The sequence below is a fragment of the Haliotis rubra genome, unplaced genomic scaffold, assembly GCF_003918875.1.
Source record: "Haliotis rubra isolate DU_JTF1 unplaced genomic scaffold, ASM391887v1 Scf367, whole genome shotgun sequence".
In the NCBI taxonomy this organism is placed as follows: Eukaryota; Metazoa; Mollusca; class Gastropoda; order Lepetellida; family Haliotidae; genus Haliotis; species Haliotis rubra.
Window position 1 is genome coordinate 650,421 of NW_025767043.1, and position 72,089 is coordinate 722,509.

The following is a 72,089-nucleotide window of genomic DNA, read 5'->3' on the forward strand; positions in this document are numbered from 1 at the left end:
TCTTACGCTGCGTGTACTACAGACAAGTGGTCGGCAGCCAGTGCGCTTAAATCTATATCAGTTGCAAAGTTTCATTTCACTGATAATGCATGATAATACAGTTTTGTTTGCAGCATCTTCGATGCAATGCAATTGCATCAAAGCTCGACATTTCGAGATATAACATTTCGTTTCAGCATATAATCTAAAGTGTCATACGACTGGCTACGATTCTAACTAAAAGTATATTTCAGAAACTAGAATTCGCACAGGTCACAAATAAATGAGTCCTACGACCACACTTTGGTATTTACAAACTGTTAAAAAAGGCAATCTAAAATTTTCATAACTTTTATTTTGACAATGATAATATTTTAGAAAATATGAAAACCAGTTCATTAGACCACTTTCGTCTTGGTCAAAGATATGATAAATCTTTCCGATCCCTCTTGTCTTGTTGGTGTTAGTATGTGATGATACGTTACAATTCGGTGATGTTATGGCGTCAAGCACGGTGTTGCAACTCCGATATGAATGACCTCACAATCCAGTTGATGCTGAAAACGTTCGCCTGTTAACGATGAATTACTCCTTGTTTCTATTCTATCCAAATTCAATAGATAGATAGATAGTTAGATAGTCTTTATTTCCTCCATAATTGAAGATTACAAGGGTACAGTTTAAATGGTTATGACAGGTTTAATGTACAGGTGATAGACAAGAGATTACACAAATAGATGTTTGCATTTATAAATAAAATCAGCAGCCAGGAACATTATTTTGCACCAGATATCAAAATCAATGTCAGCAGCACATTCTGGAAGACCACCAAGTAGAAATGTAATCATAATGCCATCATCGTTTGTCTACAAGTTGACAAAGCAATATACATCGAGTATGTCAATGACACTTTCATACAGTTCATTTCTTTCTTTCATATTCATACGGCAAGATATGAACACATGCTTAATGATATCATGAGCAACTGTACCACAACAGCATTCTTTTGATTGAAGTCTTCTTGATGCATTACTCCTCGTTTCTATTCTATCCGAGTTCAATTCATATATAATTAAATATTAATTCCGGTTGAGGAATTGTCTTGTATGTAATATGCTAAGCTGGTTTTGCATGGTTTACATATTACTCTTGATATCCAATACGATATCACTGCATTCTACGGAAGCGCAGAAAGACTAAATAAACACCTCTATTAATCGTTTTGATGTGAATCCGCTCAGCATGATTGTGTGACACGCCAGTATATTTTCATGTTTAAATACGAAGGTTATCGATGTAAATACATAATTTATAAGATATTGTTGTCACTTTCGAATCTAGGTATACCATGGAACATATCACCTCACCTTTGTAACATAATTCATTCAAGATTTCAGGTCCGGGATCCCATACACAGGACTGCTGACCACCACAATCCATATATGATCCACTTAGCGCTGTTCACCAGAATATGATTTGGGCAAACAGGGCACACGTGTTCTTCAACACCAAGACCACCGAAGTCAAGGACCCTTATTCATGTTGTGCTCACTGGAGTAGATGCATAGATGCTTTTGTATGTTAACTATGCTTGTCTGTGACACTTCTATGCTGTTTGTACTGGCCATTGACCTTATCATATCACTTCATTATCAAACATGAACAACGAGTAAAGGAGGAACACATTCGACATTTTTCCCCAGTTGAACACTTGTCCATACGTGCAGGTGCACATCGATGTTCGTCTGCATGGCAGAAAGTCATCAATGGCCGCGTGGTGTTACATGGGTGCTTGCAATACGTTGTCAGTGTTTTGATTGAGGCAACCAAGCACTGATTCAATTATTTGAAGACTACGGATGAGAACTAAGACGTACAACGGATTGAAATGCGAAACTGGTACATGACGACTATCTGCAGGCGTTCATAACATGAGCACTGATCCGGACACATTTCACTCTTTGAAGCACCCAGGGTTCCAGTTTCGGCTCTTCACGATTGACATGCACTGCGTCGCATTTAGGCTGTCCCCAATTTACAGCTCCAGCCGTTATTGTTCAGGAAATATTTAAAAGTACAAATGTTGTATAAATATTTACGTCAATTGAAATAATATTTTTTGTTAAAAACATAGCCTTGGTAAGTCGCATGGGGTGAAGGACTACAAGAGCGGAAGTTACCGAGTCCGATGTTACTTCTTTATCTCACTTCATAAGTTTAATGGTGTATTTTCCTTCTGAGACAACCACGAACTCGAGTTTGTATGACATCGTCGATGCCCCCGATTGAAGTTCAACGATCGAAGTCGCTGAATAGCCGGGCATATCCATTAAGAAAAGTCGTGGCAACTTTTACACGTGTAGATCTGTGATACTTTCTGTGTATTGACGTCAGCTTTTATGTTCGAATTGACAAATTGATGTGCTTGTAGTTGTACTCACTTGAGAACAATGTTTGAATCCTTAACACCTTAGCTTGGCTGTTACTCCTAAATAAATCTTTAAACCATCCTATGGGTTATCTATGCCAATAGGCCTAATGCATTTGGTCTATCGATTTGTTTAATTTGCGTTTTCACGTGCGTGGATTCAGATCACTTCTAACAAATACCAGCAGGTCCCTCTGTAGTCGATGCACTCCCTAGCGTAGGTGGCATAATTAGTTAAGCTTGGCGTGGCGTGGTGCTAACTTGTGCCTCACCATATTCCTCACTTTAGAACATTTGTCTGCCAGTAGTATACCCAATCCTTTACAGTCCAAAGAGATAATTCGTCAATTGGCTTTTGTAGATTTGTTTCTACTTGTGTGTTAACGATGAACATGTCACCTATTGAGTCCAAATGTTTCTCCATTGTGAACGTCTTTCACCTGATATTAGAACTGATGGTTTGCTTTCTGGTATTCTGATAAAACACCACTGATGCCTAACTTCAACACGCCGAGAGAAGAACTGTGCTTTATTGAATGAACAACGCCTCAGCAGAGCTTCAAATATCGAGCAAGTGACCTTTTCGAAACGAAGTAATTGAATATACAATCTGACGCTGTCTTCTTTTTGGTTGTCAAACATGATTACGCACTTTATAATCTGATGTTTTTCGAACAAATACCAATGTTATGAAACCATGCTTTCCCATTTCTCAGTTTCAGGTAATAACTGTTACATTTTATTGAATGTAACGACAATTGGATATATTGAAGTGATTATATCACCCTGTATAGCAGCTACTAATCTAATTCAAGGATCGGAAGAAATGAAATTCGAAAAAATCTTTCAGTCAGCAGTATTACATTTCCTACTAGTTATTTGGTTACCTTGTCCGTCGGCTGACGGAGTAACCTCTTGTTTTGTTCCTTGTTCTTTCGACTTTGGTCCATAAGGTATTTGGTTCGAATCCCAGAAGACCTTTTACAGAAATCTTACAGACACTAATGTCATATGCAGTTCCTTCAAACGTATCCAGATAGCTGAAACAAGAAGGTTGTATAAATTACAGGTTTTCTCAAGAGATTTCCATTTGAGACAGTGATCATAAAAACCGTGAATGACAAGATAAAACAGCCACAGAGATGACAAAAATATATTCTAAAGTTGTGGTATTTCCACTATTGCTCTACGTTAAAGGAGCCTCATTCCGTCCGAGCAGCGCAGTCTCAACACTCGTTACCATCATCAAACATAAATGCAGTTCGAGTATGGAAGGCATAAATGAGCCCATGAGAGATGATGGCACGTGTTCCAGTAGGTATCTGCATAGAGAACGATTGAAATCGATATGTATAGGGTTGTATTGGGAAGGAGCATTACTTAATGTTTCGGTGGAATTCCATTGCATTTGTTTCTCAGAACCTCTTCTGCAATTCTTTAAACGACATTAAACGTCAAATGTCCTTCCACGCGTATATGTCTCTGATATCACTGAGACAGTAAAACCCACTAATAATATCTTCGTTGGAGCCTCATTTCCTTTTTAAAAAATGGGAATCAAAGTTAATTAAGTTTAAATGAAAGTAATCAGAATCTGAAGAGTGACCCCTCGTAACATCCGTTGTGTTTTACGCCGCTTTTAGCAATATTTAGTAATATCACGGCGGGGGGACACCAGAAATGGGCTTCACACATTGTGCTCTTGTGGGGAATCGAACCCGGGCCATCAGCGTGACGAGCGAAGGCATTGACCACTATGCGGTTACCCTCCGCCCCCGTTAACACTTGAACAATGGTATAGCATATATTACTAAGTGTTAAATATTACTATAGTTAATCTGTTATGACTTCTCTTCACATGCATTCATACTGGAATGCCAAAATAATATATATACTACTCAAAACGTCAGGGACCAAGATTCTTTTATCTTGGGTTGCCCCTAACTTGTTCTGAGTAACTGATGACATTAGTACAACAGAGAGAACAACCTGATTCTTTCATATTGTGCCATGACATATTAACCGGAGTAAGCAAAATATCAGATGGTCTTTAACTTAATAGTTAGGACATCTTTGCAGAAACACGTGACATTAAAATATAATTAGACCCATGGTCACTCAGCTTTATTATGAAAGCGAACGAAACAGATTTTATTAATTATTGATAACCGATTCGTTTTACAGACGTACGTCACAAATCTGAACAAGATTGTGTCACTGAGTACCAAATTATTTATCAGTTTCACATGGACATAACCGCGATTACCAACTAAGAATTGCATGACATGGATACCGTCAAGTATATCTTTGTGGGAAGGAATGTTATGTCTTCCTGGACGAAGCAAATCAAAAGCTTTGATACGAAACATATTTGGTGTGCATGGAGTAATATGTTTATGTTATAATTTCACAGCAAACCCATAAGTAAAATGAGTTCTGATCGTCTCTTCAGATTACGCAGTTCTCTCACAATAGGAAAATAATCATAGTATGAGATTTAGTGACAAAATGAAAGAAAGCACCGACTTTTTGTTTCAGTTCTTATTAGCACATCATAACATCATAACACACAAGAGGTGTTTATTATTTACACAGCTGTTAGAGGACAGTAAGATTGTTTATGGATAACAACTTCTTTCATTATATATGATGCGACGTTACGGTATGGATTCTTATACCGTTGTCAAGCAAGAGTGAAGTGCTACAGCACAGAACAGACTTATATACATGGACAGGGATTAATAACAACATGTAGGTATGAATCAAGGGGATAAACAACAATAACAAGGCACGGTGGTAATAATGTAGTGACAATAGGAGGAAGCCAATGAAGTCCTAGAGGCAGAAACAAAATATACATGGCTGATGAGATTAATGATAGCTGGAGTGCTCTAATCTGTTGTTTTTATCAGTTCATTGTATGCAGAAGGGATGAGATATCCCTGGTCTCTGTTAATTGAGGGCTTGTGTCTCCGGAATCGAACTGCTTCTGCAAGTTTTCTTTTGGTGAAGTCCTGGTGGTTTTTCGATAATATCTCTACATTGTCCCAAATTATGTTGTGATTGGGACAGTTGATGATGTGGTCTGATAGTGCTGATTTTCTGATTTAGTGGTAGATGATAAGTGTTCTTTGATTCTGATATTTATGGGCCGGGAGGTGGTGTTAGACGGGTGTATTGTATTTCTCACAAATTGTGAAGAATAAAACAATGGATGATACCAATACATGTGTTCCCTTCATGTCGATATCAGTTAAATAAAGCTGTATAACAAACAAGGCCTTAACGAACACAACCTATCCTACCCTTTATGTAAATAGTGCATGCAAATGAATAATAATGTTATCAATACTGCAAGATAAACGTGAATAGGAAGTACATGTAAATGAGTGAGTGAGTGAGTTAATATTTAACGTCACATCGGCAATATCTCAGCCATATCGTGACAAAAACAATTTATACAATATAAATGAAAACATTTTCAAGAGTAAAATCTGTCGACGATGGACAGTCAAAATCCTAGTGAGTATTACAGATATGAATATAAAACTAGAACGTAAATCTAAAACATTTTAATTGAAGAAGACACTACAATATAACACACTGGCTATAGATCGCCAACATGTAAATGAAAAGATCAACGGTTGTTATCTGTGATAATAACACAAATAACCAGTTACAGTCATGTGTTTATAATGCAATGCAAGTTGTGATTAATACACGTTGTTTGTTTACGACATGTCCTCAGGGTCGACGTCATTGTTGCTTCGTTTTGTAAGTCAATGCTACAATACTGGCTTCTGATCGTGTACCCACACAACAAATCATACAGATCATGGACTCTTCAGTTCAGCAAACAGTACTCCGAACATTGTTAACCCAATGCATTGGTATATCCAAAGTCAATACTCAGTTTGTTCACAACTCCCTTGTTTCCACGGTTTGTGGACTGTAGTGAACTCCATTGATCTATTCGATTCATTAAATACTCCCAATGGTACACACATGCACGCATATGTATGCATGTGTACACTGCTGTATACTTAAGCGATGGATGATAGATCGATAGTTCACTTGTAATTCGAGAAGGGTCGGATTATTTGTCTTTGTGCTTCTGAAGAGGTGTACACTGTCACACCAAGGCACTGAAAAATGAAGTCCATATAATTAACTTAGTTAGTTTGTCTACCTCCCTTATACAAATGAAAGGAAAAAGAAACTAAATGTATCTTGATAACATAACGGTTACCTGGTAGAAACTATGGAGTGCTACATAGCAGTCTATATTTGCATTTACGAGGTCTCATGAGACGACGCAATTAGGCTCAGCAGACGAGATTTGCCAGGACAGGCGCCCACTGGCGGTGATGAGCGACACTGAAGGATATTTGAATCAGTGAAGGAGTAGTCTCGAAACCTGTTGATTTGACATTTGTGAAATCAGCCTCTCGTTCTGTCTGTGATCTTTGCTTTACTAACTTGGAAGCCTGAAGGTATGTTGAGAGTAACTGGCATGTTCGTTGCACATTCTGAAGAATGCGGAGCTAACTAAAGTGTCACTTTTAGTAGAAAATATGCACATACCCGATGACAGGAATATTTTTTATTTCAATAATGGATTGTTTCTGTTGCAAACAGATGATATAAGTTTATTATACAATGTTGGAAGTATAGTTGTTGTTTTTGGTAGTCAAGAAACGTCATAAGTGTCCTTTGAATGCCTAATGGAGTTACCTCCGATTAACAATCTGAACCGCCATACAACTAACAATCTGAAACCGTATATTTCATGAAAATATCTATTTACAAAAGAAATCACTGTGAAATCAAGAAAATGTCACGCATTCAACAATTGCATTATCGATTTAACCAGGATTACAAATCAAGACCTATTTCTGCTCTGTAATTCAATGGCTGCACAAACTTCAGTAATAAATATTGCTTTGTTTTGTGTGGGCTGATGCTTTGATTTGTCTTCTCAAAAACAAACTGACAATATATATAGATAACCAACCACATTTTACTTGACGATGTATTAAAAATATTTTGACAAAATCAGATTAAACAGTCTATAGATTCTCGAGTCACATATGTGTGATGCATTTACACATACATGACTGTAACACCTCTCAGTCGGAGTGTTGATATTTTGGACAAATTCCTTACTCTAAACATATTTCAAAATGCCTGTACACGCGGCAAATGCAAAAACATCGATCCTGAAACCCAAATAAACATGAACGTTAAAACCATATATCGTGTACGTACTTCATATAAAATACACCTGCTCAGGAAACAATACGGACAGGAACGCGTTGCACACAACAGTTGTTTTTTTTCCCTTTGATTCCTGCCATTAAAAAGACCCCCAAAAACATAAATAAGAAAAGAATGTGGATGTTGGATGTGTCTACAAGTCAACACGAAGTAACATCTGACAATCATTTACCGGCCCAAGGTTTAACCCCAGTTTTGAACATTATTTCAGGTATATCACGATTTAGGAGTACAGCTGAAGTGATGCTGGTCTGTCTCGATTGGTATTACTCAACTGCACACATTTGGCCTAACTGTTGTAAAACAAACTATTGAAGGAGAATATTGGTTTCTGGTACATCTGAGGAGATATATGTCAGGGTATAATAGCATTGCCATATGGGACATTGAATATGCTCTGTTTTGATTGATTTATGTTGGTGAGATACATCAGGAAATTTCGACACGAGTCAGCCAGCAGAGATCTGAATTCGAATCAAATGTTTCTAGTTGTGTCCTACATTTTCTATTTCTGAAAATCACTTCATCCTCTGCATGGATAGTAGGATACTAGAACAAATATAGCACGATTCTAGTAGTAGACCTTACAGAATGTCAAGAGAAAATCAATGGAACAGACTGTCATATGCAGCAATGTCATATGGATGCAATGGCAAAACAAATGACGTTGGCATTCTTTTGTTAACCGAATACCTGTCATCGTTTGTAGCATCCAAAATGCATCGACGCTTTGTCACAAGAAGGAACGAAGGCCACATGACACCATTCAGTAAAGTTGTTGCAGCTCCTGCCTGGACCACTGGAGCTGCACAAAGTGAGAGCCTGACTATACTCTGGGTGATTGGAAGAAACTTCGAAAAACTTGGCCAAACCAGAATCATACTGTTAAATCTGACAAAGGCCGTAAGGTCCCGAATCTGAAGTTAGCAAATTAGCTACTTTGCGCCTTTTATTTCAGTATCATTCTGAGACATGCTATTTAGGATTTCACGAATACCAGCACAATTATAACCAGATTGTTTAATTACAGGAACGTGTTGCAGAACATAGACTTGGTAAATCCCGATGTAAATTGCACTCTTGTGTTTCAAACCTCATTGCTTTGCTTCAGACCTGCAGCATATATAATCACAGGGTACTTTCCCATTCTCGACCTTCGACAACCGTTACTATTCAAATATGGACCCAAATATCGTCAACAGACTCCTATTCCCAATTGGGATTACACTTTGAAACCATTATTGACGCTGTCGAAGCGTGTGCCAAAACATGTGCAAAAGAGAACAGGATCTTGTAATATCTCTTTCAGAGTGGATCAAAGTCAGCGCGGGATGCTGTCGCTGGTAGAATGTACTGAAAAAAGAGGAAACAGAATTAGAATAAACCCACTCTGCCATAGCCAGCAGTTATCAAAGTTTGTAGCTGTTCCCTCTCACAACGCCCAAAATAACCTTAATGTGAAAAGATCAACACACAAAGTGTTTGATCAAACATCTTTACATATCAATAATGTCACACGTAAGACCAGTGTGTTAAGGAAGAAATCCTCTCAAACCATTCATGCTTCACATTTAGATGTGTGAATAAAGACTCAGAGTAAGTTGAAATGTGTGACAAAAACAAAACTCTCCCCAAAGCTGAAGGGAAAACTTCATTGGAAAAGCTTTCCTTTCATGTCGGTCAATATACCAACTGCTACAGCCTTTGGTGTTTACTTTTCACAACTGTCTATGGTACAGTCGAGCATGCTCTGTTTACCAAACTCTCAAAAGTGTCTTGTTCAGATGTTGTTCTATCAAGGTAAAAACATTAAAGTGACAGTAAAACTTTCAAAAGGTGTTATGTGAGACATGTGGATGACATTTCACAATTTGATTGACAAATGTACCACGTATCTTGACTATTTGATAGTGTTGTATACAAACATGCTCTGTCATATCAAACGGCGTCAATCACTGGATGGTTTTGTCTAGACGCGATTGCTTACAGAAAGCGTCGTACTTCTGTAAAACTGCGGAAAGGATCCTCAGACAAACACACACTCTTTATATTATTGTACAATCAGCTCTGTTTTTAACACAGATATCTTACGGTTGTGGAAAGGGTTTTGTCGTTTCTGTCCAATCAGACAAATGGACCAACCGTGAACCGCAGACTAGAAAGAAGTATTTGTGCTGTCAAGTGGGCGAAGAATTTCCGACTCAAAATTAACAAGGATCTGATACTCAGTGCAGATAACTCAACAGTCAATACTAACAATGTGACCTTGCATGGATAAACGCCTACATCCAATCAAGGCTATCAACGATAAAGCAGAAAACGATAAATATGGACAAATGTCAAGAGAGAAAGTTAATCATATAAATTGTAAAAAAAATATACACGTTCGTGTGATTTTCAGAAGCTTCACGAAACTGCACCAAAATAGCCACATTAGATAAAAACGAAGCCACGATTAGGTTTCCGTGTGGATTTTGAAAAATAAGAAAATGAATCACCACTCCAAAAATTCAATTTTTCCAACGTATCACCACACGAAACAATTAGGGTATTTGACGCGTCTGACATCAAGAGGCCTCCCCCGCGGGATGAGGAAGACACTGATGGATGCTGGATGTAGTTTACTAGTGACAACACATTAAAGATGGGCGGTATTTTTTGTACAGTAGTGGTACAGTAGTTGTTGATTGCCAATCTCTATGGATGCAAGTGTACGAAATGTTCATGATATTGTCGCAATTGTACATTGACCTCGGAGCTTTCGAATGAATATGGAGAAATGTTTTATAGCTTCTATTTAGCTAATCTGCTAATCTGCGTTCGCTCATCATGCCAAAGACCCGGATTCGACTCCCCACATGGGTACTGTGAAGCCCATTTCTATTGTTTTGAGTCGTGATATTTCTGGAATATTGCTAAAAGCTTAAAGTAAACCCGCTCACCCAACCAATTTTCATATCCCTAATCCAAAAATTGTTGTTTTTGTTTTTTTGTTTCGATTACTTTAAAACTTTCAAGTACACACACATAAAGTAAAAAATGCAATTTAGATATACAAAAACGCAGTAAGCGTTATATATTTCTATCTAAATAGCAATGAAGAATATTTCATGCAACAGAATATATTACGTACATCAATGTGACAGGGTAAGTTAGATAATTTGATACATGCTTTAACGTTTGGCTTTTTCTCATCTACCATAACTACATAGAAACATTGTGTTAAATCTTGAATAGTGTCTATATCTTCCTTAACACCTGCAGGTTAAATTGTCAATTATACAACATGTTTTTGTGTTGTAAATTCACAGTAGGAATTTTTGTATTGTACTCGTTCAGTTTGACGATATACCTCAATATCTCAGCCATATCGTGACTAAAACTAGTTCTTAATTCATAATACATACATATAATACATAAAACCCCGTCAACGAAGGGCAGTAAAACCAGTAGATTGTCCGCTATTAAGGTCACCCTTGCCAAGAACAAACATTCTTGTATATCTTACACGAGTACCGTACAATACCAATTTGTATTTACAACATAATATCATATGTCATAAATTTTATGAGTCATCAATCTTAAGTTGAAACAAATATTTGCGATGTCTGGCAGGAGGTCAAATTATTAAGTTGGATTCTTCTTCAGCTACTTTCTTCAACAAATGTGTCTTTTCCAAGTCAACAAGTGGCAAGGAAGCCCTGATTGCATCATGATACATGTCATTTCATATGTACAAGTTTCTTTACAAATGCCCACTCGTCCCGTTTTTATGTGCAATGATGACGCTTGATTTCATTTTTTTGTTGGAACACACATTCTGAATGATAAAAAGTCACTTTTTAAAAAGCATTGTTTGACTTTTTGGCATTCTAAAATATGCATTTCGAGAGTAGGTTCTACGTGGAATGTCCGGAAAAGTACTACCCGACAGGCATTGAAGTGCCCGTTTCGTAGAATCATTGATTTTAGTATCATCTAGCCCAGCTTAAACGATCACAAAATCGAATCGATTGTTTTAATGAAATTGCACATAGCCAGTTTTTCTACCAAGATACATGTTCTTTCGGTAGACGCAGTGTGTCTAATGGATGTTCCTAAGAAGATGAACGGGAGCACAAAATTGTTATTGCTGGAAGTCCTACAAATAATTTAAACCTACATCTCTAGTTTATGTAAGTAGAAAGCAGACTGGAGTCTCATCACCAACCACTGCGTTTTTAACAAGCGTGTTTGTAACAAGGTAAATAATGAATAATTTATCATGTATTCCGATTTTCTGTTATAATTTTAAATAAATTAGGAGATATGAGTATGGTGGAGTTGAATTCCTCCTGAGGCACACTGATAAAATAAACGGGAAGTTTTGCCTATTCAAAATTACACAAGGACATGGCAATATCCTTATATTAAAACATTGGCGAAATAGCCGATGACTAAAAGAGGAACAAGATTAATACAAATAATCAGTTCTCACTCAATAGATCTGGCAACAACTTGTACTTACTTACTGTGGATGCCGGATTCAATCGAAACGTGTATTTAACTGGTAAGGCCATCAAAACTATGTTTTGCAAGAAGCAAGGAAATGCTAAATTCGATCTACAGTTCGAATAGCTGAATGGTATTTTATAGTTCGTCTGTGAAACAGTCCTGACTATAAAACCAAATATTCAATTAAATGCAGTTGATAGTAAACTCAGCAACGTGCTTATTGTTTGGACGTTACAAAGTCCAGTATCAACATTTCATTTACAGTTCCAAATAACAGTTTCATGACTGCTGACTCACTTGACTTTGCCAAATCTTGACGGGCACATGTAGTCCAGATTTACGCCTTTGATATTACTACTTTTGTGGTTTATAAGATTAAGTTATAGTTCATTCCAAACTGGTTCAGGCTCATAACGCCGACCTTGCGACCAAACTTCAAAAATATAAAAAATAATGGAAAAAAAATATCGGCGTCCTGAGACTAGTTTCATTTTGCCAATTAATAAAGGATTACGAGGACAATGAAGGATCAATAAGTTGTTAGAAGAGGATAATCCGGATTGTGCGGATGAGAGCACGACTAAAGAGAAGACGACAACACTTTATATTTTATCAGTTTATTTCCATACTTGAAGCACTCATCAACAAACTCAGTCTACAGATTTTTACGTTTTTTACAATGATTCACATAAGTATATACGTGACATTTTTAATAAATACATCGCATATCCGATGTGCATTCATGATACATATAGCACACATTTTTACCAAATGCAGCAGGTGGAATGCTGAATCGGCAAACTGTCTCACGGACAGTGTTCCTTGTCTGAGCTGGTGACGGATGTCATCCAGTTGGTTGTTGGTTCTTGGCCCATCTGAGTTGTGGTGGTTCCATTGCGTTCCACTGCGATATATGTTCACCTAGTTCACCTTATCAAAACATCTAGAGTAGATTATCCGTAACCCTAGTTACTCCTAATCAGAAACTAACCATCAATGGAAACCGCAGGTCGGCGTCCTGAGACTAGTGGAAAATCGAAAGGTCGGCGTCCTGAGACGAAACCTCCAAACTGATCAAGGATAAAATGTTTCAGTAAAAAGGACCTACATTTTCGCAATTATATTCAAGGACAGTTGAGGTGGTGGTTTTGGATGAGCAGAACTGATATTTTAAAACTGTAGTCGATTTCATTTTACAAGGATATTGAGAGAGTAAGTTTGGGAAGCGTAAGTTTCACGAGGAAGGCGAGTGGATGGTGTGTGGGTGTTTGGGGGTATCGAGAAAGAAAGTAACCGGATGTTTTTGGAAGTTGTGGAGAAGCGTGATGCAGATACCCTTTTGAGTGTGCTGAGAAAGTGGGTGCGACCGGGATCGATTATTCATTCTGATTGTTGGAAGGCGTATGCTAGGCTGAATGAGATTGGATACGAGCATGTGACAGTGAATCATAGTAAGGAATTTGTGAATGCAGAGAATGGTGCGTGCATTAACAAAATTGAGAGTACGTGGAGAGCGGTGAAAGCGTCCCTGCCCAGAGTATGGAACTACGAAAGGATTGTATGATAGTTATTTTGTTGAGTACATTGTGAGGAAGAAATATTTACGTTGTTCTGATGATCCTTTCGTTACATTTCTTACTTTTTATCCGCCGTGTATTTGACCCCAAAACCCATCAATATTTTAAAATAGTTGAAACTGGAAATAAAGAAAATGACATCCCCCAAAATGAAAGCTCACATGATGTACCCGATGTATTTAATTCAAGTGCGGATTTGTTCTTGTGAGGTAAGTCAATTCAATTGAGGCGCAGATTTGTTCTTGTAATATTATAAGGTAAGTGAAGCGTTTCGATATTTGTTATCACGCTGTGCTACATCATGTTAACTTACCTGTTTTGTTTATTGTATCGATTAGTATCCAAGGGTAATTGAATGGACCAAAACAGCGATGTTGTTATTCGCTGGAGCAAACAAAAAATGGCGTCAGCGTTAGTGCTCGCTTCGATGTAAATATGGCTTCTGCGCATGTCTGTAGCTAAACTTCCGGGGACCCGTAAAGTGCAGTCTACCCTTACAAGGATATTGATCTAATTTTTGTTATGCTAGGAATACATCCAACAATGGAATTTCGTGACTGAATCGCAGTCTGGTTCCATGCTAACTGTCCATGTGCACTCTGAAACTGTGTGGGAGGGTGCTGAAAGTGCTTGATGGAGTTCTTGTCAGCCAAGATGCGTTCCATGGTGTTCCACTCTTTCTTGGGGGAAGTTGAAATAATCGTGTCCACTTTTCAATGTAATGTTGTCTCTTTTTCGTTGAATGTCAACTGCTTTTGCAAAATATTTGTACTCGTTCAAAGTTAGGTAAATTTGAGACTATCATCATTGTTGACATGACAGTTAGAGCTCTGCTGGTTTGATGACATGACACAGCTCTGCTGGTTTGATGACATGGCAGTTGGAGATCTGCTGGTTTGATGACATGACAGTTGGAGATCTGCTGGTTTGATGACATGACAGTTGGAGATCTGCTGGTTTGATGACATGACAGTTGGAGATCTGATGGTTTGATGACATGACAGTTGGAGTTCTGCTGGTTTGATGACACTGCAGTTAGAGCTCTGCTGGTTTGATGACATGACAGTTGGAGCTGTGCTGGTTGGATGATATGACATGACTAGATCGAACTAGGCCTGTGAAACGTGTGTGACGTCCCATCAAGATGCCGTACAAATCAGTTTACGTTATCTCCGCAACAGATATGTTATAGCATCGTCCACTAGCAGATATTCACGTGGAATCTCAGGTCCGACCATCAGTAATTGCCTGCACACCACGGGTATCCCACTTAGACGACCATACACAATACATACCCTCACACAATCGTGCCCACACTTTACGACAGGTCCGCAGACATGCAAGATTCAACCAGAGGCAGCGGAGCGGAATGGCCTTCAGTAACGATATTTTGTGCGCTAACCACATCCTATTAAAACATTCACGTTGCTGGTACTCGTCAACTGTCGTAATTACATAACCCTCTGCTCTTGGCCATACTATTGGGAAAATTCAAGCAAACGTGACAGGGGCCAACTGTATGACGAGTAACAGTTCACATACTGTATTGTTGCTGGAAATAGGTTCTTTTCCCTTAGTCAAATGAGGTCGATAGGATTTAGCTCAGATAGCAAAACACGAGTATGGAGCAGCACAGGTCCATCATTTGCTGCCAAACTGTCAGTCCTGCATTAGATCGGTTTTTGTGTTGCCTGATCTTTCCCATATGTTGCTGCTTGGTTCCTGATTGCATGTGATGGACATTTTCTGAAGCAAAATGATCTCGCACTTGTTCCTTGAGGCTGCACATTGAACAGATGGGGCACCAAGTGTCCGTACAAAATAACTGGTGTTATTTATAAAGGTGGTATTTTCAAGAGTCATTGACCCGTGGTAACAAATGATGTTCGAATCAATCGCAATCCTGTTCACTCGATTTCTTTAATCATCTTCCTGAGTCCTTGTGGCCAAAGACACGAATCAAACCTACAGTGATAGTTCCTGCTTGGAGGACGATGACACGCTAACCTCTGCCTGACGGCGAAGCGAGCCCATCCTATCCATTTAGTGACAGCCTCACATGATGCGTTGTGTGACACTTCGAGGTTTAATCGAGGAATCGATGTGCCATCTGGAACTACTGATTGAACTCCTTGTGATCTATTGTCCTCAGGTTGAGGTAGTACTGCTCCCATTTCACCGCCTTGTCATCATTCCCTTTTGTTTTTGGGAAGATCATTTCATCTAACAACTTTAAGTTAAATACAGGTGAAATTTATCAAGCCCTTGAACTAATTTATATTACTTCAACTAGAACATGTTCTGTTCTGACAGACTAAACTATGGAAATACAACTCCCTTGTCAAAGCTACTCAAGTTCTATATTCTACCTGAATTGTTGATCTGGCGCCATGTTCGTTTCAATGTGATTTCTACTTTGTAAATAAGAATGTTACTCAATTCAAGACCTATTGCTTCAGAACATGCGATTAGTGTCCCTCCTCATTACAAAACGTATGGACTCTCAGATAGCCCGGTGGTTAAAGTGTTAGTCAAAGACAGCGTTTCGATTCCCCACATTCGTACAATTTCTCGTACTGTCCCTCTCGGTGATATTGCTGGAATTGTGCTATAAGCGGCGAAAATGCAAGTTGTGTGTCAATGAAACTGTTAGCAAATGATGTGATTTCCATAGTTTATTGTGTTTGTATTACTTAATTCAATGCTTGTTTCCATGAAGCACTATTTGACATCATATAGAATGCACACAAACCACAATATAATGTCATCTACATTTCATTTTGCAAATACTTCAAACAATAATATGACGACGCGCTTTGATGTGAGTATTTTTCCAGTATTAACTAGTTTTCTATGGTAACGTGTTCTTTCTACTACCGTTGAGCCGTTGGTATTCCAGGTTTGAATATACGTCCCAGCAAAATTATGGTTGATGCGGATGTTGTATAGATCGGGTCTTCTGATTTTATCAGCATGTCACAGGTCCTTGGATCAATGACCATCACATCAGGCAATGGATCTGTCTGGGTTAGATTCCATGTTAAAGAGGCTGCTGCCATTTAGCTTGACTAATGCTGGCAACCAAAAAACAAACTAACAACCCAATAAACCATCCAATCACCTTCTTTCATTACATCATTGCAGTAGTTCCCAGGAACCGTTCAAGAATGCTCTCTAATCTTTGCAACAGTAATGACGTATTTTGACATAACTCTGTTGTAATCATTTCGCGAAACAGTAAACCAGCACAAAATAACTATTCTTGTCACGCTTCTTTAAAAGAATCTTTTTAAAAGATTACGAAATGGGTCTGCTTTGAGACGTTTATTCTTGTTTGTGTATATATTATTTGTAGCTGTTAACAACCATGGCTTAAATAGAAGGCTGGTTCTATTCGGGCGCGTGAAAACATTAAAATTGAAATTGAAATTAGAACAGTTATGACCGCATCACGTTAGGCGTCACTTAATGGTGATGTGAAAAGCAAAGTGGCTTTGCTTAGCTGTGACAACTTTGAAAGAACATTCATGCACCACTGAATGAAGTAACGTGAGATTTGTTTTAAATACTCAAGCTGCACAACCAAGAAGAAATATATTACTGACGATGAGATGCCTAAAATACATTGATTAAAGGTCACATGCAACCAAAAAAACACAAACATAATTAAAACACAATTATCACTTATTCATGACATATACTATACATTGCTGGTTATGAAAAAACCCAAAACAAACAACATTATGAGCGTACAGTTGCAAATCAAAAGTGCCATATTTTGTGCTTGGGTTTATTTCCTCGAAGCGAAGCAGCCGGGATACCGAACCCAGTCAGAGCGGGTGGGCGTGCACTCAAGTGTAACGGAGACTTTCATTGGCTGGTTCATTTGCCGATACACTCTTTGTGTGTGTATAGAGATGTTGGGTTTTGGAAATACATGCTCATTTTTGTGTATAACATTTTGCAGTCAACAGACACCATAACATGTGATGTGTACAAGTATCACACCTGCCTGTCTTTGTAATTACATAATGTGACAGAGACAGAACTCAGGTGCACGAGCCATAAATCAATGCGTGTTTTGTTTATGGTGTATAGCCTGATGGGTGTTAAGTTGCATGCGGTCAGTGATCGAAGTTGTGTATTGCATATTGTCATTAACAGACAGGAAGGCAGACACATAGGTGTCAATAAAACAGACACTGAGTTTTGTCTGTGACAGAGACATATCTATATCACAGTTAGAAATTCTGACAATGCTAAATAATGACGTTGATGTTAAGTATCGAACTGAGAAAGTGACTCGGTAAGAAGACTGACTGACTGAGTTTAGTTTTACCCCGCTTTTAGCAATATTCCAGCAACATCACGGCGGGGAACACTAGAAGTGGGCTTCACACATTGTACCATTGTGGGGATTCGAACCCGGGTCTTCGGCGTGACGAGCCAACGCTTTAACCACTAGGCTACCCCACCGCCCCTAGTGTGTGAAGAGATGGTAGATCTAGGAGTATTGGAGCTAAACATGCCTCCTCAGCTGCAGGAGATGTAAACATGTGATAAAATGTACTATTTGGGAAACATGAGTCAATAGAATAAGTAGTTTTTACTAAAAGGATAAGGTTGGCTAGCACAATAGGCGTTTAGTGCAAATACCGTTCAATTATCGATGTGCACCTCTTAACCTCTCCTTGAATTACTTCAACATAAAGTGGACATCATTTATGTCGACAGAAATCCTCTCAAGTGTATGAACTGGAAAATTACATTCAATAATAACATAAAAGATACACGGACTTTTGACAGGCGAACTTTAATCAATTTATTATTTGAAGGTTGATATATATTGGTATACAACGTGTGATGTGTGACTTGACACAGTTGGTCGTTAGTTAGCCCTGTCTGGACAACCATGTCATCGACATGACCAGATCAGTTTTGATATGCATTGAATTCAATGAACTCACTAGCTTCAGAGAAATGACCCTCAGAGCTGCATCTGATAATGAGGTTTCTGATGTCGGAGACCAAAGTGCCCGGCGTTGTTCCACCATAGTGTCGTCCGTGGATGATCTGACAGACCTAACAGTTCTATTTCTCGCTAGATATATTTTTCAGCCAGGTTTTTCACTTCCTTTGGTTTTTATTCCTGATGTATGAAAGTGTAGATTTTGGATCTACACCAAGGACTGCCGTACACATTCAATGAAACATATCCATTGAAGTTTGACGAGTGCGATTTTACGGAGTGTTTGTTTGAAACACAGACTTTACTGAGATGCATTTTTGTCATCGCAAAGTCATTCAATAAATCCTGCCCCCTCCCCGATATATATACACACACACACACACACACCTACCCATCAAAGTTTAGACTCACTTAAAGCATTCACTTTATGTTATGTATATATATGTGGTTACATCGAAGATGGATTTCGCCACTAACTTAGGGAACCAACTGCAAGCGTTATGCAGATGACTTCCATAAGGATCATGCATCAGATTGCTGAAAAGCATGTGCAAATATCGTGCATGTGAACAGTTGTGTTCTGGTGTCTAGTTTTGTTACGAATTCACCAGTTTTCACTGCGTTTCATCATTTATTGAATTCTTGAAAATAATCTTTTCAACGTTACGAATTTGTTTTACAATGCATCAGTTCATGTGTACTCTACTAGTAGAGATTGCGATCGGATTCGCTACTGGTAGAATCTCCGATCCTACTAGTAGAGATTGCAATCGGAGTTTCTACTGGTACAATCTCCGATCCTACTGGTAGAGATTGCAATTGGAGTCTCTACCGGTACAATCAGAGATTCTACCAGTATAATTTCCACTTCAAATGGTAGAAACTCCGAGTGATCTGTGGGCAAAACAACAAAACACTTTCCTTGCTGAACAATAATATGCATTTTATTAAGATATTGCACTAGACTGTTTCCAGTGAAACTGTTTATTTCAGTAAAGGACCACTGGTCCATTATACAGGTACATAGAAAATGATGTATAAGAGTTGACATAAAATAAGATAAAATACCACATAGCATCAATTCAGTTGAAATTGTGAACGTTTCTTAAAAGCTAGAAATACATATTTAGCTAGATTATTAAGAAGAGAAGCATTATAGGATGACAACAATTGTACAAATTATATGGAGAGATGGAGAATAATAATAATACTTAGGAGCAGGGCCTGACAAAGATTATTATGAAAAATTACATTTCTAAGCAGAAGTGATATTGGGTACAATACAAAAGGGCATAATCTTTGCTCTGTTCTAGGCCGATCTTCCGTCCTTCTTCAGTTAGGGTGACAACTGACAGCCCTGTCGATCGCCATACAATACACTCAAAGAAATCAATAATGCCTTCATTTAGTGAGACACAAACTTTACATTAAAATACATGTTTTCTATCAATTGAAAAATCTCTACCCTTAATAATGAAGTGCTAAATATTTAGAAACTAGCAACATTTAGGTCCGTCATAAATGTGACATTATTTGTTATCTATAATCACTGATGTGTGCACTTTTTAATGGAAGATATCGAATACAAACATAAAACAATATGTAACAATAGTGAGTTTTGTCAGATCCATGTCACCTTATTAACATGTCTCTGATCTCAACTCTCTGACCAGTAACTAGCTGGTGTAATTGTAGTTGTTCAGTCAAAGTACTGACAATATTTTTTGTGTTGGACACTATTATGTCATTTATTGACGGACATAGCATAGCACTCGCAATAAAATGTGAGATTTTCTAAAATAAACATTTAATTTAAAAAATTAATTTTAGAGATACATTTATTGACAATAACAATCATAAATGAAAACAAAGTAACAATGTTTTCTTTTCATTTTGTTTGTAACAAACATCAAGTTGGACAAACAGTGTGCACTTTTCAATGGAAGATGTCATTCTACAATATATGAAAATACATTTTGATTTTCTAAATATTCATTTTTAGATTGCAATCTCTACTAGTAGGATCAGCTTTGAGCTTCTGTTGGTAGAGATTGCGATTGTATAGGTTATTCTATATAATCAGAGTCTCTACTTGTAGAGACTCCGATTGCAAACTCTTCTAGCAGGATCGAAGATTCTACCAGTAGAGACTCCGATCGCAATCTCTAACCATTATATATACCCTGTACCTTCATAAAGTTTGACCTTTCCTGTATACCCATGGTTGGTGGTTATGAGGTGATTCATATAATGGTTCATCAATGAAGTTGTGAATCTCTACACTAGTACATGTTGATGCGCCTTACCACTACTGGTTACACAACGCAGTGAAAACACACACAAATGTTAGACAATGGTATTTCACGTTCAGTAACTATGGCCTTGAGGCAAATCATGTTTAAATGATAATATCATTACTCTGGGACGCTCTCGGAAGCAAATGTTACACAGAGTTTATGGAAACGTTCTCCCAAAAGAGTGCCATTATCTCCAGTGAGTTGTTCATCACGATCTTTCAACAGTTGTAATGATGGCAATGTCGCTCAGCTGAACTTTTTGTGAAGGTCGAAATTGTTTTCCCGAAATTGTAGACAGAAAATATATCACGTTCCTGAAGTAGAGCATGGCTGGCGATGCTAAATTACCCCTTTGTAATAGTTGCACAAGAGAAAGAGTCGAATGATGGTGTGTCTCTCATCTCTACCGTCTAAACGAATACTGCCTTTAATTCCCACGAGAATAACGGTGTTAATACACAGTGCAGTTTCAATGTTGTTTCCCATCAGTAACTGATGATGAAGGAACAATGACTGTATGTATTAAGACTACATCTGAAAAAAGTCCGAAAGTTGACGCTAACACACAATACAGATTTTCAAACATCGGAAACCAAATGGAAACTGGACAACACGGTAACACGATGAACATAGAGTGAGTGAGTAAACATTTTAGTGAGTGAGTTAAAGTCACATCGGCAATATTTCAGCCATATCTTGACTAAAAGTAGTTCTAAATTATGATACATACATATAATATATAAAACCTCTACGAAGGACAGTAATACCACTAGATTATCACAGATTGAGTTAAAAAGTTAAGATTTTAAGTCACATTGGCAATATTTAGGCCATATTGTGACTATATCATGTTACATGTTAATAACAATTATAGGTAAGGTATAAAAACCTGCCAGCGAAGGACAATAAAACAACTAGAATATCACAGATATAAACATATAAATATAAAGATATCACAGATAAACATTTTAACTATAGAGGTGAATACAATATGATGAACAAAGAGAATATTCTGTGTTTCATCTTCTTTTTATTGTTTGGTACAACGTTTCAGGGCTTGTTCTTGCCCAATCACCAGGCCCTGAAACTTTGTACCAAACAATAAAAAGAAGGTGAGGTGAGGTGAAATTGGGTTTAACGTCGTGCTTGAGAATATTTCGCTCATATGACGACGTGCATGTGTGTGTATGTGTATGTGCTGCTGCTTGTACTAGCCCAGATTGAAGCTGGTTTTATAGTGCTAGCCCACTGAGATACCATGCTGCAGTGAAGCATAAATACCCCACTCAGTCACAGTATACTGACTCCGAGCCGACCAGTCCTTGTTGTACCCATTAATGCCGAGCGCCAGGCAGGGACCAACAAGTAATATATTTTAACGTCTTTTGGTATGACGCGGTCGGGGATCGAACCCGCGACCTTCCGATCACCGGGCGGACGCTCGAACCACTACACCACGGAGGCGGTCCAAAAAGAAGATGAAGCCAGAAAATTATCTAAGTTCATCAAATAGCATCATCTAAAATGCCAATCAAACATCTAACACGGTAACACGTTTTACACTTTCCAGCCAAAGGGTTATTCTGGTGCATTCTACTGATACATCTGCAGGCCGGGGAAGCAAATCCGATTTCAAACTCTGTACAGTATAAGCAGATTCAGTTCTCTGATACCCATGATGTAATAAATCTCAAAATTCAATCGACTTTCAATCAAGTGTGAAAATTATCAATACTTGCAGCTCAATTTCCAAACTTCTCTAATAAATGCCGTGCTTTTCACACTCGCCGGCTGTACCTATTGCTGCACATAATCTTCAGTTTTTATAAATGTGAAAGACGACATCTTCCTTTATTACATTTAGTTGAGGACTAGTTGTTTATTTTTGGACATGTATGAATAACACTGAATGAAGGGTAAGGTGAAAATCTAAATTAATGAATCCCACATACATTATATGTTGGATACCAGGAAGCATACCACATTCTTGTATACGCCAATGTAATTGTGGATGGATGCAATTGAAAACATTTGTTTCAACTTATATATGTTAGTGGCATGAAAATTTTGTGTGCAGAAAAGGAACACATATCGCTAACCAATTTATCGCGTCTTTCCGAATTGTTTCTAACTCAAGAAACTTTCTCTGCAAGCATGGTTTCAATGATACAAAATCTAACTTTTGATTTAAAATACACCCTTACACCCTTTATCACATGCAAAGTCTAAAATCATTAAATGGAGAGCTCGACAAAAAATAGAGAAACCTCTGCAATATTTTTGGGAAATTACATTACGAACCGTGCCATATAAGTGATCATATTCAATAATGTAGACTTAACTCCAGTTTGAAATCTGGAACCATGGCTTCACAACCAGTTCCTTAACAACCGAGGCACTTTTACTGGAGTGTGTACTCCATGCACCGGATCAGGTTCTATTGAACCCAAGAGGCACCACCTTGAAATGTTTACCTAGTCAATGAAGATATTGAGTGTTTGTCAACAGCAAAAGGTTACTTTGCGAGGCGCTGCTAGTTTTCCATCTTAGGCAAATTAAGGAAATCGATTCACTCAGACGATATAGAAATCGCCAATCATTAAGTCAGATGGAGACATTCAGTGTTGTGGATCTTTTGAATCTGCATTCACAACATTCAGATGGCAATGTCTCCCCAAATATAGACCTGTCTTAGACACTCTGACATCGCACTTAATTCCTGAATATTAACTTCATAATCCTGTATACCGCACAACATTACAACTTGCAAGACCAGTGCAACATAAATGGGAACTATGAAGACTGTGTCTTCTCTATAATAACACTGAACTGTAGGATGTTCGACTTCATTTTGTAGACGAAAGTTATTATTTTGTTCAGAGACTCACAAAAACGTATAACTACTTTGCACTTGGAATGCAGAATCCTGTTGCCGCGTTTTAATCTAAGGAAAAGAAGTGATTTATTCAAATGTAAGAAATAATTGCACAAGTCTACTCTGCCTAAATGGACATGCGATGGGGAGGGAATGAGTTCCTTACAGAGCTGGCGCTAACTTGTCTACTTCCAAAGTCTTTTTATTCCAGTGCAGTTAGAACGTGATTCTTTCATACTTTTTCTTCCGCTAACATTTCATACATACAACCAATTTTATGCAGACATGCGAATAAGTATTGGAACGCAATGTCTAGTTTTATCCAGAACAACCTTTCAGTCCATTCGTGTTAATACACAATTCAATTCAATTCAATTCAATTCATTACTCAAAACACCACCAACGGTGGTACATGAGAATACAATATTACTATAGTCATATGAATATATTCATGACAAGATGGCAGATAAAGGCGAAAAAGAACCAAAGGTTAATGTATCTTTGTTTGGTACAACGTTTCAGGGCTTGTTCTGGCCCCATCATCATGCCCTGAAACTGTGTACCAAACAATAAAAGGAAGGTGAGGTGAAATTGGGTTTAACAACGTGCTTGAGAATATTTCGCTCATATGACGACGTGCATGTGTGTGTATGTGTATGTGCGGCTGCTTGTACTAGCCCAGACTTAAGCTGGTTTTATAGTGCTAGCCCACTGAGATACCATGCTGCAGTGAAGCATGAATACCCCACTCAGACACATTATACTGACTCCGAGGCGACCAGCCCTTGTTGCACCCATTAATGCCGAGCGCCAGGCAGGGATCAACAAGTACCATATTTTAACGTCTTTTGGTATGACGCGGTCGGGGATCGAACCCGCGACCTTCCGCTCTCCGGGCGGACGCTTTAACCATTACACCACGGAGGTGGTCCGTGGAAGGAAGTAAACAATGTTTGTATGCTTTCACGACAAAGCCGGTAGAGTAAGAGGGAGAACTATTTGTTGACCAAAGCAGGAAGAATAAATGTGTGTTTAAATGGATTTTGCCTCCTCACAACGATTGACAGTATTATATTTATTTTCGATCGATCGGCTCTTTCAAAACCTTCTTGGAATAAATGCATTTCAATCCTAATGGGATTTTAAAGCAAAATATTGCCGTGATATATTGAAAGGACACAGCAAAATTAAGTTAAATAAATGAATTAGAAGGACATTGGTACGGTTGCTCGTATTGATAGTACGGGCGTCAGCAGCTGACATCTTTACTGAACGTTCAGAGAATGCCACTTTTTCAATAAAAAATCCATTGGTTTCTTTACATGGCAGAATAATCAGCTTAAAGAACGCAACACGCGATCGTGTCATTTGTTTGTGCCGTATCAAGACCACACTATTCCAGTAATATAGCTATATCTATATTATATTCTTGCTACATAACTGTAGCGTTTAATACATTTCTGTAAAATCAACATTCAGTTGTTGACGATCTATAGCCTGTTTGTATACTGTATAGTCCTCTATAGATAAAGTATTTAAGATTTAATTACTAGTTTTAAATATATATCTGTGATAGTCTAGTTGCTTTTACTGTCCTTTATCGACAGATATTTTAAATTGATTACCTTGTTTTCATCGCTATATGACTGTAATATTGCCGATGCGATGTAAAATTATAACTCACTCACTCACTCAGATGTCCAACAAATGTTTTCCGTGGTTTTTATTTCAAGGACAAAGATCGGATTGAATAAAATGCAAATAGACGGTTGTAAAATGTAATATCCCTTTTTGAATAAAATTTTCGAATTCCATTTCTTCCGATCATTGCATTAGAATTCCTTTCAGTTGCGATACAGGGTGTCATGAACATGATGAAATATGATTACTTTGATATATCCAATTGTCGTTACATTCAATAAAGTATTATTACCCGAAACTGAGAAAAGGTAATGCATGGTTTCATAGCATTGGTATTTGTTCGAAAAATCTCAGACTATAAAGCGCGTAAACAATCTTAATCATGTTTGGCAACCAAGAAGAAGACGTCGTCAGATTGTAGATTCAATTACACCGTTTTGAAAAGGTCACTTGCGCGACATTTGAAGCTCGGCTGAGGCGTTGTTCATTCAAAAAGACACAGTTCTTCTCCCATCGTGTTGAATCCAGGAAATATCAATGAAATAATTAAATTCTATCAGAATGCTAGTACGCAAGCCATCAGTTCTAATATCAGATGAAAGACGTTTACTATCTGGAAACATTTCGACACAATACGTGACACATTCAGTGTTAACACACTCATAAAAACAAATACACAAAAGCCGATTGACGAATCATCACTTTGGACTGGTATTGGTATGGTATGCTACTGGCAGACGAATGTTCTGAAGTGGGGAATTTGGTGAGAACCCGGTTAGCACCATACCACGAAGCTTAACTAACAATTATGACATCTACGTTACAGGAACGCTTCACCTTCTGAGGAACCTGCTTGTAATTGTCATGAGGAATCTGACTCTACGTACGTGAAAACTGAAAAAATAAAAATACAACCAGAAGCAAACATTAAGACGTATTGACATAAATAACCCAATGTTCATTTAGACAAAGAAGTTACAGCCAATCTGAAGCGTTATGGATTCGAGTATTACTTGTTTTACTTGTGTAGATGCAGGCTTTCTTCGAAAAGGCCCCTGTGCCTTTACTGTGAAAGTTATGCTTAATTACACTTCACAAATGTTTCTTCTCCAATTGCCAGATATAACATACTCCCAAGAAATCGATTTTATCATGATCATGATGTATATGCACGCTATGATTTTTCATCTGTGTGATTACATTTTATTAGTAATGATGTACTGTGTTACCAAGATTCAAACAGAACTCTTATATGAGTTGTTAAGGCTTCACGCCACACAGTAAGCCCTGGATGCTTGACCTACTATACCGTGTTTATAATCAGACACTGTGATCCGAGATTTGATTCATAATCACTTGACAATAGCTTCAGGCAAACCAACACTAAATTCTTCAATTTCATTATATGAGTGTTTTGTAGACAGAATAATTTATTTAAGTATCATCCACCTAAGCTTAAACGATCACAAATCGTATCGATTGTTGTAATGAAATTACACATAGCCAGTTTTTCTACCTAGATACATCCTCGTGCAAGTGAGATGTGTTCTCTGGACGCAGTGTGTCTAATGGATGATCCTAAGAAGATGAACGGAAGCACCAAATTGTTGTTATTGGAAGCTCGACAAATGATTTAAACCTACATCCGCAGTTTATGTAGAAAGTAGGCTGAAGTCTTATCAGCAACCACTGCGGTATTTTTTTACAAACTTACAAGGTCCATATCAACATTTTATGTACAGTTTAATAAAATAGTCACCACTCAGTGCACTTTATCAAATCTCAACGAGTACATGTGGTCCAGGTTCACGATGAGCAAAGCAAATATGACTAGTTTTGTGCTCCATATGATTTATCTGTAACCAACGAAGTATAGTTATTTCCCAAGTGGAAGTAATTTTTTGCAAATATATTCATCGAAGGTAGCTGGTTCAAAGAAAGAAAGAAAGTTGAAATCGGCAGTAATGGGTTTGGATAAGCAGAAACTGATATTTTGAAACTGTAGTAGATTTCATTGTTTATACTTTTATTATCCCCCGCCGCGCGTTTAGCGCGAAGCGGGGGATATAGTATTAAGCTCCGTCCGTCCGTCCGTACGAATTGGAATATCTTAAGAACCGTTGACTAGATTCTTTTCATATTTGGTACCTAGCTTCACCAAAGTATAAGAAAGGACCAAGTCAAGTTTGGTGACCTTGATCTTCATTTCAAGGTCACAAGGGGACTTTAACGTTTTACCTGCATGTAAAGCTATCTCAAGAACCGTTCACTGGATTTTCTTCATATTTGACACCAGGCTTTATCTGGGAAAGGCGCAGGGCCCAGTCGATTTTGATGACCTTCACTATTAATTTTCAAGGTCATGGCGACACTTTGAAGATTTCAGCATATTAACCTGCAGGTTATGCTTGTCATCGATTTACCTAAAGGACCATTCATTGGAGTTTCTTCATATTTGACACCAAGCTTTATCCAGGGAAGGCGCGGGGCCCAGTCCATTTTGGTGACCTTCACTTTATTTTCAGAGGTCACAGAGACACTTTGAAGATTTCAGCACGTAAAATTGCATGTTAAGATAGTCAGCAGTGTATTGCAAAAAATATTCGCTGGATTTTCTTCATATTTGACACCAAGCTTTATCTAGGGAAGGCCCAGGGCTCAGTCACTTTTAGTGACCTTCACATAATTTTCAGGGTCACGACGACACTTTGAGGATTTCAGCGTGTTAACCTGAATTGTCAGCAAGATGTGTCAAGAACGGTTCACTAGATTTTCTTCATAGACTTTAAAGACTTCCCTTGAATGTTTTTCAATAAGCAATTTCTTTAGTACTATTTTTGCATATTTCATACACTATGACATTCATGTCAAGGTCAAAGTTAGTCTTGAAAATGTGTGTGTGTTTGAACAACTAAAGAGCCAAATATCAAGAGAGGTTGACTGGTCATGTTTTTGTTGACATTTATCTTACTTATACATCTATTACTTTATAAGTTTGATTTGATAATTTGCGGCGGGGGATTATGTCACCTTAGTGACAATGCTTGTTTTATTGGGAATACATAAAATAATGCAATGCAAACGGGAGTTTCTATTCTGAATCAAAGTGTGTATCCATGTTAACTATGTCGGGGACCCATGTGCACTCTGGAACATTCACGCAGGGTGCTGAAAGTGCTTGGTGGAAGTCGTGTCAGCCCAAACGCGTTCTGATGGCATTTAATTCTCTGTGTGTTGGGGGAATTGAAATCATCGTGTCCACTTTCCGATCAAATGTTGCCAGAAAACAGCATTCAGCGACATTCCAGCTGCATGGCGGCGTCTGTAAATAATGGAATCTGGAACAGTCAGTCCGATGATTGGCAGATCGCCTAACAAACGAGAGGAGCATTCGATTAAGTCTTGACTATTATTCTAATGTCGTTGTGCTATGTTATATATATATTGTATCGGACTATGTTATATATATTGTCAAAAACATTCCTGCAAAAAAAAAAAAAAAAAAAATTGGTTCGTTGACTGTGAACTGGTTTAGCTATATATTCGAGAATCGTGAGTCACAAACCGAGAAATAAAGGTCGACAGGACTACGCAGTATTTGTATCCATTATAACTGGCATTTACATAATCAGTTATGAATGGCCATGCTCATATTACAAAGTTTATTGCAAAAGCATACATCAAAGTTCAATGGAATATATTCAGATTACTCAAGAACAGAAGAGGTTTCCCCTTACACAAAATACACGGAGTGTCATTTACGCCCATTTGTTTCCTCGCTCGGTGATAGTGATAGATAATGGGGACACTTACAAATGAAATAAATGCGCTTAAACCCTTTCCATATTCATAAGAAATTTCCGCTAAAAATGTAGTTAGTTTTCCATTTAAATATTAAGCACTATTAAATCCCAATAACATCAATATCAAAAGAATCCACTGCATTATTTGAATGCATACGTCAATAAAAAATATTATGCAGTTCAGCCAGAAACAGTCGTGAAATGCAGTCTATACGAATGTCAGATCAAGACACGGAAATAGGACGGTGTACGGCAACGATTCGTTGCAGGTGATGTTATCAATACATATGGTGCTTATGGTCAACTATATGTATGCGCGAGCAAGTGTGTGGACGTGTGCATTAGTAGGGTAGTCTGTTTACTTCCTTATTGTATTATACACGCGGCAATGCCACAATGGGCACCCCCTGCCGATCGACCAATGTCTGACGCGCCGTGTGTGACGTCAGACCACGACGATGTAGAAATCAGTTTACGTCATCTCCGCAAAAGTTTTGTTACAACATTGGTCGCTAGCAGCTGTTCAGGTACAATTTCAGCACAAACGATAAGTAATCGCCGGCGCACCGCGGGTATCCGATGACCATATCCAACCTTTACGATAGCAGACACGCAAGATTCAACCAGAGGCAGCGGAGTGGAATGGGCTTCACTGGCGATTTTTGTATCCTGTTAACACCACCACCTTGCTGGTACTCGTCCACTGTAGTAATTACATAACCCTCAGCTTTTGGCCATACTATTAGGAAAATTCAAGATCGTGACAGGAGCCAACTGCATGACGAGTACTAGTTCACGTGCTATAGCGTTGCTGGTACACATTTCAGCTAACGATCAAGTTGGCACATAATACGAGAAATCCGTCAGTAATAAATGCCTAAATGAGGACAGCACCTTCCCTTTTAACAAAGCACGTTAATGTAATTTACAAGATTCCAACAAATGCATGTGTACGTATGATTCATAATACTAGTATCTATATCCTAACAGTGACACAAAGACCAGGCCAAATGAATTGAAGGAAACAGTTACTTGCTGTAATCGTTTACTTTACATCCACCTGAAGGGAAGTCGCCTAGTCACAGGGGCCACGCAGTATCTTGAAACCAAGTCCTTAGACACAAACCTGATTCAATAGAAATTACGTGTAAACTATGTTGGTTACTTTTAGTGTGTCAACGACTTTTCACACAGACGTCTAGCCTAGAGTAATCTTCTCGGGTAATTATATTCGTTGTCCACAGTTGTGACCGTTAGGCATGCCAGAAACCCAAGACAGCATGTTTGACCACACACTGAATTCGCCCTCAGTACTTTAGCTTTTCTCTTTTCGCACGATACTGTTGCTTTTGATGTGAGGGAACAGCCTAAACTGATGCAGGGTCTAGCGATGATTTTATCGCTCCGACAAACCGATTCAATAAACCTGCTTATGACAATAAATATGAAACCTATCTATATTAATTAGCTCCATACCTAGAAGTCTGGCTGAACAGTAAAAATATATATGTAACATTTGTTGATGATTTTAGACATAGCAATGCTTAGAGTCGTGTACCTTGTGTGTTGGCACGTCAAAATAATACATTGCACCATTTGGCAAACATCAATAAACATATTTATTGTAATATTTATGTAATGTGTAAATATGTTTGCCTGTCACTAGGCTAAAATTACTGAAGAATATTAACATGAAGAGAATAGATCGACATTTCTGAACAGGTAAGCCCATAACGAAAACATGATACTTGATCTTTTAAATGTAATATTAATGAGAATTTCAGGAATCATGCAAAGAGTATAAGAGTATAGATGAATACATGTCTGCTCAAAAAGATGTAGGTCAAGGGGTGACAGGGTAGCCTGGTGGTTTAAGCGTTCACTGGTTACGCCGAATCCAGAAAAAGCGTACAAAGTATCCCAAATACTTCCATGTCTTAATAGTGTAGAACTATTCCATTAGGCATTCAAACGGCACTGATGACGTTTCTTACCTACAGAAAAACAACTGTATTTCCAAAAATATTTAAATCATCTCTTTTCAACACAAACAATCAATTATTAACAAAAGTCGAAAACGTCCCTGGTATCGTGTACGTGCATACTTTCTACTTAGTTTTATTTAGCAGTGTATATTTTCGAAATGTGTAATGAAGATGCCAATTACTTTCCGCATACCTTAACGCTTCTAAGGTAGTAAAGCAAAGATCACAGACAGAACGAGAGGTTGATTTCACCAATGTCAAGTCGACAGGTTTCGAGACTACTCCTTCAGTGATTCAAATATGCTTCAGTGTCGCTCATCATCCACCAGAGGGCAAATCTCGAATTGCGTCGTCTCATGAGACATCGTAAAGGCAAATATAGACTGCTATGTTGCACTCCATAGTTTCTGAAGATAGCCGTTATCAAGATACGTTGAATTTCTTTTTTCCTTTCATGTGTATAAGGGAGGTAGACAAACTAAGTTAATTATATGGACTTCATTTTGTCAGTGCCTTGGTTTGACAGGATGCACTTGTCCAGATGCATAAAGACAAATAATCTGACCATTGACATTCTCGAATTACTTGGGAACTATCGATGTATCATCGATCGTCGAATGTACAACGTACACATGCATACATATGCGTGCATTTGTGTACGGTTGGGAGTAATTAATGAAACAAATAGATCAATGGAGATCACGACAGTCCACAAACCGTGGCAACAAGCAGGCCATTAACAGAGCTATGTATTGACCTGGGATGTACCAATGAACTGGGTTAACAGTGTTTGGAGTACTTCTGGTTATACCACGACGTGTAGTCTTAGTGGGGAGGGACCCGTGAAGATCCGGGCTAGACTATTGATCTTCAGTAACCCATGCTTGTCGTAAGAGGTGACTTACAGGATCGGATGGTCAGGCTCGCTGACTTGGTTGACACATGGCATCGGTTCCCCATTGCGCAGATCGATCTTCATGCTGTTGATCACTTGATTGTCTGGTCCAGACTCGATTATTTACAGACCGCCGCCATATAGCTGGAATATTACTAAGTGCGGCGTAAAACTAAACTCACTCACTTAGTGTAAAACTCATGTAAAACCTTCACATTTACATTTTCGTGAAACCCCAGAACACTTACAGGTGCCTTCTATCACGATCTGAATTTATAGCCAGTTAAAGATTTGAACCAACGGTTATCGCACTAAACAACGCAACAGCAGAAAGTGAACTGAAGAGCCCCTGACCCATGTGATTTGTTTTGTCGGCACACGATCAGAAATCAGTATTGTAGAATTGAGTTACAAAACACAGCAACAATCATGCAGACCTTGAGGACCCCACGTCGTAAACACACAACGTGTATTAATCGTAACTAGATTTGAATTGATAATACTTTATTGTAAATCGTTATTTGTGTTATTATCACAGATAACAAGCACTGATCTTTTCATTTACTTCCTTTTCACGTTTATCTTGCAGTATGAGTGAAATTATTATTCCTTTGCATGCAATGTTTACATAACTTGTTATGTAAACATTGTTCGTTTAGGTATTGTTTGTTACATACCGTTATTTAACTGATATCAATATGCAGTAATAAAACGTATTGATATCATTCGTCGCTTTATTCTTTACAATTTGTGAGAAATACAATACACCCCTCCGACAGCTGTGTAAATAATTAACACATCGTGGGTGTGGTGATGTGCTGATAAGAAGTGAAACAGAAAGTGAGTGCTTTCTTTCATTTTGGCACTAAATCTCATACAATGATTATTGTTTCATTGTGAAAGAAATGCGTGATCTTTACAGGCGATCAGAACCCATTTTATTTATGGGTTCAAAATCATTTACTGTGAAATTACAACATAAAAATGTTACGAACACGAACACATATAGTTGTTTTCATATCAAAGCTTTTGATATATTTCGTCTAGGTAGACATGATATTCCCTCCTACAACGATATAATGGACTGTATCTATGTCATAAAATTCTTAATTGGTAATAGCGGTTTTACCCATGTCAAACAAATAAATCTGTTCTCTCACACTGACACAATCGTGTTCAGATTTGTGACGCACGTCTGTAAAACGAATCAGTTATCATTAATTAATAAATCTGTTTCGTTCGCTTTCATAATATAGCTGAATGACCATGGGTCTAATTATATTTTAATGCCAAGCGTCCTGCAAAGATGACCTAACTATTAAGTTAAAGACCATCTGATACTTTGCTTACTTCGGTTAATCTATCATGGCAAAATATGAATAGTTTTTGAAAGCCACGTGTTCTGCAATGCTTACTCCGGTTAATCTGTCATGAAAGAGTCAGGTTGTCCTGTCTGTTTGAATTATGTTATAAACTACTCAGGGACCACCCATAACATAAAGGAATCGGGTGGTCCTTAACGTTTTGAGTCGTATATATATTATTTTGGCATTCCAGTATGAATGTATGTCAAGAGATGTCATTTCTCAGTTGAGATAAAAGATGAACCACAGCAATATGGACGATCTGGATTGACCTTAACATTAAGTAATACTAGTATATACTACAACATTTTAATGGATTTTACGAGGGGGTAGCTCTTCAGATTCCGATAACTTTTAATTCAAAGTTGAAGTTCTTTGATTCCCATTTTAAAAAAAGACATGAGGCTCCAATGAATTTATTATTGTTGGACTTGGCGGTCTCTAAGACCTTAGAGATATACTGAACTAAAGTGTTTAGCTGCTCTTGTATTTCCATGGTCGATGGCATATTTAGCAATTTTGCTCTAGTCGTAGGGGAGAAGTTATTATTCTCACGCTTCCGTTTCGTACCTCGTTTGGTTGTGATGGTGTGTGGGGTATTATCCATACTGGCTTGAATGGTACTGTTTGCAGCCATGATGCGGGCACGTTTCTCGGGTGTTTCTGCCAAGGATTGGTCTGGTAATGTCCCATCTCCACGCTTTCGAACTGCAACATTTTCCTTTGTGTACAGTCGGGCTGATAGCTCGAAATTTAACCATGTACTATAACAACATTATGACACTGAGTTTACCAATCTAGCTGAGTTCATCAGATTGAGACCTCTAGCGTTAAGTGGCTTAACTAGAGATTGTTTTAATCTGGTCTCTTTGATCTGCTTTAATCCCCTTGGTCGGCTTAGTTGAGCTGAGCTGAACTGAACAATGTTATTTTTGCGTACATGGGTGCCTCTCGGAAAAATAACACGTCGCAGACCCGGATGAGGTATCAAGGTCTCAAAATTTTAAAGGCGGGAAAATTTCTCGTTTTACAGTATACGTATGGATGACATTTGACGTTTGATGTCGTTTGAAGTGTTGCAGAAGAGGCTGCCAAAGACATAGGCAGTGGAATTCAACTCTAGCTCGAAGTAATGCCCCTTCCTAATACAACCCAATACACATCGATTTCCATCGTTCTCTATGCAGACACCTACTGGAACAAGTGTCATCATCTCTCACAAGCTCATTTACGTCTTCCGTACACGAACTGCATTTATCTTTGATGATAGTCACGAGTGTTGGGACGGCGCTGTTCGGACGGAATGAGGCTACTTAACGTAGAGAAATAGTGGAAATAACACATCTTCAAAATATGTCTTCTGTCATATCCATGGCTGTTTTATCTTGTCATTCACGAAGGGGGTTATTTTTATGATCTTTGTCTCAAATGAGAACTTCTTGAAAACAAATGTACTTTACCCAACTCTCTTGTATCAACTGCACACGTGTCAACAGAAGGATGGAATGGTATTTTGACAAGACTGCAGTTTCCGGAGAAGGATTAACAAGTAACCATACATTTATATGGATTGAATGTTAAGGATATTATTCTCTACGGAGATGTTTCTGTATAATGTAGTTATAACATTTACGATGCCATAATATCGTGATTCCATGTTTTTGAGTTCGAGGGATTTTCTTACATGCAGGTGAACTGTTGTTACCTGTTGAGTGAATATCCGGATGCCGCAGCACAGTTCCCTGGAATCCATCAAATACTGATCTGGAATGCAAATGCTATTATTGTAGATCCAAAATACATATTTCGTCTATTCGTTTTACGAAGGAGAGTGGAAATTAATGACATACGTATGGATATTCTATGTGGATTTTATGTGTAAATGCCAGTCTAACTTAATTATGTCAGGTTATTACACAGTTATAACTACAAAGTTATGAAATTCGATACCAAGACAAATTAAGTGGTATTTCGGATAGCCTGGAACGGGGAGAGTGAGTGAGTCAGTTATTATTTATCGTCACATCGGCAATATTTCAGCCATGTCATGACGAGAACAATTAATAATTAAATTATAGCTCAATAAAAAATAAAATAAAAGCCTGTTGACGAAGAACAGTAAAACTACTAGTGTATCACAGATATCCAATTAAAACTAGACATTAAATCTAAAATATTTTAACTAGAAATGACAAGACAATGTAAGAACAGGCTATAGATTGCCAACAACTGAATGTAGATCACCATACTAGGTACGGAACGGGGAAATTGCACGTGAATTCTACATAACAAACCAGTATTCTTTGCTTATCGTGTTCTTCGGGTTGTTCCTTTTGCCATATTAAAAAAGTATTTCAGTTATATAAGGCGTGCCAGGCCCAGACCCGCGAAGATCCGGGTTAGAAATGGTCTTCAGTGACCCATATGCTTGTCATAAGAGGCGACTAACGGGATCAGGTGGTCAGGCTTGCTGACTTGGCTAACACCTGTGCCTTATGGGAAATAAGTCTTACCGCTATGCTGATACGAAGAAACGGAGGCACGGTGTTCATGATGGTCATCATCAATGCAAATGTGGGATTCGAACCCACGATTATGTATTTGAGCCACTCATGCCACCTGACACTTCTTAAGTTCGATGTCGTAGTCAGGTTTTTTGTGCTGAAATGGTATTAATTTCTGGTGCCACTTGATTGAATAACACGTTTGTTGTCCATTAATTTCTTACTTTTGTTGTGACGAGTGTAGGTCTTGAGATGCACACTGTAATGTAGCTAACTGGAGACAGTTTAACTCGTCTGAATTCACATTGTTCTCGAGATTCATGTCATATTGAACATGGCTCAGATGTAATTACACCAAAACAGTAAAACATGTATGTAGATAGACAATACATGTGTGCTTTCTTCACACAGTAAGCCTACATACTCTGATACAGTGAAACACTTTTCAATGTAACGATATGTAATGTGGGTGTTACTTCACATGAACGTGGTTTGCTGCACACATAATGCATATAATGCATATAAGCCTCAGAGATGAATCTCTTAATGGACGACTGTGTGATTACGTTCAACAAAATGGGAATTTATGGAATTGCTTGCGATGACTCACATGTAATGTACAGAAATCAGAACAGAAGACGTTTATAACGAACGAGTAGGTCAGGTTGCAAATGATTGACTTGAATACTTTTATTCTTAATGGTAATAAATCGTACTTCCCATAAAATAAATCTGCAAGAATACTTTAGACAATAATCGTTTTAACATAAAAGCTGTCTCTAGAGAAGGCGATACAGCCAAACAGCGAAGCGTTTTCTGAAGTAATAGCGCCGGAAGAGGCAATATGATCCGCCACTGATCAATGTCTTTCCAAATCACTAGAGATTTGTACTTATCCCAATAATATTGTTTTCCTTTCCAATATACATCAGTACAAATAGGTAGAACTCGTTGTGTTGAGAAAATACATATACAAAAATCATTAACAAGCCTTGGTACAATTATGGACATGAATGATCGCCTGCTATTGCTAATCGATGACATTATATTCCCGCAAGTTTATGACCACACATTCATTAAGTGAAAACAGTAAATAAATCCTTTTTAAAATAAAATAAAGTCTAAACTGACAGGAATGAAGATAACAGCAGATAGTGAAAACTGGATTTCACCCAACAATTACAAAGGTTACCCACACTTTAGTAGACTCAAAGTACAATGTGTGAAACCCATTTCAGGTGTCCCCCGCCGTGATGTTGCTGGAATATTGCTAAAAGCGGCGTAAAACCAAACTCAGTCAGTCAGTCAGTAGTAGACTCAAAGAAAACACCATGGTCCCCAGTATGGTGATCTATCTTCAGTTTTTGGCGATCTGTTTTTACATTGTATTGTCCAAATAGTGATATTAATTTTAACTTTCCTCGCTAGTTTTAATTCTAATTGTGATATTCTAGTTGTTTTTATATGATATACACATGTTTCATTTCAATGTCAAATATGTTCTCGTCACGATAGGGCTGAAATATTGCCGATGTGACGTTAAATCTTAACTCACTCACTCACTCATTCAAAGAAAACACCGGGACACTGCACAATTTAGGTCCAAAACACAAATGTGTAATCCATGTCATCACCATGTCTTCCGCGTTTCATTTGCAGCCACCATCAAATATGGACATTTACCTTCCTTAGCTGCCAAGAAAAGGGACACAACTGCATGCTTGACACAGCCTGAAGATCCTCCAAATCGAGGAATATGAGAATGGGATATCGAATTAGATTTGAACGACACTGCCAACAAGATTAACTCAATGATCAAACAGTCAGTCATCCAAACTTGCGTGAAGGAAAGTATTTTGATCAGAAAGAAAAAGAAACCTGATTACACATTCTAACTAAACTACAGATTCCAGGTCTTGTGTTAGGTTGAGTCCATGCAGAATTCGAACCCACATAACAACCAGCGCCTAAAATCAGTCACAGCGGCTTTGAAAGATATTGTAGTAGATGCTTTGTCTACCCCTCTTGCAAGTGTAAACGGCTCCCAAGGCCAAAGAGCATGAATACACAATTGTAACATGTGTTATATTTGAGATTACACATCTCAGAGTGTGTTCCGGACTTTACTCAACCTAACAAAAGTCCCAGAATCTGTATACGGAAAAAGTGAATCCCTGCGTCCACCGATAAAACATGTCAATTTAAACGAGGATGTATCTAGGTTGAAAAAATGGTCTGCTCGCAATTTCATTACAACGATATTGTGATCATTTAAGCTTGGATGGATGATACTAAATACAATAATTCTGTCTACAAAAACAACAATATATTGGAATTGAAGAATCCGGTGTTGACTGACCTGACACCATTGCCTAATGATTCTGAACCGAATCTCGATCCATAGTTTCTGATTGTAAACACGCTATCTCAAGCACCCTCAACATTTGCGAAACTTACTTATAATAAGTATATAGTTCACTGTAAAAACACAATGTTTTTTTTCAAAGAAAGCCTCGTCGGCACAAGTAAACCTTCATCCTAGTGGAACGGGTCATCTGTTCTATTGTTTTTTACGCTACATTCAGCAGAAAGGCAGCTGTAAAACGCATTCGAATGTCTGCAAATAAGAAAGGCTTGACCGTCATCTTTTGAATAATATCACGAGCCAGGGTCAAATGACGACTCACATCAAACAAGTCGCCGATTCGGAGCACCCGATCTAATAAGCTGCCTCAAACCCAGAAACCAACTTTCTGTAGGAGGATTAAGAACTTATTAGTCGCATTACATCAAAGGTTTCTGCCGACCTCACCAAGGCCATATTTCTTTTTCATCTCACAAGTGAGTGTCATTGCGTGCCCAGTTTAAAGCTTATGTAAATTGTTGCAGCATTTTGAATTAAAGGGACACTTCATCATAAAGAGGCAATGGTAATACCCTGCTGTGCTCGAAGTTCGATAAACATCTTAAGGCTTTTCTTTCATTGCCTTTAGATGATGCAGTACTTTTGACCCTGTTGAACTATTAAAATAATGAGTTTGATTTATGATGATTAGCTACATTAACCCTCTTATGTTGAATATGTACAAAGGGGAATTTCTAGCACCTCTGAATGCACACAAGTTGTCAAAGACGCTTGAACAAGCCAACGTCAACTCATGTCACAATGTCCATGAACATCTTATTGACACAAGAAAAAATCAAGCTAGAAGTCTTCGGTTTGAGTATGCACTTAAAGAGATCGTCTTATTAATCCTATCATGTGATCGTGTTGCCATAGTGCAGCGGTGTCTGTCCCAGAAAACATTATCGTAATTAACTTGATAGTAAATCGAAAACATGAAAAAGTAAGGTTTAAGTCAACGTTTTCAGGAGCTCTTCAATGCTTGTAGAGTAGCATGTTTCCGTACACTGTTGCGTTCTTCAACGCAGAAACAACTCTCGAAATGCCTATTTTTAGAATGGTCGGATATCAAACACTGCTTCACAAAAGTGACTTTTTTATCATCCAGAATGTGTGTACCAGCAAACAAAATTAAATCACGTGTCATTACTGTGCATAAAAAAGGAACTTGTACAAATGAAACTATCATGATGCCATCAGGGCTTCCTTGCCACATGATGGGCTATGAAAAGGTACATTTGTTGACGAAACTGACTGAAGAAATATCCTATTTCATTGATTTGACCTCCTTACAGACATCGTAAATATTTATTTCAACTTTAGATTGATGACTCATGATATTTATGGCATTTGATCTTACGTTCTACATAAAAATGGTTATTTAATGGAACTAGTATAAGATCTATAAGAATACTTTGATCATGGCCATAAACGCCGAAAAATCAATAGCCAGTTATCGTCAAACTAAACGAGTACAATGCAAGAATTCTTACCTTATATTTGTAATATCACGTGTAGGCGGTGTGGTAGATAAAATGTTTTGTGTGAGCATGGAAGTCTGTATCAAATTACATAACTTGAAATATTCATTTCACGATGTGGTGTGTTTTATTATCTACAGTTGTCATACCATGTTGCACAGATGTAATATATTTTATTGCTGTTCAGATTTAAATATGTAATGCTCGCTATGTTTTGTATATCTACAATGCATTTTAATGTGAAAGGTCATATTTTGATGTAACTGAAACAGATAAACAACACCTGAAACATTTATTGATATTTGGTATGAAGATTGCTTGTCTCTTAGATGTGTCAGCAGCCTAATATCGATGTTGATGTACATGCAGAATATCTAAACAAAACTTCGTTCCATAATCATAATGCAACAATATTATGAGCATTTTATATGATCTTATGTAGAGACCATTACATTGCTAACTGATCAACAACTACTGTTCCACTACTGTACAACAAATACCGCCCATCTTTAATGTGTTGATAACTCTTTAAATACATCCGGCATCCATCAGTGTCTTCCTCATCCCGCAGGGAGACTTCTGGACGTCAGACGCGTCAAACACCCTAAATGTTTCGTGTGGTGATAGGTTGGAAAGATGGAATGTTTGGAGTCGTGATTCATTTTCGTTTGTTGTTTTTTCCAAAGGGACACCCAATCGTAGCTTCATTTTGTAACTAATGTGTCATGTAACTAATGTGTCATGTAGCTAATGTGGCATGTAACTAATGTGTCATGTAACTAATGTGGCATGTAGCTAATGTGGCATGTAGCTAATGTGGGATGTAACTAATGTGGCATGTAACTAATGTGGCATGTAACTAATGTGGCATGTAGCTAATGTGGCATGTAGCTAATGTGGCATGTAGTTAATGTGGGATGTAACTAATGTGGCATGTAACTAATGTGGCATGTAATTAATGTGGCATGTAGCTAATGTGTCATGTAGCTAATGTGTCATGTAGCTAATGTGTCATGTAACTAATGTGGCATGTAACTAATGTGGCATGTAACTTATGTGGCATGAAGCTAATGTGGCATGTAACTAATGTGGCATGTAGCTAATGTGGCATGTAACTAATGTGGCATGTAGCTAATGTGGCATGTAGCTAATGTGGCATGTAACTAATGTGTCATGTAGCTAATGTGTCATGTAACTAATGTGTCATGTAGCTAATGTGGCATGTAACTAATGTGTCATGTAACTAATGTGTCATGTAGCTAATGTGGCATGTAACTAATGTGGCTGTTTGGGACAAGTTACGTGAAGCTTCTTCACATGAACAGGTATATTATGGCTATATATATATAATATTACATTTCCCTCTTAACATTTGTCCTTGTTAATATTTTTCTGCTTTAAAGTCGCAATAGTCATGATTCTATGTAAGCGTGTATTCCTGTGTATTATTTTTACAACTGATATAATAAACTTACTCTCTTTATTAATACAAGGTGACTGTTGTGTCAGCCGCACTAATACAACTATAAGAGGGAGCTGGCATTTCAGGCCCCCATGTTCATGCTATACTGCTTCCGTTACATGACTTTAATTCAACCATCATAAGGGATAAATATTTCAATATCAAAACAGGAAAGGACCTTTTTAATAAGTTAATTATCATTTAATCATTGAATTTTTAAAAGAGATCGACTTGTTAAATGAATTTTGTTATATGTTTTGTAAATAGATAAGGTTTTATAATTGGTAGTTCAGAATTTCAACTTAGATTGTTAGTGGCTGTATCCTCAAAGGGGGTTGAAGTAGCGTAAAAATATTGTCCTCCTGAGAGGGTACGTAAGTCCCCAAAACTTTCAAAATATAATTTTCACGTACCAAGTTTCTAAACGCTGTATTTTTGTTCTTTTACATTTCGGCTAAATTATCCTGAAATCGCCAGCGGCTGAAGGGATGGTGAAAATCCAGCTAGGCTCCATGCAGGTAGCAAAAGTAATGTAAGTCCCCATGGTTCCTAGTATGGTGATCTACCTTCAGTTGTTGGCGATCTATAGCCTGTTTATATATTGTATTGTCCAAATAGTGCTATTCGTTTTAACTTTCCACGCTAGTCTTAATTCTAATTGTGATATTCTAGTTGTTTTACTGTCCTTCGTCGACAGGTTTTTATAATATACATATGTTCCATTTAAATGCCAAATATGTTTGCGTCACGATATGGCTGCAATATTGCCGATGTGACGTTAAATAATAACTCACTCACTCACTCACTTACATGACATTAAATGTCATCTGTGAAACATCTCCTTATTGTTTTCCATGGCACGTTGTGCACGTAAGTGATGGACATACGTTGGTTCACGAGGATTTGTCGGCTCATCCTGTTGCTCTCTTGGACGGAATACTATCTTTATGGAAACCGTTGTTTTCGCCTCTCTTTTCACAGATCGGGAAGAGAAATCACAGAGACAATAATATGTTGTGTACAAATGCGTTCCTGGCCCTATATCTTTTTGAGCAGGTGTGTTTTTACTTTAGGTTTAGAGAAAGATATATCATTTCAACGTTCATGTTTTGTGGATATTCAGGAGCGATGTGTCTATTTACCTGTGCGTACAAGCATATTTAAATATATTTACTGTCAAAGAAAGAGGATGTCGCCAACATATCAAATGCATTACACATTTGATTGGAGAACTTAAGTAGCATCCTGTCCGTATTGTTTCCTGAGCAGGTGTGTGTTTTTTACATTAGGTTCAGGGGAAGATATATCATTTCAACCTTAATGTTTGTTGGGCAATTCGGATCGATGTATTGAATGTAATCTGAGGTAACAATATGAAGACATGATGAGACGTTTTTGTCGCCCATGGAGAAGACTTCATTTTCATGTTGTCAACATTACACAACATTTCAACTAACGATTGACTTGCCACACAGTACAAGAGACCAACATGGATCCATCGGTAATAGATGCCTAAACGAAGGCAGCGTCTGGTTTTTTTTTTATCAAATCACGTTGATGTCATTCACAAGATTCCAACATAAAATGTGTGTATACGATCTGGGATATGTATCTTATCAAGGCGATAAAACGACCAGGAAAATTAATTGAAGGAAACAGTTACTTGCTGTAATCGTATACTTTACATTTACCTGATGGGAAGACACCTTATCGAATCCCACATGCAGTATTTCCCAACCAAGTCCTCTGACACAACCGTTATTCAATGAAAAATACGTGTAAAGTTAATTTGGTTATTTTTAGTATGTCGTTTCACCCAGACGTACAGACGGGGTTAATCAACAGAGTTGTGTCCCTTGGACATGCCAGAAACCTAGCATGTTGTTAAACAAATATTCGTCCTGATAATTTTAATTTTAATTTAATAAGCCAGACATAAAACGTTTAATAAGACGAATTTGATGGAACAGTCAAAATATATCTGAAACCTGTTTTGATGATTTGTGATGTGGCAAAGGTTAAAGTCGAAATTATTCCTGGTATCGTGTATGTGCATATTTTCTACTTAAAATTGCGCCTTCGTTAATTCCACATCTGCTCTGAATGTGCAACGAACATGCCAGTTACTCTAAGCATACCTTCAGGCTTCCAAGGAAGTAAAGCAAAGACCATAGACAGAACGAGAGACTGATTTCACAAATGTCAAATTGACAGGTTTCGAGACTCCTCCTTCAGTGATTCAAATATCCTTCAGTGTCGCTCATCACCGCCAGAGGGCGCCTGTCCTGGCAAATCTCGACTGTTGAGCCTAATTGCGTGGTCTCATGAGACCTCGTAAATGCAAATATAGACTGCTATGTAGCACTCCATAGTTTCTACCAGCAAACTATTATATTATGAAGATACGTAGATTTTCTTTTTCTTTTCATATATATGAGAGTCAGATTAACTAAGTTAATTATGTGGACGTCGTGTTTCAGTGCCTTGGTATAGTTCCTACAGTCGCCAGCGGCTGAAGGGATGGTGTAAATCCAACTAGGGTCCATGCAGGTAGCAAAAGCACCGTATGGCCCCATGGTTCCTAGTATTATGATCTACCTTCGGTTGTTGGCGACCTACAGCCTGTTTTGATGTTGTATTGTCTTCGTAGACATAATACATGTAGTTTTAAATTTCCATGCTAGTTTTAGACAATATCTGTGATACTCTAGTTATTTTACAGTCCTTCGAATACTGATTATTTAACAACTTATTTTACAACTTATTAATTGTGTATGCAAACCTTTCTCATCACTATATGGCTGTAATATTGCCGATCTGACGTTAAACTTTAACTCACTCACTCACTCAGTGCCTTGATGTGACAGCATACACTTGTTCAGAAGCACAGAGACAAATGTTCTGAGCAAGAACATGTCTTTCAAGAGAACTATCGATCTATCATCGATCGTCGAATGTACAATGTACAAATGCATGTATATTCCTGCATTTGTGTAACAGTGGACGTAATTACTGAAACGAATAGATCAATGGAGATCACGACAGTCCACAAACCGTGGTAACAATCAGGCTGTCAACAAAGCTATGTATTGACCTGGGACGTACCACTGAATTGGGTTAACACTGTTTGGAGTACTTTCTGGTTATACAACGACGTATAGTCTTAGTGGGGAGAGAACTCACGTTATACATTTACCACGTTACTGAAACCCTTCAACACTTATACGGTGCCGTCAAATCACGATCTCTATTTAGAGTGAGATAGGGATTTGAACCAACGACCATAACATTGAATAACGCAATAGAATGGTCTGAACTGAAGAGACCTTGATCTGTATGATCTGCTGTATGGGCACATGACCAGAAATCAGTATTGCAGCATTGATTTACAAAACAATCATATCGTCACTGAGAACCCATGTCGTGAACACACAACGAGTATTAATCGTAACTTGCATTGCATTGTAAATACATAACTGTTACTCGTTATTTGTGTTATCATGACATATAACAAGCACTCATCGTTTCATTTACTTTCTTTCCCCTTTATCTTGCAAGATCGGTTTCATTATTATTCATTTGCATGCAATAGTTACGTAGTTGTGTTCGTCAAGGCCTTGCATTGTTTGTTACATAGCCTTATTTCACTGATATCGTTATGCAGAAATAAAACGTATTGATATGATTCATTATATTATTCTTTACATTTTTTGAGAAATACAATACACCCCACAGACAGCTGTGTTAATAAGAAACACCTCCCGGGTATTGTGATATGCTGATAAGAAGTATAAAAAAACAGTCAATACAGCTTTCCTATATTTTGGCAATAAATCTCATTCAATGATTATTTTCTCACTGTGAAAGAAATGCGTGATCCGAACAGACGATCAGAGATTATTTAACTTATGGGTATAAAATCGCAATCTGTGAAATTACAGTAAAATGATCACAAACAAGCTCAGGGAATAGTTTTCATGATGTCACAACTTTCGATTTACTTCCTTTAGGCAGTCATAATGTTCCCTCCTACCTCGATATAATTATTGGTATGGTTATTGGTAACGTTCATACTAATAAGGGTTTTATTATAATTACCATGTATACTGACCAGCAAAAGAAACGCAATTCAAGAAATCAAAACAATTGTGTTAAAGTATCAAATTCAAATTCACGCTGAAACAGTATAATTTTCATGAATTCTGAGTTGCGTTTTCATTGCTGGTCAGTATATTACCAGTTACACAATCATGTTCAAATATTTGACACGTGTATAGAACGAATAAAACCAGCTTAAGTCTGGGCTAGTACAAGCAGCCGCATATACACATACACACACATGCACGTCGTCACATGAGCGAAATATTCTCAAGCACGACGTTAAACCCAATTTCACCTCACCTCACCTCAGATGTGAAAGGATGTAACGATCGGTCACTCCTCAGAATCCGATAACTTTCAATTCAAAGTCTACCCTTTTTTTTCAAGAAATGAAGCTTCAAGTTTTTTAATAGTTTGTATCATCATTGGATTCTGCTGTCTCCAAGACCTCAGAGACATATACGTTTGGAAGGACATTTGACGTTTGATGCTTTTGAAGCCGTTTGAGGGGTTGCAGAAGAACCTGTGAGAGACACAAGCAATGAAATTCCACTGAAGCTCTAAGTAATGATCCTTCCTAATACAACCCAATACACATCGATTTCAATCGTTCTCTATGCAGACACCTACTGTAACAAGTGTCATCATCTCTCATAAGCTCATTTTCGCCTACCGTACACGAACTGCATTTATCTTTGATGATGGTCACGAGTGTTGAGACTGCGCTGCTCGGATTGAATGAGGCTACTTCAACGGCCTTGAGCATAACGAAATATAATGATGTACTACAGTTTTCAAATCATGTTTTCTGTCATCGCCAAGGCTGTTCTATCTTGGCATCCACGAAGGGTTTTTTGTTTTGATGTTGTCTCAAATGAAATATCCTTGAGTTATGTGCGCATGTCTTATTTAAATACTCGTAAATAATCTAATCTTCTTGTGTCAGTTATCTGGATACCTTTGATGATATTGCACACGTGTCAACAGAATTTCAAAGGCAAACGTGGATGGAATGTCACCTTGACAAGGTTGGACCGTTACGACACACACCATTACATCATATTTCTTTTCCTCATAATCAATGAGTGAGTGAGTTTAGTTTTACGCCACACTATTCCAGCTATATGGCGGCGGTCTGTAAATAATCGAGTCTGGACCAGACAATTCAGTGATCATCATCGTGAGCATCGATCTGCGCAATCGGAACCGTTGACATGTGTCAACCAAGTCAGCGAGCCTGACCACCCGGTAAGTCGCCTCTTACGACAAGCATGGGTTACTAAATATCAATATTCTAACCCGGACCTTCACAAGTCTCATAATCAGTAATTATAAACCTTAACTAAACGTTTTGAATCTAAAGGGCACTGTTCACTTCAGGTGAGGTGAGGTGAAATTGGATTTAACGTCGTGCTTGAGAATATGCGTGCATGCGTGTGTGTGTGCGGCTGCTTGTACTAGCCCAGACTTAAGCTGGTTTTATAGTGCTAGCCCACTGAAATACCATGCCGCAGTGAAGCATGAATACCCCACTCAGACACATTATACTGACTCCGAGCCGACCAGTCCTTGTTGTACCCATTAATGCCGAGCGCCAGGCAGGGACCAACAAGTACCATATTTTAACGTCTTTTGGTATGACGCGGTCGGGGATCGAACCCGCGACCTTCCGCTCTCCGGGCGGACGCTCTAACCACTACACCACGGAGGCGGTCTGTTCACTTCAGTCATTAACTGTATGTAGCAGGCCAACGGAATATGTATGCACATACATTTATAACATTTTGGATAAAATAAAATACGCTCTTTCTTACTTACTGTTTCATCCCGTTGAGTGGTACTCAAAATGCTGAAGATTACCATGAAATATTTATCCGGTACCCATGTGTTCATATTTCAGATCACATATTTTTTTCGCCTAATTGTTTTCTCACATAGAGTGAAAATCAGTAATATATATGGCCCTAAACTAATGAGTTCGTATGGGCATTGATTCTGCGCGAACATGACAGTTTAATTTGCTTGTGGCAGTTAATTTCAGTAATATGACTGAAACGTTATTAAACTGGATGCTAAGCCAGACTGAGTGGTAATTTCGGATGGCCTACACAGGAGAGTTGGCACCTTCATTCCACTTAACCAAAAAGTATTTTATGCCTAATATGTTCCGTAAAATATGTCTTCTGCCGGCTGGAACAGAAATTCAGTTACATAAGGATATGCCAGCTTAATGTCTGACGAGAACCAGGTCTCACCGCTGGAACCGAGGAACATGGCGCTTACAAACCACTCATCATAATCAATGCAAATCTGACATTCGAACCCAAGACCATATCTACTAGTGCATCCTGGTGTATATTGGGTTCCCTTGTGTAGTGTGGTTATCAAAATGAAATGGTAATAATTTCTGAAGCTGATGAATATCACAGTGACAACATTTTTTATTTGTCGAAATGTCCCACATTATCACCATCATTCCTGTAATGCTCATGTGCATGTGTAATATTGCTTGAGTTTCCGAACAAATCGATACTTATCATCAAATTCAAATTTAAAGGATTGTTTTACCAACGTTATTTCTCATTCAATTCCAGGTGTGTGATTTTTAAAATCCTTTTGAATGAATGTGTTTTAACTAAGGTTGATGGAATTGATACCTGATAGGTTTACGGCAGGGATATTTAATGGGTTGAGTGAGTGAGTTAAAATTTAAAGTCACATCGGCAATATTTCAGCCATATCGTGACTAAAACGAAGTTTAGAATTCACCATAAATACATGTAAATTATAAAAACCTGTCAGCGAAGGACAGTAAAACCGACTAGAATATCACAGTATCAAGAAACAAAACCAGCATCTCTCTCTCTAAAATTAGATTTTATATTTGGACAATACAATATAAAAATGAGCTATAGAACGCCAATTAATGGGTTGAAGTATTGTAATAACATTGTCCTGTGATAATACCATGTCAGTCTAAATAGTAACACTTTCAATTGCACACAGCCGGGATTTTATTTTATCATTGTTTTCATATTGGCATGTTTAACTTTATGGCTTGCTTTGTCCACAACTACAAGTGACCAAAGTGATGGCTTTGATGGGGGTTCTCATGCAGGAAATAATGCAAACCCCATGATCCCCTGGTCTAGCTTTAGATGCTGGTGGTCTGTAACTTGTATTTAATGGTATTAAATGTGATATTGATCATTGAGTTGAATAGAATATTTCAATATTTGAAATGGTGAGTGTTTATACTCAAATTGTGAATTCTTGCTGGTGTTTTACTGTCTTTCTCACAGATATTTCTTGTATTTAATATAACTGTTCTCGTCACTTTATTGCTGAAAGGCTCCCGATGTGACGTTAAATTTTCACTCACTCACTCACTTGTTTTTCGATCTTAGCTAACGCCATATTAACAGCTCTTACATATATTAATAAACACCGTACATATAAACAATACATAATCTTTTCCGATTCTCTTTCATGTCTTCAGGCTATTAAAATCTTTCTTGTAAACATCCACTTTTATTAGAAATAATTGAATTGTATAATGAGCTTGCTACTGGCCAATGCAGCATCGTCTTTTTTTGGTTATTCAGCCACGTTGGCATTTCTCGGAATGCAATGGCTGATCTTGCTGCCAAGGCAGCACTCAATAAATCTGTGACACCACTTCTTATTCCATACTCTGATTACAAAGCTAGCATTGGGGCCTACATCCGTGATCTGATGCAAAAGAAGTGGGACACCCAAGTAGGTATTAACAAATTACATGAAATAAAACCCTATATCGGTTGCATTTACTTGGGTTGTCAGTCCAGATTTGAAGAGGTCATCATACGACGATGTCGTATTTGGCCACACAAGATATACTCATGCATACCTATTGAAAGGTGAGGATCCTCCGTATTGTATCCCTTGTGATGAGAGAACCACGGTCAAGCATGTCCTGCTTGTCTGTGTTGAATTCTCCATCATAAGGGATAAATATTTCAATATCAAAACAGTAAAGGACCTTTGTAATAAAGTTCATTATCATTTAATCATTGATTTTTTTAAAGAGATAGATTTGTTAAATGAAGTTTGATATATGTTTTGTAAATAGATAAAGTTTATTATTGGTAGTTCAGATTATCAACTTCGATTGTTTGTGGCTGTATCCTCAAAGGGGGTTGAAGTAGCGTAAAATTATTGTCCTCCTGAGAGGGTACGTAAGTCCCAAAAACTTTCAAAGTCAATTTTGCTCAACCATACATTTTAATCGCAGTATGTTTGTTATTTTAAATTTTGGCTTAACTTTTCCTACAATCGAACTAAGGTCCATGCAGGTACCAAAGGCACTGTAAGTCCCCATGGACCCAAGTATGGTGATCTACCTTCAGTTGTTGGCGATCTATAGCCCGTGTTTTATATTGTACTGTCTCCTTCAATTAAAATGTTTTAGATTTACATTCTAGTTTTATATTCATATCTGTGATACTCTAGGATTTTTACTGTCCATCGTCGACAGGTTTAACTCTTCACAATGTTTTCATTCTGATATTGTATAAATTGGATTCGTCACGATAGCGCTAATATATTGCCGATGTGACGTTAAATATTAACTCAATCCCTCACTCACTCACTTTTCCATCAATGCACGGACAATGCGAATTTGGGATTCAAACTCCAAATTGTATATCCTAAATGATTAGGATGCCCATATTTGTCCTGAAGTTTCTTTGGTTTGACTAAGTAGCATTGTATTAATATATGGTGCTGTTGAAGTGACTTTCAAAGTGACGACAAAATGTTGTGATTTGTCATAATATCTCCTTTAATGTCAGTGATTGTTGTATTGCTCCTAACGGCAGGTGTTGTATTACTTGATTTTCCATCACTTCACAGGCGACAACAATACTACTTTTGTGCAGTTAACAGACGCAGGGATGTCTCTAGTCAAGTGAATCGTGATTATATTGACCCTGTTGGATTCATTTCATTTTACACTTGTTGTATTTGCTTGTGTGGAACATGTCCACAGCGGGGTAGGGTATGAGAGGCACCTTAAACAGTATGGGATGTAACTACAAATGCTTATTTCAGCAGCCGTTTGGGCGCCACAATAATTATTGAATCTGGTCGTCACAGTGTGATGTTGAGCTGAAGTGTTTCAGTAAATTGACGGATATTTGTTCCGTTCATTGGGATGAATTTCTGTTTGTATGGCTCTTGGTTGTCTGCGGCTGCACTCAGTACATCAACCATACGACAGCAGTCTGTATAATTAAGTCTGGGCAAGAGCAACACACTGTTTGATATTGAGATCAGCCATAAATGACGTTGGAACCAAATGACTGGAAACCTAGTGTATTTACATGTACGTACGTGATGCATGTCATAGTGAGTACTGTTTTATGAGTATTGTTTTATAAGGAGACACAAATTGGCCGAACGTATGTCAACATATGTGGAATCGATACAAGTCCCAACCGAGCAAAGGCAACGCTTTACCATATGGCTCGATCACCACACCGTCATGACAGATGACACATGGACCCACAGAAATCAACCAGACTAATTCGTTTTACTGAATGTGCGAAGGATGCGTGTTATTTGGCACGTAATCTTGATAGAATCACCAAACACAGATAATCAAATTGTGATCGTGATTGCAAACAAATGTGGATTTGGGCACTTCTTTTGTCGGCATAAACTGTGAGATAGAGTGCCGCCTTATTGACATCGTCTGTATTGTGCTTGTATTAGAATATGCAGAACTTGAACGCATTTCCTCCATACTAAAACAATACCAAGCACTGTAACCGAGTTGTCTGGTACAATTGTTTTGTTAATTCAGTTACTATGGCCGTAGCCTTCCAATACAGTCCTCTTGTAGCAGACACAGTTCGCTCAGGACCTACATTGATCGCTCTTCTACCAACAAAACCTGCTGTCTCACACAAAGCCGTGATGAATTGAGGCGAGCCCAGACGACAACAGTGGACTCACGGAAGACAACCAACCATTGTAAACTCTCAAGAGATCACAATGAATACAACACACGTGACTGCAACAATAGAATGTGACTGTTTATGACAAAGAATATTCATCAAGGGATCAGCGGATGTCTTCATCCCCATAAGATCGTCTTAATTTGCCTGAGAACAAAGCAAAACCTCAAAGATCTAATTAGATAGCAAGATGGTCCTCGCGGGCATTGTCACTGAGAACTGACGTTCCTCTTCACACTACAAATTAATATTTGAAGTGTGTCCAATGATGACAGACTCATCCTCTCATCTGTCAAAGATAACATTTATAGAGCAACTGGTGTCTGTTTCAGAACCCCCAAGATACACTTAAGGCGCAAAATATGTGTACATTAGTGTTCCTTTAAAACTTATTGAAAAGTCTTATCTGACGAAATCATCGAATGTTTGTGATATGTGTTTATATGAATAAAACCTTGGATTGAGAAAGAAAGGTTATTCAATGTGTAAACGTGAGTTTGCAGTTGAGGCAATTACATTGGGCGCTGATAAATCGTATAGGAATGTCACATTGAAGGAGTTAATGAGGTAAGATGTCTCGGAACCTCCTGTAATTTGCGTACCTCAGACTTGCGATCAACGGGTTGCCGAGATGGTATTGTGATACTGGTCTCCAGTCGCGTCAGTTCGTAATCTGTAACTCCGCAGAAACTGGGGTATTGCCTCGTATTGGCACCATTAGGGCCACCGTATCTCACATACTTGACCTTTTGGTTAAGAGAGTCTTGGTGAATACACATGGATGTGAAACATATTTACATTATTGATTATAAAGTGATTCCCAAATGGCACTAACCCACTTCCGAACGTATCCGAGTGTGCTGGAAAATCATGAATGGCAAATGCAGGCATTATTCTTTTTTATCTCGCAGTTCCTCTAAGAGAGAAAATGTATATTTTCGGACTTTATTAATTGTAATGATGAAGGGCTGGTTTTATTTTGTGACACAAAATCTATGGAAATAACGACATTTACTTATTTACTTCTTTAAAGCTCCATGTACAGATGCATAGGTAGTCTTCACTCCACTGGAACAGTCCCTGGGTACAGGCTTAATCGTTATGAAGTCTCCAAATGAGGAGCATCTATTTCATATATTACTAAAACCGGCATTTAACAGAGACGTGTCTTTTAACATGAAGCGTCTACTGAATCTTGGCGTCCTTGTTCACACCGACGTCCTCTGTCTCTCACATTTTTCGCAAGGTGTGTGTTGAAGAATCGTCATTAGTTGAAGTCGCCGCGTTGAAGTTTTTAGGTCTGACGTTTGGAGTGACTGAGTGAATTAATATTTAACGTCACATCGGCAATATCTCAGTCACCGCCGCCATATAGCTGGAATATTGCTGAGTGCTGCGTAAAACAAAACTTACTCACTCATAACTCTGCCATATCGTGACGAAAACAATTTATACAATGAAAAGTGAAAAAAAGGCAGATTACAACCTGTCGACGATGGACAGTAAAATTACTAGTGAATATAAAACTAGCGAGTAAAACTAAAACATTTTACTTAAAGAAGACAATACAGTATAAAACACGGGCTATAGATCGCCAACAACTAAAGCTAAATCACCACCTACTAGGAACCATGGGGACCTGACGTTTGGAAGCATAGACAGAATTAAATTTTAACAAATACATATACGATACATGTTAGGTCGTTGTATCAACAATTCGTACAACTGACATTGTATCATGGAAGTACCAAACGTGTTGAAATATCCATGTCTGATTGAGATGATAAATCTCCTTGTCTTTTCAAGTCCCCACATTGCTCCTATAGGGAAACTGAATTGATCCCAAAGCATTTGCTGGTAGTACTACGACACGGAAATAATTATACTGAAACATTGATACAAGTCATGTGTTGCCATAACACACAGTCTGCAAACGATGAACTGGTATAGCCTCATTTTCTAACATTACAACTCGCATTGAATAAAGGAAGCAATAAATTATCTCCTTTTTGTTCAAGAGATACGCCATGTTGTTAAGTCAGAAGGGTTTTCACCATAAATATCGACAGTCTGTCAATGATTCCTGTGATACGAAGTATTGGCCATCAAATCCTTTGTGTGGAATATTGAGCTGAAAACATGATACGCATTCTCTTGAGGGCTTCCTCCTGTGCAGATACTGCAGACAAAGGGCTGCCGTTTTGTGTCTATTTGTTCAACAATACAAGCATGAATTTCACTATATTTATGGCAACTAATGAGTGAGCCAGTATTATAGATCATTCTGGCTGTGTCGCAGTGTTGTCACTGATCTCGAGTACAATGTGTTGGTGAACAACAAAACCCTCAAAGCTTCAGACAGATTTATTTTGAGTTGAATGTTTAATGAGTATTTTGGTCTAAGTACACATGTTTGAACTTGCTTCAAAGATCATATATCCGCTGAGTATCGACCCTCTGATTAATGTCAAACGGTCTTAGTACACGTAATCATCAGAAGAATTATAAGAAAGATATTCCTTAGGATTCCTGACTGTTCCTGCGTTAGATATTTCTTTTCGATAACTGACTATTGAATTGTCAGTCTGTCCAATGAAGCCACATGAGTAAGATGTACAGCATACACTGTTTTGTGTTGCTTTCCATTACGAAAATGCAGCTTCCTTGATCTGACAAGCATTTCTCTCATCTGAACTGCAATGCCAGCATACTGAGAGATGGCTGAGTTGAACCTTTACTGATACACGTTGAATGGAGAATTTTGGTTTACGTTGCAATCAGTTCATTATCTAAAACTAAGTCATTGTCAGTGTATATTTAAGTATTATACAACCGCGAATATCCGGGTTAGAATTGCTCTGCGGGAACCCATGCTTGTCGTAAGAGGCGACCAATGGATCAGGTGGTCAGGCTCGCTGACTTGGCTGACACATCGTATCCCAATTGCGGAGGTCGATGATGTTTACCACTGGATTGTATAACAACCAACCCTTGACTGACATTATATATTGACAACAAAGGTGGTGTCTGAATGACGAGAATCAGGATTGTCAATCTGCTTAAGCAACGCGCACCTTCAACAATTCATGACTGCCAGTTGTTACTTTTGTAGTTTAATCCTTTTGAAATAATGTTTTATCTGCGGATAAAGAGCCATGAGTGGTGTCGAGGTATACACTGTTATGGGAACGGTATATTCAGCATTGGGAACATCACGCCAACTGTTCCATTGTGAAGTCAAATCGGTACATTGTCGCGAATAATGTTATAACATCACATAATATCTATCATGTCGTCGTTCAAAGAATAGGCAAGGTGAGTCGATTGCTCTTCAATGGATTGGTAACTCCCCATTACGGGGAATATCCATTTCAACAGCAGCTCCCTCGTTTGGGTTCTATGTCTTAGCTGAACAATGATCAATCTGCATGACTGCCGACTGTTCAACAATGTGAACATACGAACCTGACAAAACAGTATCCGGGATTATGGGCACCGTCTAATCTTTCGTGGATGAAATGAGCGATCGTGAGCATGATTTCCATTACGTAGCTTTCTACGACAGGTGTAGGAGTCCACTCACACATACGTCAGACGCACATTCCCTTCCAACTCGAGACACTTGACAGCCCTTGCATGGACAAGGCGTTCAAGGTGTTCATGAACAGGCGCGCATATCCTGTCCCATTGAAAGGAGCCGCTACAAACACACGCACACGCACGCGCACACACACACAAACACACTGGCATAAATGATTTGGGACTTTGCTCAGATCTTGAACGTAGTAGTAATGCTCAAACAACCTCAGAACAAGAATTGTATGAAACTCTTTAAATCTTCGTTGCGTTGTGTGTAGCATGGCCCTGAGCCTTTTTTTGAATAAATATAAATACGAAACAGATGACTATATTTCACTTGGCTCGTATATGTCTACTCCAGATGGCTATGTCAGTAGAAGGTCATTCTCTCCGGGTTTTTATAAGATGAGATGGTTTCTATAACTTATGTACCAAATCTGACCTGATCTCTTCCTGGAATTGGACTCTCGATAATAATGCCAGCACGTGAAAGTTTGCGTGGTTGTTGGTTTATTCATTTCTTCAATGATAAATGAAAACTCTACTGAACGACCACGTTAAGAAATTGCCCCATACAAAGACGAATGAGAATAATAAGCCTGGACTGTGTCCAAATGTTACTTTACCGTGCACAGCGCAACAAATGTAAGGATATCTTCAAAATATGCTTAATATTAGAGTCCCCAAGATAACACGAATACAAACTGCATCAATTGAAGCCAAATAATGATTTCCAAAGTTTAACATTTAGCTGTTTCCCGTCAATGAGACATTCATTAAAAGTATAAATAATGTTTTGTTGCAGCACCATGTATACGGACGCTGCAGTCTGTGTTTAATTCGATGACAGTTCAAAACAAATTCTCATTGGAGTGAGTGAGTTAAAATTTATAGTTACATCGGCAATATTTCAGCCATATTGTGACTTAAAAAGTTATAAATTAACAATAAACACAATTACATTACAAAACACCTGTCGACAAAGGACAGTAAAACAACTAGATTATCACAGGAATAAATTTAAGATTAGTAGTAAAGTCTATAATATTTTACCTATAAATGACAATACTCTATAAAAAACCGGCTATAGATTGCAAACAACTGAAGGTAGATCACCATACCAGGGACCATGGGAACTTACAGTACATTTGCTTCTTGCATGGGCCCTAGCTGGATTTACATCATCTCTTCAGCTGTCAGCAATTTAGATACATCTAGACATACATTAAAATTACACATGTTCTACGATTAAAAAAAAGGAAAGTTTAAATTTACCTGGAATGTTTTGGGACCTACGTACCCTCTCAGGAATTTCTCATTGGAGCAAAGTTTCGATTGTAGCACATTTTGATCTTCCAGAATGAATAATTTTAGCAGCATTCCAATGGGATAGGTAATATATGATTATGCGTTTGTATTTATTTGCTGCTGTTTGCCGCACTCAGCAATAATCCAGCTATATGTAACCGATGTAGTCTGGGCCAGACTATCCGATGATATCATGTAAATTAAGGCATTTGGAATGCAAATATATCGCCAGGCACATCAGCAAGCCTGACCACCAGCAAGTCGATCCCGTTAGTGTACTTAATTTTACTCTGAAATGTAAGGATCAGACATTTTCTACCCACGGAAACATTGGTGTATTATTAAGGGATTTGTACTTTTATAAGTCATAATTACATTACTTAGACATACATATCAGCCCATCCCAAAATGTATAATGGTATCGACATGTAGACCATAAACCAAAGCACCCAACAGGCAGGTGACAGATAGATCGCCCAGATGGATCAACTATTAATATCCATCATTGTATACATATCTAAACGAACGATTGAGTTCAAAAGAGGCTTCAGTGTATATAGTGTGTTCTTTTGTGGACACAATGAACTGCCAACTATTTCACACTTTAAATGTTCAATCCAACATCTATTCTGTGAGAATAATAAAAAAGATTAGATCTGACTTAACACAGCATTGTGGCATTCTTGAACGATACTTCAGAATTGCTTGAAACCATTATTACACATTCTTCTCCTGGTGCCATCATTGATTTTCCGCCATCATTCATATCGTTGTCACCTTACATCGCCTTTTACGTTCATAGGAACCAGTGGCAGCAGGATATAGAGACATTTGGCTGACTAATCCTCTGCCACTGACGTATGAATTTCCATCTTGAAATGTACATTAGCTCATATGTCAGTCATTATCAAGTACTACTACTATAGTCACATCGGCAATATTTCAGCCATATTGTGACTTAAAAAGTTATACATTAACAATAAACACAATTACATTATAAAACACCTGTCGACAAAGGACAGTAAAACAACTAGATTATCACAGGAATAAATTTAAGACTAGTAATTAAATCTAAAATATTTTACCTATAAATGACAATACAATATAAAAACAGGCTATAGGTTGCCAACAACTGAAGGTAGATCACATACTAGGGACCATGGGGACTTACAGTACATTTGCTTCCTGCATGGACCCTAGTTTGAAGTGTGATATGTTGGCGAGGAGTCATATATAACAGGGCAGTTGCATCTGTAGAAAGTGATTGTGTTCAACTTGGTTGTATGTTGGTTGTATGTATCTAAGATGTGAGCTTGTGGTGAATAAAGTAGTGTAATATAGCTTAGGAGGTATACAAAGAGTGATCTGGAAGGTGAGAGTTTGCAGCAATTAGGAAACTGTATGTGTGTGTCAGGTTGGCTGTTTCTCTTGTATCCCCAGCCGTGATATTGCTGGAATATTGCTAGAGGCGGCGTAAAACTAAAATCGCTCACAGTTTCTCTCGTATCGTGGTGCGTGTATTTCTTTAGTTCTATTTAAGCTGAAATATATCACTGACTTGTTCAGATATACGATGATTTCATGGTATTTCAACTTAAAATATGCAATGATTCGGGTGAAATATGCCTAATGTTATTGATGTAATTATTGCCACGATGGCAACGTGGAGTGGAAACATATGTTTAATTTCACCAATGTACGAGTCGTAGTGATGATATCTGCGAAATAATACTAATATCGAGTCATCAGGTCAAGTCAGCGAGTACGGGATGTATTATCTCCAGGAGGGTGACAACTGGAAAATATATTACCCGCCGCCACGGTAACCGACAAAATCGCCGCCGAGAAGCTGTATCGCTAACAATCGTATGACGTCATAATATGACGCATGCAGTGTCCGGAGTTCTAAAACCGTTCGATTAGCTGTTTTTGAGTTCACTACGTGTAGATTTATTTTACCGACTTTCTCTGCTTTATTTAAATTATTTTATACATTGAATCGTTTGCACACTCAACTTAAAAATAATTACCCATTTTTATAGCAGTGTTAATCTTGTCAGACTATGTTTCACTGATTTAAAAAATCAAGTCAAGGGGCAGACGCCATTTTGTTTACATGTCATATAGTCGGTAGCAATCTATAAAATAAAATAAAATGATAGTTTGTACATTTAACACGGCGGTAAGATAAATATGTTGTACGCTACTCCCTCGGGTAATACGGTCTGATGTACGCCTCTTTGTAGCAGTGTCATCCCTCGCCTACCGTATTACCCTCGAGGGAAGCATAAAACTTATGTTGTAATATCCAGTGTCCGGAAACAGTGAGATGGCCGTATGTAAGGCAGCTACGAATACTGTAGCATGTAACAGTTATAATGTCATCATTTAATAAACATATCAGTTCATCACATAATGGATATATGTTATCAGTTAGCCAAAGAGTGAGTATTGTTTAGCAATATTACAACAATATCACGGCGGTGAACACCTGAAATGGGCTTCACGCGATGCACCCAAGTGGGCAATCGAAACCAGGTCTTCAGCATTACCAGCGAACGCCTTAACCACTTGGCTAACTATTAATTTGGAACTATTATATACATACATCAGTGTACTATTTTTGAACGAACTATTGTCTAGCGTTCGCAAAAAGAAGTTTTCATCTGTGTAGTGAAGAAAAAACATGTTGAAATTAATGTCCTTTTTGTCCCTCTTCAGCGAGGATGATATCTTCAAGATTTACCTTTTTCTCATCAAATAATGTAAGACACGCATTTCTGTTTCAGAATGGCGGTCTGGAAATTCCTTCATCCTGTCCTAATTTCTCTTCTACTTCTAAAAGAAAACAGAGAGACACTAAATGGGGATTTGACGTGCCCAGCCTGACGGTAAAATCCCCTGTATGGTGCTTAAAGCGAAATGAACTGAGATCGTATTCAACCAGCGTCTGATGTTATTAATTTCCTAACTTTTGTTTTGACGAGTGCAAAACTTCAGGTTAATGAAGTAAGGAAGAACTGGCTCACACGACTGAGTTCATATTTATCTCAACGCTCATGTCCTGATGAGAACACTCTGGAGCCCGATCCACAAAAGGTACGTAGCGCTAAGCTATTCGTAAGCCTATGGTAGCGTATATATAGTATGACCAGAAATTATTGAGAATTTTAGGAATATGTTTAATTGGATTTCTAGTATAAACAACCTTGACCAGCTATCAGGTGCTTGGTTTCATTCAAGAGAGACAACTCCGTTAATCCTTTTCATTAGTTTGTGAAGAGTTATCCCCCTGTGTTTACTTGCTAGCAGACGACATTTTCAGTGATCCTCAGTATGGATGATTTAGAGAAGAGTTGATTTTAGAGCATTATAAAAAGGACATCAGATCAGCTAAAGTGATTTCAAGTAGAACAGGCATCCCTTTGTCCACAGTTTATCGTGTTTTGAAAAATATTGCAAATGGATATGGCATTGAGCACCAGGGAGGCGCAGGCAGGCCCAGAAAATTGACTATCGGTGACAGGAGGCGGCTTGGTATTCTTGTTTCTAAAATCAAACGAAGGGTTGGCAGAAAAGTCGAGGAATTCCATCACCGATCATGAAACCTGAACAAAAGAAGCGAAGGTTGAACTGGTGCTTACAGCATAGAAATTTTAACTGGGACAATGTGATTTTCTCAGATGAAAGTTCTGTGTGGCTGTTTCCAAAGACACTGAACTTCTGGACCAAACAAACTGAAACACTTTTGTATCAGCGCCTAAAGTACAGTCCGAAATTTAACGTGTGGGGTGGCATATCTGTGTTAGGGGCAACGCCCCTCTGTGTATTTGAAGGGAATATGAACAGTGAGCGGTACACAGATATTCTCGAGGGACATTTACTTCCATCTGCTCACGTGTTCTATGGAAATTTTGGATTTTCCAGCAGGACAACGACCCAAATCATTGTTCAAAGCATTCACAGGCCTGGTTTCGGACCCAAAATATCCAATATTAGATTGGCCAAGCTATAGCCCTGACCTAAATCCAATAGAAACTGTTTGGGGACTTATGAAGGAAAGTGTCAATAAGAAAAATCTGACAAATATTGCTGAAATAAAAGATGGGGAGGTCCGATATTGGGACAGCATGGGCCACGACTTTCTGACTTCTTTGATCAGTAGTATGCCCCGAAGTTTTTTTAAAAAATCACAATCTTTAAATTCTCAATAATTTCTGGTTGTACTGTAGTTGTACTGGTCGTAACATTATGAGCACGTTGTGGATCGGGACCCTTGGCTCCCCCCCACCCCCCAACCCCCGCACACACACTTCGTAAGCTGACACGCCGTGACATACATTGTTCAGAGCAGCCTGACACAAAACACAATGCGATGTGTATATTCAACCAAATAATGTCGACACATTTATGGAATTGCGTCTGAAATCCAATTTCATCGGAATATGTAACAAAAGATCAGAACGAGTAGGTCCGTTTTACAATGTTTTGTTTGGATATCGCTATCTTAACGATATTACTAGTCATAAGTCTGAGTGAACGTTTTGCATGAATGCCAAAAGTGTAATAATCATTTTGATACAAAAGCTGTCTGCAGATAAGTCGGAATTGCCTGACTCAAACACAGCGGTTAAGCACCAAAGGACATTAGCGCAGTAAGTTACAAGAAGATTCACCGCTGATCAGTGTTCTTACAAATCACTAGAGATTTATAAGAAGTAAAATATGATTGTTTCCCTTCCCAACAGACATTACTGCAAACTGACATGACTCGTCAGTGTAGAGTGTATGTTCAAGAGTCACTAATGACCCCCCTTCGTGCAATTATAGACATGAAGCGTTGCCTGTTATTGCTAATTGGTTGTACCGTCGTTAGTGGTGGCGAGGGTTTATTACATATAACACGTTTCCTAACTGTATTGTACATACACAGTTGGGATCAACAGACGATACACATAGGTCTTTAATAGTAACGATGACGTTTGGTCTTGCGCAGTAAAGGATCAATAAGGCCTAAAACATCGAATGTACAGGTGGACCAGAGTATAGGTACAATACATTAAACTAAACAAGGATACAGGAAGCAATCACCTCCTTACGTTTACTTCACATTCACCATAGATGTAGATCCATTTTGATAAATGAAATGACGAAATCAAAACTTCCAGTAAAACGGTAAGCACTCGAAGATTGGAGTATACTGAACTATCCCATTTGTGATCAATGAAGAACTAAGCTATAAAAAGACGAGGACATTCTGCACACTTTCCGTCCAAAACGCAGCTGTGATATCCATCTCAAATGCATCACCATTTCTGTTCATTTTCAGCCATCATCGACAAAGAAGTTGACCATCCATAGAACTTCCGTCGAAGGAAAGCAGAAGGCAGAATTGAGAATTACATACGGGAAGACACAATGAACACTGTCCCCATGCTCGATTACAGATCAGATTCCGTCCCAAACCTATACAAGGTTTGTCCTATTCATTCCCATATACCTTTAATGGCCCGGACCACAAACACATTGACCAGGCCAGTGCACAGGTCTCTTTGACTCGAAATGCTCAAATTGGTTTTGTTAGCATTCCAACTAGCTTTGTAATTGTCGGTAAATGACCAAGTGTTGGTAACTGACTAGATGTGGGATGAAATAGAAGTGACAAAATCATTTCCACAATCCATAAGAAATCGATTGTACAATTGTGACTATATTATGAGACTCAGAGTATATACAGTACAACCAGAAATTATTGAGAATTCAAGATTGTATTTTTTTGTATTTTTTTCACTCATTACTCACGTATTAAATGTAAATATTAGCAGAACATAACTCCAGATTCGAAGACAGGTGAACAGTTAGTATTTTGTCAAGTCACCATGGGCAGCAATGCAGGCTTAAATGCGGCAGGGCATACTACTGATCAAAGAAGATAGAAAGTCGTGTCCCAATATCGGACCACCTCTTCTTTCATTTCAGCAATATTTGTCAGATTTTTCTTATTGACACTTTCCTTCATAAGTCCCGAAACATTTTCTATTGGATTTAGGTCAGGGCTATGACTTGGCCAATGTAATAATGTCATATTTTGGGTCCGAAACCAGGCCTGTGAATGCTTTGAACGATGTTTTGGGTCGTTGTCCTGCTGGACAATCCAAAAATTTCCATAGAACACGTGAGCAGATGGAAGTAAATGTCCCTCGAGAATATCTGTGTACCGCTCGCTGTTCATATTCCCTTCAAATACACAGAGGGGCGTTGCCCCTAACACAGATATGCCAACCCACACGTTAAATTTCGGACTGTACTTTAGGCGCTGATACAAAGGTTTTTCAGTTTGTTTGGTCCAGAAGTTCAGTGTATTAGGAAACAGCCACACAGGACTTTCATCTGAGAAAATCACATTGTCCCAGTTAAAATTTCTATGCACAAGCACCAGTTCAACCTTCGCTCCCTTTGTTCAGGTTTCATGATCGGTGATGGAATTCCTCGACTTTTCTGCCAACCCACTGCATGAAGCTCAGTTCTAATTGTCTCCTTACGGACAGCCACAGGTCCTCTATTAATCATATCCAGCCTTAAGTTTTCTAAACTCCTTCGTTTGTTTTTAGAAACAAGAATACCAAGCCGCCTCCTGTCATCGACAGTCAATTTTCTGGGCCTACCTGCGCCTCCCTGGTGCTCAATCAACTTCTAAACTTCTAAAATCAACTTCCTCTTCTCTAAATCATCCATACTGAGGATCACTGAAAATGTCGTCTGCTAGCAAGTAAACAAAGGGGGATAACTCTTCACAAACTAATGAAAAAGGATTAACGGAGTTGTCTCTCTTGGATGAAACCAAGCACTTGATAGCTGGTCAAGGTTGTTTATACTATTAATCCAATTAATCCAATTCTGGTCTTACTATATATGACACTTTGATCTTGTCAAGTTTCTTTGAACTCTTAAAATGTAAACAATGAAATCTCGAACGTCTATATAACACGATGTTGGGTATTTACACTAATTTCTAAATGCGTGTCATGTGGGTTGTGTAGATTGTGGTATTATGTGGATTGTTTGTTCGTCTATGCTGTTTGCCTTCTGTTCATTATTTGTTTTTGTGTCATTAAGCGTCTGCATTTACACTTACGTGTATTTCTTCGCTGAACGACCCGTGAAGATCCGGGTTAGAATTGATCTTCAGTTACCCATGCTTGTCGTAATCGGGTGGTCAGGCTCGTTGACACAGGTCATCGTATCCTAATTACGTAGATCGATGCACATGCATCACTGGATTGTCTGATCCAGACTCGATTATGTACAGACAGCCGCCATATAGCCGGAATATTGCTGAGTGCGGCGTAAAACTAAACTCACTTACTCACTTATAAACCATTGGTTATACAATGGTTACGTGTTTGATACAGATGTCATGGACGATATTCCATACATTATGCTTACATAAAATCCCAAACAAAGGTCCCAACCAAATAAGTGCCTCGATTTCACATTGCACAAGAATGGTTTAATTTTCAGATACTGAGTATACTTGCTTTCGCTCGCCACTTATGTTGCGTTCCTTCTCTGCTATTATGCCTGTGTATCTAGGATAATAATCATGTTTTCATTAATTCACATTCATATAAATATAGAACATGCAAACAAACAAAAAGTATTTTTTTCAATGTGACCATAAGTGTTAATTTAAGGGACATTTGTCGATGTATAATGTCCCTCGAAAAGATATTGTGTTATAGCAGGTCCCCACGATCCTATACTTGCCTTGCAAACCTAACTAGCGGATCTGATGGACAAGATCGGTGAACACTGACTGACTGAGTTTGGTTTTACGCCGCTTTTAGCAATATTCCAGCAACATCACGGCGGGGGACACCAGAAATGGGCTTCACACATTGTACCCATGTGGGGATTCGAACCCGGGTCTATGGCGTGACGAGCCAACGCTTTAACCACTAGGCTACCCCACCGCCCCACGGTGAACACTGACGACGTGAACGTTGCAGTATACATCTGGAATATTAATGAAAGCTTCTTTGAACAAACGCTCCAACATAACCACAAGCATTACACATGTAACATCTTTATTGGAAGAGAGCCAATGTGAATCACAATCACTAGGAGACATGTACGAATTAAAGCTACTGATATATTCGTCATCGCTTTTATAGTTCTGGATTAGCATTCTGGCAAAGAATGTACCTCAAGTACCCCATGCTGCCGTACGTCTACAGGAGATGATAGGCTTGTTAAGCTGTTTGGTGGCGCCTTGTCGAGGATCTTTACATATGCTTTCCTAAAAGTGTCTGACCCACGCTTTATCACGATAATCGTTATTCGAATTTACACATAATGACTTCTTGTTTGTGGTACGTAAGTCCCAAAACTTTTCAAAGTTATTTTTTCAGGTACCAAGTTTTTAAGCGTAGTATTTTTGTTCTTTTAAATTTCGGCTAAATTATCCTACAATCGCCAGCGGCTGAAGGGATGGTGTAAATCCAGCTAGGCTCCATGCAGGTAGCGAAAGTAATGTAAGTCCCCATGGTTCCTAGTATGGTGATCTAACTTCAGTTGTTGGCGATCTATAGCCCGTGTTTTATATTGTATGGTCCAATTCTTTAATTGCAATGTTTTAGCTTTGTTCGCTAGTTTTATATTATATCTGTGATTATCTAGTATTTTTACTGTCCATCGTCGACATGTTTTACTCTTCAATATATTTTCACTTTTTTATTGTATAAATTGTTTTCGTCACGATATGGCTGAGATATTGTCGATGTGACGTTAAATATTAACTCACTCACTCATTCACTCACTTCGCATTTCGAGACATTTTCCTGTAGGTTCTACAAGCAAGTGATAAATAGATGTATACATTATACACTGCTATGAAACACTCAGCAATTTTCCAGCTATATGGCGGCAGCCTGTGAGTTATCGTGTCTGGATATCCTGGACATCGAACTACACAACAGGGATAGGATGACATGTTGGTCAACTAAATCACCGAACCTGAGCGCCGGTCCTGGTTGTCGCCTCTTATAACAAGCATGAGTTGTTGAAGATCAGTTCAAACACAGATCTTTACGGGTCGCATGTAAGATGATTATTAACAACTTGTAATGCGTGACACTTCGCACACGGATACATGGAGATTATGCACACTATGAATAACAAATACAACGTAGAAATCAGATATAAACTAAGAATTATGTCTTTCCATAAAATATCACACCTCTCCCCACATGGTTGTAGTCATTTAATTACCATATTCATCTCATTCACTAGCGAAGTTCATTGAAGGACTATTCATAGCTCTACAATTGAATGTGCCCCATGTCAAATGAACTTTGCCTCATTCTATGTACTTAGAGTGTTAATTACAGTCTTTGAGCCAAGGAGGGATAAAAAATAGAAGTCACTTAAAACTACTGCTGCTATTATTTAAAGATTCACGTGCATGGTTAAAGACTTAGCACGTGAGTGATAATTCCCGACAGCCCGCACTAGATTGCTATGGCAAAGACAGATTCCTGCGTCAGACTGTGGATTTGGCTTGACCTCACAATGACGGTGAACGTAAGAACAATTTGTATACGAAATTATATCTCTACGAAAAATACCATTTCCATAGCCCCGGAGAAATTGGCTCCCGTAAAGCTGAGGGTAGTGCCACATAATACCTGGCTTTACCGTAAGCCTATCATTTCCACGTACTTGAAACAACACACCTTGAAGGAAGAAACTATTTTGTGCCAAAATGCCAACTGGTTCCATTATACAGATCAAAAGCAAACTGAAATTGAAGACTGCTATAATTGCGGTTTAGACATCAAAGATGACAGGAATTGTCCTTCGGTTTTCGGGATACCAATTTCCTCGGGGGGAATGGGCTATTTAGAATGCAAAGCTCTGAAGTCAGAATTAGTAAAACGATAAGTGACCTTGTGGGTATTTTTATGTTTCCTGTAGCCCTTAGGCTGAAACTGACAATCGAAAGTTTAGCAAGTAACGCATGGTTCATTTTGGATTGGCATAAATGTACAATGTGTCATTTCAAAGAAGGACATTTGAACTGTAGAACTATGAGCATAAATTCGACGAACTTGTTGAATGAGGCAGACAACTTTGTCTCGTTGTAGATGATACAGGTTGGGTGAGTGTAACCATGCGACAAACAAGTATGGCGTGGCATTTCATGTTGTTATTAGCCTCAATCCCTATCTTTACTCCGCACCAGTGTGCTGTTGTTTATTCTTTCTGTATATTTGGCTTCAATCGTGTGCTAATACTTATATATCACCTGTTGTGGTTGATGCTATCTTACACTTAAAACAACATCATGTATATGTATACCATTTGCTTTATAGGTGGGTAGGATGCATATAATATCACCTCATGATACCTGTATCAAAATATATCTCCATCGAATGGAAACGTCTCCTTTGTTTCATTTTTAATTGGTATTTCCTTTGTCAGTAAGTTCAGGACCTTTACACCTATAATGCGTCCTCCTGAGAGGGTACATAAGTCCCGAAATATTCTAAGGCAATATAGATTTACCAGATTTTTATATGTAGCATTTTTTGTCATTTTAAGTTTGACTAATTTTGACCAAAATCGCCAGCTGCTGAAGGGTACTGTAAGTCCCCATGGTCCCTAGTATGGTGATCTACCTTCAGTTGCTGGTGATCTACAGCCCGGTTTTATATTGTATCGTTGTTAATAGTGATATCTAGTATTAGCGTACTAGTTTTAAATTAAGAACTGTGATACTCTAGTAGTTTTAGTGTCCTTCGATGACAACTTTTTTATGTTCTCAATTTATTGATTTTAATGTTGATATAAATTAAATTGATCTCATCACGATATTGCTGAAATATTGCCCATGTGACGGTAAATATTAACTCACTCCCTCACTCACTCACCTTTGATGCAAATAAGAAGCAATCTGTTGAAGTAAATCTCCCAACATCGATCGTTGTTTTCTGCAATAACCCTTTTTGTAGGTGTCACTTGCGAGGCATAATGTATGGAATATCGCCCATGATATCTGTAACAAACACGTAACCATTGAATAACCATTGGTTTTGTTTCTTTCATGTTTAGCCCCAATGAGAAATATGGGTGTATACTATTTCTGTGGAATTATAAGACCTCTAGACCTTTAATGCAAACGGGTAAGCACGTTGCTGAAGCTAATCTCCCCATAAATACTAGACATTGATCGTTACCTTCTGCAATAAATGTGTGAGGGTTATCCTAATAGTGGCTGTCGTGACATGAACACATGTGTGTCTGTAACTGACACATAAAGGTGTGCGAGTGATACAATGAGATCCTGTTTTCATCGTGCCATAATGTGATTAAACGTTTACCCAGAAGCGAAAGATATAACTGTTTCTGTAGGACGTGACAAAAGAGCATAATGGATAAAACCAAAAATGTACAAGGATTCCACTAATCGAAGTAACCACACAATCATTTTACTGTTCCAGTTCAAACGATGGACTCATTAACCGCTGTAATGGTTTATATTATGAAATGTTATACTGTTTTGGCTCACGCAATAGACCACTTACACGTGCTTCTCGATTATTGTCCATCCACGTTGGTATAGTTGAAATAGAATGTGTCATGTATTATATTGATGGAAAGTTGAATATCCCCTTTATACGAAGTACTATTCTTACACCTTAATCCTACAATCGCCAGCTACTGAAGGAATGGTGTAAATCCAGCTAGGGTCCATGCAGGTAGCAAAGGTACTGTAAGTCCCCATGGTCCCTAGTATGGTGATCTACCTTCAGTTGCTGGTGATCTCTAGCCCGTTTATATATGTTGTATTGTTCATAAAATTTGTTTAATTTTACAGTTACATGCTAGTTTTAATTCTCTATCTGTGATAATCTAGTTATTTTACTGTCCTTCGTCGACAGGCTTTTTATGATTTGATTGCATTTATTATGAATTTGTAATTTGTTAAAGTCATGATCTGGCTGAAATATTGCCGATGTGACTATAAATCTTAACTCACTCACTTACACCTTAAACCGATCCAGACTTATTGCCAGACGTTCGGCGGATATGTAGAAACGGGCCTATATGCAGACACAGACGCGGAACCACATTATCAGTTTTAACCAACCAGTCCCCAAGTCGAGATGATCAGTTTCACAATCATATAAAATGTTGGTCCCGCTATGTATGGTATATTACGTGCATGGGGTACATTGGATAATCAATGACCAATTATTATCTATATCGCTTGCTTAGTAAGAGGAGAGAAGTGTTTCTCTAATACCCACCATCCATGTTGGTATATTTCAAATATAATATTCACTGGTACTGACTGATGATAAGTAATGATATTGACTTTTTCCTAAGTCCTAAAGATACAAACCTATTGATACAAACTGATACAAAGGTCAACGTTCACAAAGACGCAAACGCAAACGCAGTCTTTGACGTACAATTACGCATACAACTACACAGATAAGCAAACACAGAATCTCAAAGTATGCCAAGTTTCCACGAAACATATACACTATTCACAGTAAAGACAAACAATCCACACATTCGATACAAACACACAATCCGAAAGTTGGAACTAACAGCAGGAAAAAGACAATAAAGTATCACAGACGAAAAACAGAAACGTCGGTGTTTCACATACATGCAATGTAAATAACATTAAAACGCTTCGTATGGATTATTATCCTCCAAACACAAAATCAACACACACAAAGAAACAATGAATACAATCCACACAAAACCAATAATCAAGATTACACAGGAGTTGATACATTTAGCTCCAACGTCGACACTAAAGACAACCATCAACTGTCCACTACGTCAATAAAACAGAAAAGCATTTTAAAAAATACCTCAGATGAAAATTCATGAAAAAGAACCTTATGTTACTGATTCATGTACTGTCTCTAACATTACAAGAGATATATACCATATGAGTTGATTTAAGCTTTCATTCACACCCAAATATATGATTCAGTCACTTACCGACTTTTACAAAACCATAGGAATTCCCAGAAAGAAATACCTGTTTGGTGATTTGTTTAATCCGAATGGTGGCCAATGCATGTGGTCTAGGTCAATGAAGGTCACTAAACCTGACAAGGACAGGCCTTGTCTTGTAACTAGGTCAGGGTGGAAACAGTTTGAGCTGTAATTGAGCATGTGCAAAGGACACTATCTCAGGGGAATAATTGATTGTGGCCCTCTTCCTGACAACTGCCATCCTTCAGCATGGCTCGTCGCTCCCTCCATCAGTTTGTTCTGTCTGCTTGGAATATGTGTTCGACAAATGTGAACTTGGTTTACATGAGAAGAAACTGTCATGGATTTGGAAAAAAAATCGACCGACAAAAGAAAGTATAAACACACATAAGATGATAGTTAGAAAGGAAGCAAACAAGAAAGTACACACACATATAAGATGGTAGTTGGAAATGAAACACACAAGACTTGAAGATGTATTGGACTCAAAGTCTGCAGCGTTTCGGCGACAGCTTGTAGACTAGGAGAGTTGATTACTTTTGTAACTGTTTAGTCAAATCCAATCTTCACGTGTGCACAAGCTGTAGTTTGCTTTTGGCTAGATGGGTGATGGATGGATGGATGGATGGATAGGTTGCAGTTGGTGAATGGATGGGTGGATGGATGGATAGGTTGCAGGTTGATGGATGGATGGATGCGTTGGAGTTGATGGATGGGTTGGAGTTGGTGGATGGATGGGTGGATGGATGGGTTGGAGTTGGTGGATGGATGGGTGGATGGATGGGTTGGAGTTGGTGGATGGATGGGTGGATGGATGGGTTGGAGTTGGTGGATGGATGGGTGGATGGATGGGTTGTAGTTGGTGGATGGATGGGTGGATGGATGGGTTGGAGTTGGTGGATGGATGGATGGATGTGTTTTATGTGTCTGGTATACATGTACACAAACCGCTGCACGCCATGTTGATTCTTGTGTCCCAAAGATCAAACATTATCTCCACTTCCACAAATATCTACACATTTACCATTTAGTGATAATTGTGCCAACTGCATATGCATACGTATCCCTGGCGGTCGTACCTAATACCACAGCATTAGACCAGACTTAGGTTCCAAATAGGATATAATCCATAATCTTCTCCACAAACGACAATACTACCAATTTGCAATAACAGGCAACGCTTTATGTCCATAATTGCACCAACTAGTGATGCTAAAGACTCTTGATACACACTCAACACAGACGAGCTGTACCAGTGTGCGGTAATGTCTGTTGGGATGGGGAACAATCACAGTTTGATAAGTACAATCCTCCTGTGATTTATGAGAACATTTATTAATCATATATATTAAATATATTTCTTTGTCTCCCACAAATTCACATCAACTTACTTCTGCACGTTAAATTATTTCAGAAGCAATCCAAAACTGTATTACCATGTTGTTAAATATGAGTGGGGTGCGTTTAGTTTTACGACGCTTTTAGCAAAATATTCCTGCAATATCACGGCGTGGCTTCACACATTGTACCCATGTGGGGAATCGAACCGGGGTCTTCAGCGTAACAACTGAACGCTTTAACCACGAGGCTACCCAACCGCCCCTGGTTAATATGAACACACATTAACACGTTGAGATTTATCTCCGACTGATATATATTACAGTGTTGCTTATGCCCCAAACTTCGTTAATGTGAACTACCGTCAACATCACCAATCGTGTGGAGTGAGTTGGGTTTTATTCCGCTTTGAAAAGTGTTTCAGTCTACCACAGCCTGTCTGCTTTATGTGGGAAGAGAGCCCACAGCGGTATCGTCTATGAGCATGTCCAGTTTAATATGCACATGATGCCATTACCTCTAGTCCGTGTCCAAATCATGACCAGAATGTCGTGATCAATATGAATGTAGTCGTGTCACCTTGTCTCACGCTAACCAGAGGTTTAGTATGCATCGGAAGTCCAACAGTGGTCATAACAAAAGTTAAGAAATTAATAACATCAAGCGAAGGGTGAATACGTTATCAGTTCATTTATTTTTAAGTAGCATTTGGCAGATTTTCTCGTCATGTTGGACACCTCAAATCCCATTTAGAGTCACTCTACTTATTTTTAAAAGTAGAAGAGCAGTTAGGAGAGGATTAAGGAACTTCATCACTCCTCTACTGAAATAGAATTGTGTATTTGATGGGAAAAAAAGGTAAATTCAGAAGATGTTATCCTTACTGAAGACGGACAAAAACGATATTAATTCCCTAGTGCATCATACTCACTCCGCAAACTAAGTGTGAACATTAATAACACGGCTTTCTGATTACTGGTGTGGATGTCATACAAGAGAATATGTGAGGAAAGCCATGGTAAGATTACATATGTATCTGTTTATCATCTATTAGTAACAAAAGAGCGTATTATGCGAACCTTTGCTAAAACTATGCATGAGATATTTCTATTATGAAATCATCGCTGAAGTACTGCTAGAATCCGCTTACGAATTAAATATTTGAGTGAGCCCTTTAACGTAAGGTGCAAAATAGTTTACAGTATTCTTTCTTTACGGAAACACACATAACCACGTGCTGATCGTGATATGATCTTTTAAATACAGATAAATAAATACATCAGTGAGTGAGTTAATATTAATCGTCACA

General features: G+C 38.2%; 1 long non-coding RNA gene across 1 annotated transcript; it reads right to left on the bottom strand.

Moving 5' to 3' along the window:
• Positions 1-13,721: 13,721 nt before the first annotated feature.
• On the bottom strand, positions 13,722-35,150 carry LOC124285723. Its single transcript, XR_006900872.1, has 3 exons — positions 35,139-35,150; positions 35,045-35,048; positions 13,722-14,248 (listed from the first exon to the last, which is right to left on the bottom strand). It is a non-coding gene; the product is annotated as an uncharacterized LOC124285723 (long non-coding RNA).
• Positions 35,151-72,089: the final 36,939 nt, after the last annotated feature.